The 66,115-nt window shown below is 39.7% G+C and overlaps 2 protein-coding genes, 1 long non-coding RNA gene and 1 other non-coding gene across 6 annotated transcripts in view; 2 read left to right on the forward strand and 2 right to left on the reverse strand.

The window, feature by feature from the left end:
- LOC103449339 (uncharacterized) overlaps positions 1–1,802 on the reverse strand; it is a 1,976-nt gene extending 174 nt beyond the window's left edge. Inside the window, exons 1-7 of one of the 2 annotated variants that reach the window (XM_070814135.1) lie at positions 1,353–1,802; positions 1,234–1,275; positions 1,014–1,129; positions 755–860; positions 511–574; positions 364–417; positions 1–261 (exon numbers count right to left, since the gene is read on the reverse strand). The exon at positions 1–261 is cut by the window's left edge and continues 90 nt beyond it. In XM_070814135.1, coding sequence (XP_070670236.1) covers positions 389–417; positions 511–574; positions 755–860; positions 1,014–1,129; positions 1,234–1,275; positions 1,353–1,679 — 684 coding nt within the window. In that variant the 5' untranslated portion in view covers positions 1,680–1,802 and the 3' untranslated portion in view covers positions 1–261; positions 364–388. The remainder of the gene's footprint in view (positions 262–363; positions 418–510; positions 575–754; positions 861–1,013; positions 1,130–1,233; positions 1,276–1,352) is intronic. The other variant, XM_008388645.4, reaches the window with a different exon arrangement.
- Positions 1,803–9,654: 7,852 nt separating this feature from the next.
- TRNAS-GCU (transfer RNA serine (anticodon GCU)) lies at positions 9,655–9,736 on the forward strand. The gene has a single exon. It is a non-coding gene; the product is annotated as a tRNA-Ser (tRNA).
- Positions 9,737–44,848: 35,112 nt separating this feature from the next.
- On the forward strand, positions 44,849–46,407 carry LOC103449341 (mitochondrial uncoupling protein 5-like). Its single transcript, XM_008388647.4, has one exon. It carries the CDS (start codon positions 45,178–45,180, stop codon positions 46,147–46,149), a length of 972 nt encoding a protein of 323 aa, XP_008386869.1. The 5' UTR covers positions 44,849–45,177; the 3' UTR covers positions 46,150–46,407.
- A 4,049-nt stretch (positions 46,408–50,456) lies between these two features.
- Positions 50,457–52,189, reverse strand: LOC103449340 (uncharacterized). 2 transcript variants are annotated; one of them, XR_011576509.1, is made up of 4 exons: positions 52,048–52,189; positions 51,357–51,545; positions 51,170–51,259; positions 50,470–51,018 (listed from the first exon to the last, which is right to left on the reverse strand). It is a non-coding gene; the product is annotated as an uncharacterized lncRNA (long non-coding RNA). The 2 variants fall into 2 exon arrangements; XR_001791707.3 differs by lacking the exon at positions 52,048–52,189 and having other exon boundaries at positions 50,457–51,018; positions 51,357–51,653.
- Between the last annotated feature and the right edge of the window lie 13,926 nt (positions 52,190–66,115).

Genomic DNA, 66,115 nt, shown 5'->3' on the forward strand with positions numbered 1-66,115 from the left:
CTGTACACTCTTCTTAACTGTTGCTAATGATTGCTTCCAAAATGTATGTCCCAGTCTCAAAATGCTTCACTGTGAAATGTCTATACCAGCTAAGCCACTGTTTCAGTGCTTATAGAACACTAATTCTCGGCTACAATTGTTTTTGATAGCTTCCTCCAATTTCTCAATACGGTCAAAATCAACTTGGTAAGTAACCATGGTGATACCATCTTTACCGGTCTCATAATCTTGCTTGATGTCTTCAACGTGAAAAGATTGTAGCTGTAAACATCGCATCATAATATAAGATATGGAGACGCTTCAAAAATTTGACCATCTAAATGCAAAAGGGAGAGTTATCATAGTGCATCCAAACCAGCTCACCTGATGGTATAGAATGCCCAAAAGATCAAAGGGAACCTCGACCCCCATTCTTACCTGGATGAGAGAAGGGATAAGATCATATAATTAAACGTTCTAATGATACAGAAAATGAAATTATTTATGGGGCAAAAATAATACGGACTTAACTCAAATTAATTGAAACTGATTCAGACATTTGTGAGCTTTGGTCCCAAGGTTTTGAAGTGAAAGTCTACCGAGTCCCAAATATGAGGCAAAGGAATAAAACCCACATTCATTTTATGATACTGATAGAGTAGATTGCGACCAAGAATGGACGAGTATAGGGAAGTTCTTTCCTTTCCCGGTCCCGTTGCTTTCTGAAGCAGTAATTAAACAGGACATCTTGCATAAAAGAAAAAGGAGCTAATACCTTTGATTTCACAAGACAAGTTGGGGCATTTTTCAAGCATTCAGAGGCAACTCCTCCGTAAGCCCTGACGAGTCCTCCAGTTCCCAATTTAATACCACCAAAATATCTATAAAAATAAAATCAAATACAACACTCAATGCATAGAGCAGTAGCAATAAGCGTAAAGCAGACAACAGAGAACAAAGTGCACACTTTTAAGAATAAATTTGTAAAACAAACGGAAGCGAATGCATTTCATTGAAGAAAGAAATGCAGTTACCTGATGACAACCACCATAACTCTGTCAATTCCTGAAGATTCAATAGCAGAATGGATTGGTTTTCCGGCCGTTCCGGAAGGTTCACCGTCATCATTAGACCGGAATTGATCTCCAACCTGATCGGTACCTCATTTGATTAATTAAAAAAACAATACAAACAGATTACCAAATAACAAGCAAAAGAAAAAGAAATGGACGATTTCAAAACCCAAACCCTAACCTTGTACGCCCAACAATTGTGAGTAGCGCGCTGCTCTCGTACCTAAACCACCAAAACTTCATTTGCCACGGTTTTTCCTTTTGTGATGAAATCAAAGAACAAAAGTAGAATTAGCGTACCTGGGATAGGAACGATTGAGCGGATTGTTCGTCGGAGATGGGACCAGCGACGGCGATGAATTTGCTCTTCTTGATCTCTTTTTCGAATCTCACTATCTCCTTGATGCCCGTATACGCGCCGCCTCCACCACTCCTGTTGCTATTGCTGCTGGTTGCGGCGGCGGTGGTGACCATGGCTTTATTGGCTCCGGTGGCGACGCAGCAGCCTACTCCTGCAATTGAAACCAAGATTCGAATGCCTTGGTGGAGCTTGGTCGGCGCTACCTTCTGGTAGTATTTCTGGAAACTGAGATTGAAATTACGTGGCGTTATCGCTGCTACTGGCATTTGTCTCACACAAAACCCAAACACCGCTTTCTTCTTGTGCCAATGTGTATTGGACCTTCTGGGTTGTGATGGAAACCTTTAACGCACGGTGTCGTTTCGCTTGGCGCCTAATCTTTTCCTTACTTTATCTTCATGACCATGTTCTATTGGTACGTTTATTTTATCGAATTATCTCAGACTGAATTAGTTTTAAGAACTAAGCTGGATTAGATTAGAATAGACTAAATTTGACTTAATGAAGCATTTGGTGTAGTCTCCGACTAAAAGTAGATAACAATATTTTTTTTCTGAAGAAAAAACTCTCTCCGTCTCTCCCTTTTCTTTGGTCAAACTATCTCTCCTCCTTTTTCTCCATCTCTTTCATTTTCCTTTCCATCCAACTCCTCCTCCCCCACCCTCTCAACCTTTTCATTTCCTCTCACAGCTTCATAATCGACTATATATCTTCATAATCGACACCATTTTCCTATGTAATTGGCTCGAAGGTGAAAGATAAAAAAAAGTTTGCGATCAGGGATTTTTATGTTTTCTGGGGTTTATGCTCCACATCAATCTCATCGTTGATTCAAGCTCATCCCACAATTTTTTTTTTTTTTTTGGGTTCAAATTTTTCTGGATTTTCTGGTTGTTGGAAGTGAAGAAGAAGGAGATGGGAAGGGCAAAGTGGAGCAGAGATAGCGAAAGACTTGTCTTTGCCATTGTTTGGGTCGACCCAAGTGCCAAAAAGGCGCTAGGTTTGCGGGATGATGGAGATTCGCGACAACCGTTTCTTGTTTGGTCATTGGAGAAGAAGGGTTAATGCTACTCATCCGGGTCACTGTTCTGATACAATTATGTGATTGCTTTGATCACAAGGAAGGAGGCAAAAATGCAAATGGGAAAAAGTAGTTTTAGTATGGGAATGTAATAAGTTGGGATTTAGTAGTATTTTAGTAAGTTGAGAGGATAGTTTTAATATGTTTTGTCTATATTGTTGAGTTAGCACTCACTTGCTTGGTGAGTTTGTTATAACCTTTCGATTTTGGAGGCAACGATTATGAATGAAAAATATTGAAATTCCTTCTTCTCTCTCTCTTTCTCTGTGTAACTTCCATTGCCATAGGTTAACGTCGAACCCAGATTCTGAGTGCTAACATTGGTATCACCCAATTTCTCTTGGTTCGCTTCCTGTGTGTATGCCCCGCCGACCCGTTATTGCTCACGCGACACCCATGGATGCTCATGTTTCAGCTCTGGAGGCCCTCATTACCTCTATCCACTCCGTCGTTGCTGAGGCGGTGAACTCGTATGTTTAGACTTCCGTCTCCGAGGTCCTGGAGTCCAAACTACCTGTCCATTTGGATAATTATCTTTCGATGTATTTCGGGCAGTTTCACCGTGAACTCTCATTTTGCCTAGAAGGTGAGAGCTCTTCCGCTCTGATTTTCCCTGATCTATTCCCACCGCATGAGCTAGATCTGATTCAACTACCACGAAGTTTGAATTAGACTACGGGAGGTTATACTCTTCTCCAATCTTGGACTCCCTGTGTGGATTTCCCTCATTTCCTTGACGGTGATGATCTGTTAGCCTGGATCTACAAGGTCGCCCAGTTATTCTTGTTCTACAACACGCAGGACAATCACCGTGTCCTAACGACCTCATTCCACCTTGAGGAGGAAACGATGCCATGGTTCAAATGGATGGACTATGCGCACACCATACCACGATGTGAGGATTTCACCAGAGCATTTTATCAAGAATTTGGTCCATTTAAATTTGGTGAAAATGCTAAATTGTTGTTCAAGCTCCGCCAAACAGGTACACTAAAAGATTATATAGCTAATTTCATGAGGTTAGCTAATCGAACTTGTGATTTAGGTCCGATTCACCTGAAGAGCTGTTTCTTGGGAAGCCTTAAACGTAAATTGAAATTCGATGTGAAACTTCTTAAGCCTGAAATTATGCACGGTGCTATAGTTATAGTAGTGCAATTGGATACCAAGATTTTTTAGAAGAGGTCTAATATAGCTACCATGAACCCTAAGCCTCAACCTATAGGGACTAATCCTCACACTGTACCTAGAACAGGAGCCTTGCCTATTAAGAAATTAAGTCTCGTTGAGATTCAACTAAAGCGAGAGAGGGGAATGTTGATTTTGCTCAGATAAATGGACTAAGGGTCACAAATGTGGTATTAAACAGTTACTTGTGATTGATGAACTTGATCCTGGACTGTTTGAGGAATGTGTTGGTGAACCTAACCCTGAGTTACAATCCATGGAATTGAGTGAGTATGCCTTTTATGGTACTAGTGCTAGGCAATCTGTTTACATAATGAAGGTTAATGGCTTGGTGAATGGACAATCTGTTAGGATTTTGTTGGACTCTGGTAATTCCCACAATTTCATAGATTCAAAGCTTTTAAGGCAGTAGGGCAACTAGCTCATTCTACTCAATGTTTTGAAGCTATGACTGTAGATAGGGGAAAGGTGAAAAGTTCTGGCTGTTGTAGGTCTTCTTCTCTGTCTTTGGGAGGGTATGAGTGTGAAGTGGACCTTTATTCCCTTCCTCTATGAGGATGTGATGTTATATTAGGGGTTCAATGGTCTTCTACAATCAGCATTGCCCTTTGGGATTTCCAATTGTTGACAATGGAGTTCACAAAGAATCGGCAGCGTTATAAGTTGTATCATAATCCTCATGTGGAACCACTTATTCATGAAGTGTCCCTCCACCACTTGGATATTCAACTCACAATTGGGTCTCTTTCTGTATTCTATGGAAGATCCAAATGGAGAAATAAGTGATTTAGTACCATCTCAACTACAAGATTTGCAACTTCTCATTGTAGACTTTGAAGACTTGTTTGGGTTACCCTCTCAGCTACCCCCTTCAAAGATGCATGATCATCATATTCCATTGGTGCCTGGTGCTAAACCTCCCAACATGCCTTATCATTATGGTCTATTGCAAAAGACTGAAATCGAGAAGGTTATCCAAGAATTGCTTGCTGCAGGGCTCATTCAACCAAGTCACATCCCCTTTTCATTTCATGTCCTTTTAGTGAAGAAAAATGAAGGAACCTGGTCCGTGTGTATTGATTATAGAGAACTCAATACATTGACAATCAAGGATAAATATCATATTCCTTTGATCGATGACCTACTTGATGAGCTTTATGGTGCTACCTATTTCTCTAAGCTTGATCTTAGATCTGGATACCACCGTATTCTAATGCACCCTGATAATGTGCCTAAAACAACTTTCAGGACTCATGAAGGTCACTATGAGTTCTTAGTGATGCTTTTCGGCCTTACTAATGCTCCTGCAACCTTTCAGAGCCTGATGAATGACATGTGTTGGTCTTACTTAAGAAAATTTGTGTTGGTCTTCTTTGATGATTTGCTTATAAAAGTTGGGAGGAACATATGCAACATCTCAATACTGTTTTCCATATTTTGCAACTCAACTAACTATATCTCAAGAAATCTAAATGTTATATGGGCCAAAGAAGAGTTAAATATTTGGGGCATATAGTCTCTAGTAATGAGGTTGAAGCTGATCTAGCTAAATTACAAGCAATCAAGGAATGGCCTAAACCATAGACAGTCAAGCAATTAAGGGGGTTCCTTGGATTGATAGGTTACTACAGTAAGTTCATACCTGGCTATAGTACTATCTGTCAACCCTTGTATAACCTCACAAAGAATGATGGATTTCAATAGAATTGTGAAGCCACTGCAGCTTTTGAAAAGTTCAAGCTTACCATGGCCTTTTCATAAGTGTTAGCCCTACAAACTTCACTAAAACTTTTGAGATTGAGTGTGATGCCTCAAGAGAGGGAATAGGTGTTGTGCTACAACAGGATAAGAGGCCAATTGCATTTGCTAGCCAGACTTTAGGACCAAGAAACCAAGCCTTGTTTGCCTATGAAAGGGAGTTAATTGCAATTGTTTATACAGTTAAAAAATGGCAGAATTATCTCCAAGGCAGGCACTTTGTGATCAAGATTGACCACCATAGTCTCAAATACTTCTTAAGTTAAAGAGCCAACACCCCTTCCAACAAAAGTGGGTCTCTAAGCTCTTAGGGTTCAATTATGAGATATACTAGAAGGCTAGACATGAGAATGTGGTAGCAAATGCCTTGTCCAGAATGCATGAAGTTTCTACAAGTGAGGACTTGAGTGCCATTTCCTTATTGAAGTATTTTTCTATCTCTTATCCCTATGAAGGTTGGTTAGATGACATTCAAATGTACAATGAGCATGATGAGTGGGTTATTCAGAGAACTTGAGAAGTGTTTGGATAGTAGGAATTCTACCACTGGTAGCTCTCTACTTGCCAAATTCTCTTTTGTGACTGGTTTTTTTGTGATACAAGCGAAGAATAGTATTGAGTTCAGATTCTAAATGGAAAAGTAAGCTCTTGGCTGAGTTCCACTCCACTTTTGCTGGTGGTCATCAAAGGGTTTTGAAAAGCTATCATAAGTTGGAGAAACAATTTTATTGGCAGGGCATGAAGAGAGATGTTAAGCAATTTATCTCTAATTGCCACATTTGCCAACAAAATAAGTATGAAACCACTTATCCAGCAGGTTTATTGCAGCCTCTACCCATTCCCACTTAAGTCTGAAATGATATAAGCATGGACTTTATAGTTGGATTACCTCTTTGCAAAGGTAAATCAGTGATCATGGTGCTTTATGATCGTTTATCCAAGTATGCACACTTTGTGGCACTCTCTCATCCTTACACTGTTGTTGGTATTGCCCAGTTGTTTGTGGACCATATCTTTAAGTTGCATGGTATGCCTTAGACTATAGTGAGTGACAGATACCCCATCTTCTTAAGTGTCTTTTGGAGAGAATTTTTCACATTGCAGAATTCTAAACTGTGTATGAGTTCAGGGTATCACCCCCAAAGTGATGGCTAAACTGAGGTGCTCAATATGTGCCTAAAGACTTATCTCATATGCTTTTTGGGGAGGGGCAACCTCGAAACTGGGTTAAGTGGCTTGCTTGGGTAGAATGGTGTTTCAACACCTCCTACCACATAGCTTCTAAAACTACTTCTTTTGAACTGGTCTACGGCTATCTACCTCCCCATTTGGCAACCTATGAGTTGGGAACTACTCGAGTTGATTCAGTTGAACAAAGTTTAATTGACAGGGATAAAAAGCTAACTGTGCATAAATCCAACCTGAAATTAGCTTAGAATCGCATAAAGGTACAGGTTGACAAAAAATGATTTAAAAGGCAATTTGGAGTTAGTGAATTGGTCTACTTCAAGCTGGTCCCTTATCAGTTACAATCATTGGCACCACATCGTTATCATAAGCTGCAGCCTAGATACTATGGTCCTTACGAAGTGCTTGAGAAAATTGGAGAAGTGGCTTATAAACTTAAACAACTGGTGGGCATCAAAATTCACCTAGTGTTCCATGTGAGTTTCCTTAAGAAGCAAGTGGGAACTGAAGTTGCAGTGTAGCCAATGTTACCTCACCCTTTGGAAGATGGGTTAGCACAACATATACCTGAAGGAATTATATCTCGGAGGGTTTATGAGAAGGGCAAGTCAGCTGGAGTCCGATTGTTAATGCAATGGCCTGGCAAGGAAGCAACTGAGGCTACTTGGGAAGACTTTGATGAGTTCCATTCAAGATTCCCAGATTTTGGTTCTTGAAGGGGAGGGCATTGTTATGATCCAATTATGTGATTGCCTTGATCACAAGGAAGAAGACGAAAATGCAAATGGGACAAAGTAGTTTTAGTATGGGAATGTAATAAGTTGGGATTTAGTAGTATTTTAGTAAGTTTAGGGGATAGTTTTAACATGTTTTGTCTGTATTGTTGAGTCAGCACTCACATGCTTGGTGTGTTTGTTATAACCTCTCGATTTTGGAGGCAACAGTCATGAATGAAAAATATTGAAATTCCCTATTCTTTCTCTCCCTCCCTATCTCTCTCTCTCTCTCTCTCTCTCTCTCTCTCTCTCTCTCTCTCTCTCTTTCCCTTTCTCTTTCTTTGTGTAACTTCCATTGCCATAGGTTAAGGTCGAACTCAGATTCTGGGTGATAGCAATCACGGGACGCTGCTTGCAAACGAAGGAGACGGGACTAGCAATCTTTTTGTTTTGGGGGGGCCACACTAAGACCTCATTGTGAGGGATTTAGTCGAGGCAAGTCCTCCTTTGTCCCATTAAACTTAGTCCCGCCAGTGAACAAACACGAATTGCACTAATTTTTAATCCAAACCAGTCTAGTGAAAGCTAAAAAAGGTAGACAAACACCCCCTTAGTCTCTTTATCATTGTCAAAAGATCATTTTAGAAAATTTTATTTGATTTTGAGATTATTTAATCATTTTTTATAAATCAACCAAGCTGACCGTTTCTCATGAGCATATTACTATTTAATATAATTGTCAATTTGTTCCACACATATAAAAGTTTTCATATAAATAAAAATTGAGAATTATTATTAGTACTCTAAAAATATCATTTTGCACTATTCATAAGTGTATATATTTTTTAAATATAAAAAGTTTGGAGTATAAAATAAGAATTTTGGATTGCTAATAATAATTCCCTAAATAAATTATAAATAATCTTTAAATAAAGATAAAGTAGAAAATTTATAAATTTATAAATAAGAATTTTGGATTTACTAATAATAAATAATAATTCCCTAAAAAATTCATAAATTTATAAATGAGAATTTTGAATTTTGGATTACTTCCATCACTTCTGTCAAAATTGGATTACTTCCATCACTTCTGCAGAATTTTCAATTTTGGATTACTTCCACCACCTCCCTTCTCCGTCTTTGCTTGCCCTTCTCCACGCTCTAGATCTCTTTTCCACATTAGTCGCCACCTCACAAGACTCACCAACAAAAATGATTACCCATATTTGTTCGACAATAATTGTGAAACAAAAAATGGTAAGTATTTTGTTTTGATATCATGAGGACAAGTTAATTAAGGAAATAAGGCCTCGTTTGGCAGCTTGGACTGTACTGACTATTTCAGTCGGATAGAATAAATAGTCATCATATAGTACTGACTAAATTAGTCGGGCACTTGGTGAATGTCGGATTAATAACCGTATTATTTATACTGTGTTTGGTACTTGTTAAGAATATTTTTAAATTGATAATCAAAACATAATAATTACAAATGTGTTTTTAAAAATAAAAGTTCACAATCCAAAATAAAAAAAACAAAAAAAAAAACAAAAAGCAAATAAAAAAACCATCAATTCTTTCGTCACCATCATCGTCTTCCCTTTCTTTCATCCACCAACCAATCAAATTTGCAGAAGCAAATCTCCAAATTATTGATCGGAGCTTGCTCACCCAACAAGTAGAAAGTCCATGTCCATGCTTTACAAGGGAGTCAGTGCAGCCAAAAACACAGGTGAAATAAAAAAAACCCAGTTTTGAGTTTTTAATCCATTGAAACCAAAACCCAGATGAAATATTTTCCAGTTTTGAGTTTAATCATTGAACATCATCAAAATCAAATAACAATTAAGCCAAAAATCCAGATAATGTCTCTCCACAACATGAACGGTGTGACTTGGATTCGATTTGCCACCTCTTGTTTTCCATTCAAAATCTGCTTGATGGTAATCGGAGGTGGGGATGGAGAAAGAGGGAGAGAAGGAATACCTAAGTTGAGAAGGAGTTCCTGATGCGTAGAAGCATATGTCAAGATGGTTGGAGCAGTTGTTTTTGCTTTAGCGTGAAGTTCGTGAACCCGACTAAATAATACCAAGGTATTGGATGGGATAAGCTAGCGGGCATAAGGGGTATAAAAAATGGTGGGGCCGGATTAATAATCCGGTGCTTATTTAGTCCAAAATTCACCAAACACCTGTTTCGTATTATATAGTACAATTCGGTGTCTTATACGATGTGCCAAACGAGGCCTAATTTATTTTAAAGTAGAAAATTGGTGATTAATGACCACTTGCTCCTTAATCACTATGAAATGTCGCTTTGGCCGAGTGGTTAAGGCGTGTGCTTGCTAAGCACATGGGGTTTCCCCGCGAGAGTTCGAACCTCTCAGGCGACATTATTATTTTTTTGTTAAATTCTATATATTATATCTTTTTTTGTTGTGAAATATAGTATGAATGCCACACATATAATTGTATAGTTTTGTGAAAATCTACAAACCAAGCAAGAAAAATTATGACTTTTAAAAGGAAAATGAACCAATATCGAACAGCCTTGCACTTAAGGCAGTGCATTGTGCTACAGCCAGGGAACCAACTGCGCCTCCGGAGCGCAAAATGTTGTAGCCTAAAACTCCACAACGGCAGTCCCTTTGGAAGCTATAGCTACAAGCCTCAAGATTTCCTACATTCTTCCATATGTGATGAATGAAGAAGAATGAGAGCAAGACGAGGAGCAGTAGCTAGTAGAAGGCCCTGAAACCCTAAAATTTCGGGGACCAACATTGACCGAAGCTGAGCTAATCTTATCTGGCACCGAGGACGTGTCCAGGGCAAAGAAACCCTAGGATGGTGTTTTTGCTATACATAGATCTAACGGTGGTGGAGGTGGCGGTACCGGAACCGGTTAGGTGGTATAGAGAGGAAATTGGAAAAGCCAAAAAGGGAATTTGAGTGATGTTAGTGGTGGGACTGGGAGAGGAAGCATCTGGTGGATGTGGGTGGTGGAGGAAGGAGGAAGAGGAGGAGGAGGAGAGAGAGAGAGAGGGATGGATTGGGGGAATGGATGGGAATAGTACGTCGGAACCAAGAGTGGAGTGTTGGTGGCAACTATTGGTTTATTATTTTTAAAAGAGTAATGCTAACGAGACTAAATTTGGAGACTAAATTTGTAAACTAAATGATATGTTATCAATAGAAATAAGCATGTTTATCAACGCTTAAGTAATAAACCAATCATCAACCACCATATCTTTTAGTTTCCAAAATTTTGTCTATAAATTTAGTCTCTTTAGCATTAGCCTTTCTAAAATTGTCAGTCATTCTCCCCTTCTTGTCTTGTCTTGGTTAATGCGGATTTTACCGCATGGATTCATTATGGAGGCATAATTTCCATTATGTCTTTTTATTTTTCGACCACATAAATTTCATTAGACAAGGGATTGCTCAATACCAAGGTCTAAAATATCGATATTATCCCGATATTTCCATCGAAATTTTTGTGTTTTTGAACTACCGATATTTCTGATATCATCGATATTTTAGACCTTGATATGAACTCTATGTGGTACTAAGTCACTCATGTATCTTACCATGCAATGTATAAAGTGTAAAATATTGTACTAATTCATTATATATAAATGATTATGGTGTGTTTAAACTTCTTTCATTAATTACTACATATTTTCTACACTCACAATGTTTGCCAGCTCGTTATATAATCAACTTAAATCAGTTAAATCCATCATGCAATGCATTTCCTTCCAATTGTTTGTGATAAACTAATAGATAATTGACTAAATAAACATTCTGCAAAGTTTTAATAAAAAATTTCAAGTTTTTCTTACAATTTCCGTGGTTTTTATTCAATTTTTATCGATATCGATAATATCCCAATATTTCCATCGAAATTTTCGTGTTTTTGAACTATTGATATTTCCGATATCATCGATATTTTAGACCTTGCTCAATACACATTACATCACACAACTCTATAAAAATTTGGACGACCCATAAGTCCATTCAACAAAAAGACAAAAAATGAAAAAGAGAACCCTAATCCTTATCCCATAAAAGGAAAATGCAGCTATTGCTGTCGCCACTACCACCACCTCGCTAGCAGCCATAAGGTACGTAGCTACCCTAAGAAAATCAACTCCATGAATTCAACGAAGGGATTGATACATAAAAATTACAACCTGCAACAAAAAAATAGCTCTAACCAAATTTCGTCACCAAAACTGCTGCACTGGAAGAGAACCACCATATTCAAGCCACATTAACATACCCTTGCAAAATGAACCAAAATCACAAACAGCTAACAAGGAGATGGTAAGGGGACATCTAAAATACCCTCGCTTTGGGCTAAGCCGCAACATGCTTGGTCCTGATATTGAAATCTGGCGAGGGGTAGTACGGGGAAGATTGAGATTTGGTGGTCAAAGCAAGTTTGTGGCTCGTAGCTTTGAGCAAAGATTGTGGGATGAGTAGCATGTGAAAAGGGGAGCTTATGAAGAAAATGGAAGATGATGGGTGTTGGGGGTTGAAGAAGGGCAATTGCAGGGTGAGATTCTAAAGAGGGAAGGGGAAATAATAAGAAATTTACATTTGGATATGTTAAAAGATTTTTATTTTTTTATCTCTTCAAAATTGTATCAACTCAAGTAGGTTCGTCATTTTCCAACAAGCCTCGGCAACAAGGCTTGATATATCTCGCCAGCTCACGGCATTTCTCAGCAAGCCTTTACCAATCATGCACAACCTGTACTTCTAAAATGACCTCGTCAAAACAATGTCATTTTGGGGTCTTGATAATATGTATTTTTCTCCTATAATCTCAGCTCGAGTCTCCAATTCCCCCCACCCCCTCCTCCCCAAAATAGTGTGGGATGTTCACACATTATTTAAGTTTTTCTGACGCCTCTTTTTATTTTGGTTACAGAATTTAATAAATCAAACGATAACAACTAATATAAATAAGTAATGGTGTGTGGGAAATCAAAAGAAGTATGTGTTTTATCATTTCCCACAAAAAAATTCCTCCAATCTTCTCCAAAGCTCTTAATTCTATAGGTTGATGTAATCACTTGTTTCTTTAAGAAATATAAACAAGAAGGTGAAGAACACATAACTATAGAGCATGCATTAATTCGATGCAAGTGTTCCACCATCCACCTGGGCCTTTTTGAATGAACGTTGTATAGCTCCGCCTTTAGTTTCCAAAGTTGAAGCCCTCTAATTTTGACACCTCCTAAAACTAAGATGGATGAAGAAAGTGGTGAGAAAGAGTGACAACTGAGTATACTGTTGCTCTAGAGAGAGGGTGACCAACTATTAGGGTAGTGATGGTGGAGTTGTGTTTCCCCTCTAGGTTTATGCTCGTGTTTGCATGTCTTTGCAACGAAAAATTCCAACTCTCTGGTTTCTCTCTACAATGAGACTCACCTTGTTTTGCATGTGAGGATAAGTAATAATAATCTAGTTGTATTCCTCTATACTTGTAAGTGAAATATCTTAGGTTCGATTCTCGCTAGAGGCAAATTTGAACAATATTATTATGACTCGCCCTTTGTGAAGTTTAGTCCACTTCCTCACCTCTTTAGTGAGCGATAATATCGTTTGTTAAAAAAAATAATAATGAAAAGCCTTGAACTTACTTGATGACTTGTCTAGTTTCTCTTTTTTGGGCACTCATGACTCTTCCAACACACACCATCACTTAATAATTAAATTCGGTAATTTATAACAAAATTCAATCCCCCCGTCCCTCATTCGAACCTAATTTCTCAAGGTAATACTGGGACACGTGTTCGGCAGTTAGAGCCCCCATGACCATAAAGGCCAATTTGTCTTTTGAGTGGGAATCCTAGTCCAGTAAATATGATCCCATTGATTTTTTAAAAGCCATATGAATGTTTGAATTAATTTCCCAAATGCGACCTCTAAACTTGGAAAACATCCTCGCAGGATCCTTCTAGGGATCCTAAAGATTCCGTAATTCGGACTGTGATCATTTTTTGTAAGATGCTATTCATATTTAATTTTAAATTTTAAATTTTAAAATAATTTTTAACTGCACGATATAAGATGAATAGTTCGGATTACAAGTTCCTTAGAATCCCCAAAAAAAAATGATCTCCACTCTTTATAAAATAAATAAAATAAAATTCAACACTAACCGCCGCAAAAGGAGATGATTGATGAGTGATGAGCCCAGGTAAACTACCAAATCAAGTAGTTGCAGATTTCAAGATTGCAATTTGCATACCCTTCAGGACTCTACGGTCTAATGTTATTTTATTTTTTTGGTAGAGACGTGTTTATGGTGTCGTTAACATCATTGAATATCACTGCCTTGACTTGTCTACTGACACACCCCGTCCCGAAGGAGGGCATGCTGGCCGTCACGTGAAAGTGACGTAACCATTTACACAGTTCGGAAGCTTTAAAGATACAATTACTAAGATGTAACACCCAAGGGTGAGTCCTACTTTTGTGAATTCTGTCAGAACACCGTTGGATTCCTCGTGGCCACCAAAGCTCTGATATCTTGAACCTGGAGGGGCGCAAAACAAAGTTGAGTGGGTCAGTAAAACAAAGTTTTTCGAAAATCATCTCATTATTAAAACGCTAACCCCTCGCTGTAAAACCCGTATACTTTCCCAGAAATATGTAATACGTATACTTGTCTCAAAACCATACTCATAAGTAGTGATATGTGAATTATATGCCATGCCAAAAATATATATCTCATCAAATCATATAAGTAACTCTTGCAAAATAATATGTCAACCGGATCCACCTATAGTGGCATATACGGCTAAATCTATAGCTCATAATCAATCTCATCAATCTTATCTAGCCGGAGTCATCGCAAGTGACCTGTACGGTACTACACTGCACATGAGTCGGAACCCCTGAAAAGGTCTATGCGACAGAACTGGTTGTAATATAGTTATGCTCACGCTATCCTCTCCTGATAGCTATGCGATAAATCGCTAGTCACCTACAAGTCGTAACCACCTCTAATGGTCTGTACGACATGTTGGAACCACCTCTAATGGTCTGTACGACATGCACCTAAATTGGATCCAATTGTGAGCATATGGTGCGGGGGTGACTATATATATACAGGCCTGAATCATCTTTACTAAATCACAATCACCCTAGTCCAGGTTTATGAGCTTTCAATCATATCAACTCAACAATTACATAATTTAATTTATGAACTTACCTGGCACTTACCTGTGCGTCCGCAGCACCAATCATGCATGTATGCAATTACTAATGCATAAATAATTAGGCATATATTTTGCATGGCATTTCATATCACATTTCACTTAAATTGATCTCCTGGGAAAAATCTCATTTATATAGGTATATACGGAAAACAAAACTGCCCACTCACCTGGAGTTCGCCCTACAACTCCCTAGCACAACACATCAAGGCGTCATGACGATCGACGCCTAGAACAATCATCAAATCAAACCTCAGAAATCATATCGATAGAATATATAACTTATATAAAACACGTCACTACGTAGTTCGATTCGGAAGATCTGCAACTCGGATTTCTAAACTGAAACTTTCAGAGATCTACAATATACCTCTAGGACAACATCCTAAAATTTCCTTACCATCCAACGGTCGGATCTCCGTCAATTATCAAAACCAAGTGACGGTTAACATTCTATTTTATGAACTTACAACTCCAATTCCGGAAGATCCGTAAATCAGATTCCCAATCCGTAAGTTCCTATAATCCTCAAATATTACATATTACAACGTATCAAAGTTTGGTGACGATCCAACGGTTGGATCGTCAATTCACATTTTCACCTAACCACGAATCGTAACGAACTTAGGTTCAATTACTAAATTTACGTCAATCAATTATCAAAACTGAACCTAGAACATTAAACACATGCTAAGAATGACATTGGCGGGCCACTGGCCACGCGCCGCCGCACGGGCCGCCCCGGCTCCCCAGAAAATTCAACTATCTCCAAAAATTACCAAAATTTACAGAAATGAAGATCTCAATGAGTAGAGTAAACTTTATACCTGTGGCCAAGGCCAATTTGGTCTGGAAAGGCTCCAATTTTGCCAAAACCGTGAAGAACCCTAGAAATGGGTGAGTTCCAATTTGTCCTCAAATCAACTCCGCCGTCCCAACCAATGCTTGGGCTTTGTTCTAGGCCTCAAGAGGATGCTATGGGTGGTGACAATTGGAAGGAATTGCTTCGAGATTGGGTGATTCGAAGCCAAAGCCGCCGCACCACTTTCTTGCGGTTTTCTCCATTTTCAAAGCCAAATCTCTCCAATTTTGAGATGGAATGGATAGAGGAAGGCTCCTAGAGTGTTTCCCATGAGGTTTCTTGAAGCAATTCACCTGAAAAAACGGGTGAAAATCATCGAAAATAGGTATGGGTGCCTACCGGGTCAAGAACGGGCCAAGGGGATCCAGTCGATCCCTCGCGCCACTCTCTCCCTCCTTTCCTCCTTTCCTCTGTTCCGATTGGCCGGGCTTCTCTCTCTCTTCTCTCCATTCGCCCAACTTTCTCTCATTTCTCTCCCGGAGCTCCTGCTCTCTTCCTCTGGTTGGGCAGCTTTGCCTAATCTCTTTTTCTTCTTTCTTCACCAGTCACGCACACACACACACACACACACACACACACACACAAAACCTTCCTTCATCTTTTTATTCTTATTTTCTTTCCCTTACATCTGAGCCATCCATTTCAGATTTCCTTTAATCTGGGCCATCCAAATGGCACACCAAATTTTTATAATAAAATTCATAAAATGCCCAAACTTCAAACTTTAAAATCTTTTTCGTTATAACTCCAAATCACGAACTATCTGCGTCCACGCTTCTGTAGCGACGAGTACTACGAGGATATGTCAAGAAAACAAATCTTAGATGGCACGACACAACGATTAACCTCGAATAATGCACGTGCCTCAAAGGGCATTTTTGTAAAATCCTTTATTAAAACTTTAAAAACTCTTAAAATCAGGGACGGGCTGTGACATCTACGCTTTCAAATATAATAATTCATTGACTTACTACTTAGTACTACATTTTAGTTGTATTCTTTTTTATTTGTAAGTGTGAGCTCTTAGGTTCAATTTTAGTCAATGACAAATTTGAACTATATTATTGCTAGCTCATTATGCGATTTAGCCAACTTCCCTACCCCCTTAGTATAAATAATATCGTTTGTTAAAATAATAATAATAATAATCCATTCACTTATGGCTATTTCCAACTCAAGGGTGAGATATCTTAAAATGGTTTTTTATCACAAAAAGTTATGAAATTGAGATGGTTCCTGAAATTGAAAATTGATCAATGTAGTCCTTGAAAAATGTGACCGCAAATCAATATAATCATTCCGTCATAATTTTATTAAAAATGATGTTATGTGTTGGTGTGACACATAAGTGGGTGCCACAACTCTAACTAAATATTTCCATGTGAATGAAAAATGTTTAAATTATGTTTAATTAGCTTACAATAGGTATTTAATTAGCTTAAAAATTGACAATTCCTTTTCCATATAATTATTTTTTTATTCTTATTTTCTGTGATTCAATAATTTTATTTTTAATCATTTTAACAATTAAGCAAAAGAGAAAATGGCAAAACGTCCCCTCGACTCTCACATTCGTCGTTTGCCAGGCTTCCCAATGCGTTGTTCGAGTTCTATTGCAGTTAGTACGACACCCAGAAGGTCAAGACTTTGGCGGTTCACATCCGGTCTTCTTGCCCTTCGCATCGCCTACAGGCACCGTTGGGCTCTGCCTATGCATCTACCATAAGTAACTGTGGGTTGAGTAGTTTGAGAGGAATGAGGATTCTCTTCAAATTCTTTTTGTGAGGATTTTGGAGATCTTCAAATCGTATCCGTTCATCGTATATTATGTAGTCAGAAATTATTTTAAATACTTTTATTTAAAATTAAACATGACAGTATTTGACGAAAACTGACCGCATGATATACGATGAACGAACATGATTCTAAGATCTCTGAGATCCTCACAAAGAGGATTCAGAGAGGATCCTCACAAAGAGGATTCAGAGAGGATCCTCACCGGTTTGAGAGGAAGGGTCTGAAATTTTTTATAGATGAAGTGGGAAAAAAAAAACTAAATGAAAAGAATTGAGTTATGTGACAATTTTTCATTATTTAAATATTTTTAATCCACGTGACAATATTCAAGTAGACTTATGGGATCTTATTATGTGTCACATCAGTACATAACAAATTTTTTGACATAATTGTGATGAAAGAACTTCATTAATTTGCAACACACATTTTCAGGAACTAAATTGATCGACTTTCAATTTTAGATGCCATATTGATGGGATAAGTCAATTTTACAGATCATTTGTGATATAAACCCTCTTAAAATTTAGCTCTATATTTTTAACTTTTCATCTATACATATAAGGTTAGTGAGTTTTTTCCTCCAAACGTAAGAGCCCTATAATTCCCACCTCAACTTTATAAATTATTAAAATTTTGTATTTCTTTGATTTTTTTTTATTTTGCTAACAATTTTAAAAATTAATTTATGTATAATCTATCTTGCTTTGTTTTAAGACTTTTTGGTGCTTTGGTGTTGGTTTAATTACGATTAATTAATAATATTATTTTGAACATTAAATTTAAATTTGAGCTATTGGATTTTTTTTTTATCATTAAAACTAATTTAATTAGATTTGAACAGTTGAAATTAAAAAGTTACCGTTGAAAAAATTTCAAAACTAACCGTTGGATTGCAACAGTCAATAAATATGGGCCGTACAATACAGTACTGTTGGAAATGGATGTAGCTAGGTGCCTTGCTGGATCATATTCCAAGAGGCGCGACTGCTAATAGATGACAACGGCTCGTGATCTCAGCCATAGAAGTTTGATAAATATATTAAAGGGAAGTTTAACGAAAAACACCAGGTATTGTTCATTTTAACGAAAAATCATATTTTTACACTAAAAAGTCAATCATGATACTATTCATTTTACCCTTATTTTGTCCTTATCATTAAAACTCAAAGTTTTCAAGCATTTTCATTAGTTTTTCTTATATTTAATGTTATGAGGACAAGTGAATTTAGTTATATTAGCAATGAGCCAAAAAAAAAAAAAAAAGAATTATATTTATGTGCTAGCAGGCGTCAAATGCTTTAACATACCAAAGTGAAAGTAGATCATCCAAGACGCATTCGTGAAAGTTAAACCCTTTGTGGCACAAGAATTTTATTTTTGTTGAAACGCAAGAATTTTATAGACACTGAAAATTTGACTCAAAGAATAGCATATACATTTGCTTGAACAATTTAGATCAACAAAACAAACATCAACATAAATGGTAGATTACGAGGGCTAAAGGTTTCTGGTTCGAAACCCGCTGCTGGTGTGGAAGCTAGACTTGTGGCCAAGGGGGGGCTGTAATGTCTCTATGAGTCTTCTTGGCCCCCAAAAATGGTGGATAACTGTGGCTTGCCACCAGTTGTCCCTCTTTAAAAAAAAAAAAAAAAAAAAAAAAAACACACACACACATACATGAAAGAAGGAATATTCCTTGGTTATTATTGGGGTTGAGTTGTTAGGCCCCGTTTGGTGGGCAGGATGGGATAGGTTATTTTCAATTAAAATGGGCTAGCTCAGCCAATTTTTGGTAAGAAAAATTGTAACACAGATTGAATTGGCTACAAATCTGAAATAAGGGGAAAAATATGATGGGTTATGTAACTGTTTGGATCCAAAATTTTATTTTGGGCCAAGCTCAGAAATATGCTCGGCCCAAAGGTGTGTTTAGAATCTTATCATGAATCGGTCTTGTCAAGGTTGGCTGAATCCTGATACGAAGATGATTATTTCGGATAAAGGTGAAGTAGTCGAGACGTAGTGTGATAAGGAGTTCTAGGGATGCTGGGACTCGGGAGATGAATTTGGCTCGTTTAAAAGGTGGGTTCAAAGTCCTAGTTGAATTAGGATTGGTCGAGTCCTAGTTAGATTAGGTTAAGGAGCCCTAATCCGAGTGTGGTTCTAGCTCGGCCATGAGAAAGTTTATTATTATAAATAGAGAAGGCGTGCATCACTCAAGCCCTCTCCAATTCAACACACAAACTGCCCTACGCAAACTCTCACTCTATGCGAAACCTCTCAACAACCATGAGATTTTTATTTTCTTTTCCTCGCCGACACATCTTCAGTTTGGATAAACAGCACTGTGAAGGTAACCGGTAGCATCTTCAGTTTGGATAAACACAACACTGTTGCCGTAGAATTAGTCGACCGCGGAGTACCTTCAGTTTGGATAAACAGCACTACATCGAGGCCTACTAGTTATCTATCCAAGTCTATGTCAAGAAGGATTTTCGAGTCCTTATTGGCAAGGGTCATCTCATTAGCCTTCTTGGCGAAGTGAGGTATTACAGATTACTAGGCTCAGCGCATTGAACGCCGAGTTGTTTTATGATTGGATATTCACAAGTAAGTTTTAGTGTTCGACATTCTGATGATCGAACCATATTCACCATCAAGACATACATCTATTTTGAGTACTTGTGTCCGTATAGTTTGGTGCCAGTTCTGCATGCTTATACTCTTACGAATATAATCACCGTGATCGAACTCGGCACCGACGATTCATGAACTTCGCAAGACTAGCAACCTTGTCTTCAGGCTCTAGAACCTAAAGGCCGAGACGTGTTCCTCCCTCGGCCGCAAACGCAAGATTGAAAAGTCAGCAGCGCACTCAACGCAACATCAACACATTTTAATCCGCGGCCGAGCTCGGCTGACGAGTTAGCACGCCCCACACACAACTGAAGGACGTAGTTAGCTTATTAATTACTCGGCTTGCTCACCACATAGGTTTAGTAGTTTTTAGGATCAACATTTTGGCATGCCCAGTGGGACCCAGTGCTAAAACTACGAAGTTTCATGACCATTGAGACACGGTCAGTAAAAAAGAAAATAGGAATGGATAAATCGGTGACTAACCTTCCACCCACAGTCCAAAACCCAGATTATTATGGTTTGTCACAGACACAGAATCCTCCTACGGCCACCACACCCGAAGTCACAAGTGCGACACGTCGAGAAAAAAAAAGTCAATTTAGGCGGACAGGCTCGTGATGCAGAGATCACCGCCAGAGCGACAAAAGGAATTTTTGTCGAATGAATTGTAGAATATTGTGATGAGGACGGTGGTGAAGCATCTAATCCACCAACTACGTCATTTTTTCGAAGACAATTTGAAGAGCAATCTCAGTAGTTTGAGCAAACATTTAGCCGAGAAATAAAAGGGATACTCAAAGAAGTACGTGGTTATAACGCCGTGCACACTAGGTTACTCGAGGTCTTGGTTAGTAATACCTAGAATATTGGACACACTGATCGATCTAGACAACCTATTCTAAAGAACAATCAAATACCGGCATTACCAGCTAAGACAAGATCTACTCGACTCAAAATGATTGATCTGGAAAAAAAAAAGAGTGAATCAAGCAGCAAGGCGGACGAATTCGACCGAGGAGCAGAAACAACATTCGTCGATATGGTTGAGGTCTAAAGAATGATGGATTTGGCCCTGAAAAATGGGCCAAAGTTCCCAAAATTCATCCATCCATACCAAGCTTATGTAGAAAAGTTTGAATATCTTAAAGGCTTTAAATCCCAGTCTTCAGCCTTTTTGCAGCAGAATTGTCCTTGTCCTCGTTAGAACATGTAGCTCGGTTCACTGCCAAGGCGGAGATGTTAATAGCTACTTCCATAAACTATAACTATTTAACTTCTCGTTGATGAGCTCAACATTCGTGTGGTACATCAACCTCCCACCTAACTCCATCCAGAGTTGGGAAGAACTAGTCGAACAATTCCATGAGTAATTCTATTGGCCAGGAATGGAAATGTCAGTTTCTTCATTGGCCAGGATGGCTCAAGCATTCGACAAGTCACCAATGGATTATCTTACAAGGTTTAAATCAGCCAGAAACTGGTGCCGAGTACCTCTCCTTGAAGTCGAATTTGTCACGCTTGCTTTGAATGGGCTAGACGTGGAATACAAAAAGAAATTCCTAGGGGAAACTTTTCTAGATATGTATGAGCTGGCTCAACACGTTGAACAATATGATTATTTGTTTCGAAAAGAAAAGATCTCGAAATCCTTATCTCAAGGGAAGATCTATAAGAACCTTGCAATCAGTTATGCATTGGTTGAGGTCAAAGAACCCTAATGTGTCAACATAAACGCAGCCGAGATAATGATTGATAAACCTTATGTATGCAAGGCATTGGCACACGCCAACTCCAAAGATGTCAAAACCAGCTCAGCCAGTGTAGAAGTGGCCATTAAAACATCAAAGGTCTACACCTTCGACATAACTTAGGCTAAAGCCATTTTCGACCGATTATTGATCGTGAAAATTGTCAACCTTTGGCCGGGACATAATATTCCCAAGGCCGACAACTTAAAAGGGAAAATTTATTGCAAATACCACAACTCAGACAAGCATACAATGAACAACTGCGTCGTGTTTCGAGACGCCATCCAAAGCTGGATCGACAATGAGGAACTCAAGTTTCCAGAAAAGAAAATGGGAGTCGACACCAACCTATTTCTTATGACGACAATAAACATGGTAGATGCTCGTGTGCCTGGGGATAAAGGAAAATGAAAGGCTGAGTTCGTTCCAATGCAATACGTCCCAAAACAGAACTCTCAACCACGACTCAAGATTGATTTATTTTCAAACAAGCCGCCTAAAGATTTTTGGGGACCAGCTATCGTCGAGCCCATGTCAGACTTTAGCGTAGAGGAAGCGGATGGGCCGGTGGTTTTATGTAGTCGGTGTAAGGCAGACGTCATCTTCATTGAGCCAAAGAAGAAGCCACCTCAGGCTACAAAACAACGACTGCCTCCTATGGCCGTAACGACACCTCAAATGGTGCTTGGCGCAGGTCAACACTAGGGAGTTTTCGATAGGCTCGGCCCTCAAACACAGATTGACAGGCCACTGTCAGCTAGACAGTGCCTTGATTTCAACACACCGTTTTATAAAGAAGATTATTATACGCGTAACTCTAGCAGCTCGAGCTCATCCGTGAGCCAGAAAAACTTCAAGCCACCTTAGCCATGTGATCAACGGTGGTATAGTTATAATTCTCTTACCAGCGTGTATACCGCATTCTCTAAATTGCAGAAGCGCCGACACCAACGAATAATTGCATGGCCCGTCGACAAGCGGCTCGGGCTACCTCAGTTACCAAATGGCATCCAAAAGAAATATCAGGTAATGAAGATGACCGATAACCCCTGACAATCATGGTCGAATTACTTCAGGGAAATAAGGTGATCGATCACGACTTTGAGACCACAATAGAAGAATCTGAGAAGCGCATTAAACTCATTCTTCGGCCTAAGGAGATGAAAGTACGTTTCGAACACATCAAGAAGGAAGCGGAAAGCAAACTTCCTCTGTTCCCTTCACAAGAGCCATTAATAAGAGTTCGACGAAATCTAGACCCCCCATTTCTCGGCGAAGCATTAGAGTACATGCGGGGGTTTCATAAGAAATATTCCGCTAATAACCTGTACGGCCTACCAAAGGCGTGTTAAGAGGCTCTTGACTTGGCACTAACTTGCCCTGATGCCGAGCAGATATTCAAAAGACCATTGACCTAGGGATGAAGGTGAGGTTCCAGCATATACGTGAAGTTTGAGTTCTCGGCTTTGATGTCGCTCCGTGCATTGATATAGATACCACCGAGGTTCCTTTCTCATTCGAAGACCTTCAATATTTACAATACCATTTTGAAGTCTTCTTAGCCGTGTCTCTTTTCGGCTTAACGGCAGATGAGAAAGAGTGCGTGGCACGTTTAGATGCTTACCTAGACACCAGGAACACCGAAATCGCTTATCAGGAGCGTACCTATAAGGCATCGTAGGGACAAGACCGGTCTCCAATGTTGAACGAGCTTGGGGATATCAATAAAAATGAAATAGGTCCAGTGGATGTACCATAGGAACAATTACTTGGAGAAAAGAATGATCAGGTCAAGGACACTAAAAAATAGGATATTTTGATTGATAGTTCGGAAGACGACGACCATGACCTAATGGGTCATTCGGTGCTCGACAATCAACCTTTCGAAGCTAACATAATCTAGGCACGTTACTACGATGACCATGTCGGCTACATCACCTTGCAAGGTTTCAACAATGAAGGACGGTCGACTAGGATTTCATTTCAGAAAGCCATTGAGGTTGGCGCCGAGACTATTCACCAAGATTCGGTGAGACTCAGGTTGGCTGACCTCATTACCAATCCCGATATCTGACACCAAACAGACCGAACGCCGACCTGCAATTTCATTTACCTTGGAACGACTGCTGGCCTACTGGTATACTATCTCCAAACAACCGAAGTCGGGCGTAAACCTTATGGAGTTTCTCACCGAATGAGATAATGGTCCCGTTCTTTCCCTTGACAAAGTCCAAGCTGTCCCGGCAGAGCTCAAAGATAGTCAGCCCCAAGTCAAAGATCCATTAGAGGAAACAAATATTGGAATGGTCGATGACCTTCGACTGTTATTTATTAATGCTTTGTTACCCCAACCCATGAAATCTGAACTTTGAAAATTACTCAACGAATTTAAAGATTGTTTTTCTTAGAGTTACCATGAGATGCCTGGTCTAGATCGAACCCTCATCGAGCATGAATTACGCATTAAAGCTGGTTGTAAGCCTTTTTGCCAACCCCCTCGGCGATTCTTGACCGAAGTACAACTTGGCATAAAAGATGAACTAGTTCGACTTTTAAAAGCCAGTTTATTCAGACCGCTTAACACGTCGAATGGTTGGTGAACATCGTACCAGTTTTTAAGAAAAGTGGCGCTTTATGCATTTGTATCAATTTTCATAATTTAAATTTGGCAACCACCAAAGATGAATACCTGATGCCAATTTCAGATTTGTTAATTGATGTCACAACCAATCATGAAATGTTATCCTTCATGGACGGCCATGCTGGCTACAACCAAATCTTTATCGCCAGAGTTGAAATTCATATAACTACCTTTCGTTGTAGAGGGGCACTCGGGACTTACGAATGGGTAGTCATGCCATTCGGCCTTAAAAACGCTGGTGCCACATACCAACGTGCTATGAATACCATTTTTCATAACTTGATTGGTACGATCGTAGAAGTATATATTGATGACGTGGTCGTCAAATCGAAGCGCCGCCGAACGCATTTAGATGATCTTCGGTAAGCTTTCATTCGTATGAGCCAACATAACCTTAAAATGAACCCAACCAAATGCGCCTTTGACATATCAATATGCAATTTCTTAGGTTTCCTTGTGCATCATCACGACATCAAAGTGGACGACAACAAGGCACGAGCAATCGTCGACGCTCCACCCATGACGACCAAGAAGTAACTACAGTCCTTACTCGGTAAGATTAATTTCCTCCGCTGCTTCATTGCTAACTCGACGGGAAAGATGAAGGTGTTCTCCATACTTTTGAAACTCAGGGATGCTGACAAATTCGAATGGTGCAAAGAGCACCAAGACACTTTTACGGAAATCAAGGTTTCCCTCACAACCCTACTCGTACTTGTGCCTTCTCTGCACATCAAGCCTCTCAAGTTGTATATTTCGACGGCCGATAAATCCAGTGGTTGTTTTCTTGTGCAAGACAATGATGTCGGGCGTGAGCAGGCTATCTTCTATCTAAGCTAGAATCTCAATTCACTTGAGATTAATTATTCACCCATCGAGAATCTCTGCCTGGCTTTGTTTTTCGTCGCGTCAAAACTTAGGGCATTACATGCTCCCATTAGTCATTAAGGTCATCGCCCAGACCGATGTTATCCGTTACATTTTCACTCGGCAGATAGTAAAAGGTTGAATTGGGAAGTTGACTATTGCATTGTCCAAATTTAGTTTGCAATATGTGCCTCAGAGAGCTGTCAAGGGCCAAGCATTGGCCGATTTCTTGGCCCAACATCCTTTTTCATACGGCTTTAGTTGCTATGACGTCGAAATTGTTATGGTGGCCATGCATAATAACTATTGGACAATGTATTTTGATGGTTCTAATACTTCAGCCTCAGCTGGTGTCGGAATCGTCATTCAATCTCCAGATTAACATCGCTAGTATTTTTCCTTCAAGCCCAATTTTGATTGTACAAATAATCAAGCCGAATACAAAGCCCTGATCATCGGCTTTCACGTCTTTCACGTCTTTCACGACTTACGAGCAACCCACGTCCTCGTCCTCGGTGATTTAGAAAATAATTAACCAACTCAATGGAACTTTTTGTTGCATGAGTTGTACTCTAGTGCCTTATCATATGATTGCCAGCTATTTGACCGCATCGTTTGACGGTATCACATTTAAACACATCTCCTGAGTCTGAAACATCGACATAGATGAACTGGCTCAAATAGCCTCCGGAGAATAACTCTTAAGAGGTGAGATAGGCCGGGTAATACCCACAGTACGACGATCGCACCCGGCCCTGGTTAATCAACAAGTTCTCTAACACGATCGCATGGTCTGCACATGAATGATTTCTTTACCTTTGCTGTTGGAACGAGAAGATGTTATAGACATCTGTGCAATCGAGGCAATACCAGATGATTGGAAAAGGTCAATTATGTGATTCTTAACGACCTTAGTGGCAAACACGACAGCATGGCAAGGGTTCATGCCATGAATTATGTAATATACCAAAATGAGTAATATCGAAAGGGTGAGGATGGTCTAATTATTATGCCTCAGCCCGCAAGAAGCCACCCAAGCAATTACATAGATGCACAAAGGAATTTGCGGAGGTCATCAGTCCGGACGTAAGATGCGTTGGTTGCTTAGCTGATGCAGCTTTTTCTGGCCGAGTATATTGAAAGATTGTATTGAGCACGCACGACGATGTGCACAGTGTCAAATCCATGGGCCTATACAGAGAGTCTCGACTAAATTACTTCATTCGGTCACCAAACCATGGTCGTTCAGAGGATGGGTCATGGACGTAATTGGCAAAATTACGCCATATTTCGGGTCAGCAGAACATGCATGGATACTTGTTGCGATGGACTACTTCACCAAATAGGTCAAAGCAAAGTCATACGCCGAGTTAACATCTAAAGAAGTTTGTATTTTTATGAAAGAATACATCACAACCAGATTCAGCATACCAGAAACGATCATAACTGATAACGATACAATCATTATAGCCTATAGGTTCAAAGAATATACGACGAACCTAAAAATCCGACTCGAGCAGTCCACGCTGTATTACCCACATGCAAATGGACAGGTCGAAACAAGTAATAAAGTTTGATCGGCATCCTTGAACAAAGGATAAAAGAAAAGCCTGGTATATGGCATTTGAAGTTAAACGAGGCTTTATGGGCATATCAGACTTCACTCCGATCAGCAACAAGGACGATCCCATATGCGTCGACTTACAGGCATGAAGTGATGCTACTAGTGGAGCTGAGTATAAACTCGTTGCGAGTAATCGAACAAAGCAGTTTGATCAGTGCTGATGTGAAAATTAACTTGACACATAAATTAAAACCCCATGATTGTATTATATGTAAGTAGGGATCGTTTTAGGTCGGGGATTAGAAGGGATGCTAATCTACTCAATTTAAACTTTAAAACACTAAACTAGACTCAAAAACATAAAACTAGACTCTTATGACTCAAAACTGACCAAAATGACTCAAAACAGCAAAACTAAGTTAAAAGGACTCAAAATAGACTCTAGGGAGTGATTTACACGAATTTAAGACTATGAAGACTCAAAACACTAAATTGGCCAAATTTAAACACTTTTCTAACTAATCTAACACACTTAATAAAAGGGGGGATTGATTTGAATGAAATTAATTAAATTGAACACATTGCAAAACTAAATCAAACTAGGTACGAAATCAGGTGAATTGAATGGTGAAATAGGCTAGTTAGAGGGTCTTTCTCCACACATGAACATATGCAACATAAATCAACTCCAGTATTGTTTCTTTAAACCATGAATGACAATGCCCCAAATTAATCGTGAATGCATAAATTAACTCTCAGATTTCCCTAAATTCATTGAATTGAATGGACAATGCATCGCAACCAAATTATTCTTCTCAAGTTCCCTATATGCACAAATGAACGCATCATAACTATGAACTGCATGATACTCCAGCCAAGAATCTACTTTACACGATTGTGACTAGCAATCTCCACTACTTTTAATTATAAGTTCCTAACGATTAGGTGAAAGTCCCTTATAATTTAGCATCAGATTCATGTATGCAAACTAAGTGTGCACCCTTAATCAACAAACAAGAATAAGTTCTCAATCAAATAGATAAGTAAATCACATTTATGTTTTACGAAACAATAACTGAAGGTAATCAATTCATATTAAGCATATGTCCATGGCTTCGAATTCACCTCTAACTAATAAGAAAATTAGTTACACATGTTCATAACAATTGAAAAGCAATCTGAAATAAACATGGAAACAAAACAAGGGAAGAAAGAACTCTAGAAACTCCAAAGGATACAGGTAAGCTTGCGGCACACTCCTCCTTCTCTAATGGAAGCCACGGCAAGGTCTTGTCTTCTCTCCTCTGCGGCAAAATATGGATTTCTGAATGGGTGGTGGTGTAGAACGAATTATGGTGTGGTGGGTGGTGTTTTTGCGGCTGAAAGGGGTGTAGAATTATATGGGGGTGGTAGTGTAAATTATGGCTGAAAACACATATTTATAGCCTAGGGTTTTGACAAATTTTGATGGGAAAAGGCTTAGGATTTTCGGCAAAGGCTTGGGCCTCAATCCAAGGGGGAAAAGAACTAGGTTTGGGCAGATTTTAGGGTTTCTAGAAGGGTTTGGGGCACTACTTTTGTAGGGTTTCTAGAAAGAGTGTGTTATGGCTAATTTCTGACCTTCTAGAAGGGTTTTAGGCACCACCTTTCTAGGGCTTCTAGAAAGGGTGGTGCAGCATGTGTTTAAGTGAAGGGATAGGCCTTCTAGAAGGGATTTAGGTGCCTTGCAGCTGATTATTCATCTTCCAAGTCTTTAATTGATTTCCTCCATCTCTTTAGCATGTTTCTAGCTTCACTTGATCTTTAAAAACATCCATTCCTTGTGCTCCACATGCATGCAATCCAATTCAGCCCAAAACTGCTCTAAAATGCTTTAAAATGTATTTTCTTGCCAACTTTGCCAACTAGACCTACAAACACACGAACATAACTTAAATCACTATAATAAGCATAAACTAACTAAGTAAATGCAAGAAAACATGCTAACTAAGTCACATAAATATGCTCATATCAAGTGCCAAGTACAAACAGGCCATAAGGCAAGAGTTAAAGGACTTGGATGAAGCTCGGCTTAATGCCTATAATTTGTTAGTAGCACAGAAAAAAATTGTTGAGCGAGCTTATAATCGATAGGTTACACAAAAGACGTTCAGCGAAGGTGACCTAGTTTGGCAAACCATATTGCCAGTAGGAATTAAAGACCCCGGATTCGAAAAATGGTCACCAAATTGGGAAGGACCATTCATCGTCGACAAAGTGCTCGGCAATAGGGCATACCACCTTAAAGATCAAACTGGTTTAATTCATAAACTACCAATCAATGGGAAATGTCTAAAGAAATACTATCCAGTCACATGGAAGATGCGAGAATAAAAGTTCATTTCATTAATTTTGCAAAAAAAGGTGTACAAACAGAGCTGGTCAACTAGTTTATCAGCTAAAACAGTCATAAGGAGATGAAGGAAGGAAAGCTTTAAGGGCGGCCTTCAATTCTAACCACCTTACTTCGCCCATTGTAACCTCAACTTGCCGAGTCCTTTTATCCATCTTCAACTGCTCGATCCACTTTGCGCCAGCCGCATATTCGGTCAAGCTAGGTTTGCTCGACTCAAAATCCTTTACAAGCTCAGAAGCAACTACCGACCTTCGATTTTGGAGTTTGGTAATTTGACGGTCGAGGTCTGCCAGTTGGTCTTTCTTCGTCTTTATCACCTCGACCTTTGGACGAAGAGCTTTTTGAGCGACCATTGCAGCCTTAAAGTCATCTTCTACCCGAAGAGCTTTCTCGAAGATATCAAAATATTCTCGGGTTCGTTCCAAGATAGAAGATAGATGAATGACAGTTTCATTGCTCAGCAGGCTGTTGGTTGCAAGGTCGTTCAAACATTCTCCTACTGAGTCGAGGCCTTTATGCCCGAGGATTTGAGAAGTTGAGAGAGACAAGAGCACATGCAGCTTGACAAGGGCATTTGGTTCGGCCGTTGATGCTAAAGGTCTGGTTATAGTGGCAAAAGGAATGACCGTCCCCTAATAATTGGAAATAAGGGTGTCGAGCTCGACTTCCCATGAAGGCTGCACATGAAAAGATTTTAGAAAAAAAAAGGAAAATCGTCAGGAAGATAACAAAGAGAATTTGTTTTAGACCTGCCGAGAGGAGACTTCGGCCATGTCCACTAGTTCATTGCTTGAACCTAGAAAGCTTAATGGCCGAGCCCAGTGTTTAAGACTGCTTCTTAATTCACGTGGTTGATGAAGGTTATCTATGTTTGATGGCCATTGAGGTGGCCAGGAAATATAGATAACACCCTTCGACGGATAGAATTTTCAGTGAAACGAGTAATTAGGCACCTGACATTTAATATTTTTTGGCTTAGAATTCTAAAGCAAAAAGTTAATAAAAGGATCATGAAGGTTCTTACGAAGGCCTAAGTAACCTTTTGTGGAGGAATGCCTAGATTCTGATCTTGGGGATGAATTGGCGTCTCTGTCATAGCTTCCGTTTCAACAGGAGGTACCGCTTCATGCCTCGTGTTTGCTTCGGCAGCAAGAAGGTTGACTTGGCCAACCATTTCAATTACCAGCTGAGGAATGGTGGGTGGCAGCTCGGTCGGTTAGGGGCACTTCACCAACAAAGGTTCTTCGTTCTCATCCTCCTAGACAGAAAATGGTTATTCAAAGGATGATAGTCACCTCTCAAGATTGATTTTGCACTTCCTTGGCGTAATTGTGCATATCTTTGGCTTGATTTTCCTAACCCTTTGCCAACATAGTTAGTAACTGAATAACTTGAGCATTATTAAAAGACGAACCTGAGTTATTTTGGGCAAGTTGTGTTTGGGGTTGTGCAGGTGCATACGGCCTTTGATAGAATCCCGGAGGTTGCTGTCTGAATGCACTTTGTTGTTGGGGCTTCCTCAATTTGAAATTTGGATGATCTCTCCAACCTGGATTGTATGTATTCGAGAACGGATCATTCCTTAGTTGGTTTTGACTCCCAAAACCCACGGCGTTGGCAGATTCCCACCCTCCGTTCTCGATCAATTGAGGGCACTTATCCGTGAGATGTCCATTCATTGAGCACACGCTACAAGCAGCTACACTTTGTTCTTTTGGTTTTTCAACCACCTGTGAAAGAAGAGTAGTAAGATTAGCCATTTGATTTTGAAGTTCAGAAATAGCACTTACCTCATTAACTTGTTGCTGCCGTGGGTTGTCTCTTTAACCAACACATTCATATTGTTGAGCATTCAATGCTTGGTTAGTAATTAAGGTCTTGGCAGCCATGGGTGTTTTGTCCACCAAAGCTCATCCCGCTGAGGCGTCTAACATTTGGCGTTCAATTAGTAGAAGCCCTTCGTAGAAATATTGAAGAAGAAGCTCCTCATTCATCTGGTGTCGTGGACATGAAGCAACAAGGGTTTTAAAACGCTCATAGTAAGTGGGAAAAGATTCACCTTGGTTTTGCTGAATGCCACTAATCCTTTTGCGTAGTAGAATGACTCGAGAAGTTGGGAAAAACTTTTCCAAAAATGCCCGTTTCATACTCTCCCATGATGTGACAGTTCCGGGGGCTAGCTCATACAACCAATCTTTAGCTTTTTCCAAGAGAGAAAAGGGAAAAACCTTCATTTTCAAAATGCTCCCATCAACATTCACAGGGGTCATGCTCGAACAAACAACCTCGAACTCCTTGAAATGTTTATTAGGATCTTCCATGGACAACCCATGGAACTTAGGAATATGATGCAATAAACTGGACTTTAATTCGAACTCGTCGATCTTGTTTTGGGCCGCCCTTGGATATTGAATGCATAAAAGCAGAGCATTGTCCAATCCCGAAGCAGAAAGCTCCTTGATTGTTCAATTGTCTACTACTATATCTTGGACTTCTTCAAAAGTCCTTGCCGTGGCCTCACCTTCTTCAAGATCTGGTGCAGGTTGAGATGATTGGGGTTCTTGTTGATTCCTCGCTCGTCTCAAATTTTGTTCAAAATCGTCGTCAAAGTCAAAGATGTGCTTATGAACAGGTTGAGAACTTCGAGTCATAAACCACCTAAAACAAGAAAACAAGTAAAATCAGCAACTAGGAACAAAAACACTTGAAAATAAACAAAAAGAAATAACAAGGGATTAGCAAAGTTGCTAATCCCCGGCAACGGCGCCAAAAACTTGATGCAAAAATTATCTTAACACACAAATTTAACCCTCTTTTGACAATTGTAGTACAAGTATAAGTAGGGATCGTTCTGGACCGGGGATTAGGAGGGTTTGCTAATAACCTCTAAACTGACTCAAAAACATAAAACTAAACTTAAAAATACTTAACAAGACTCACAAGACTCACAAGACTCAAAGCAAACTTAAAATACTCAAAACAGCTTAAAACAACTAAATAAACTTAAACTAGACACTAGGAATGACTTTGGACGAAAATTGACTTTTACTTGAATCAAAACACTTAAAAACACAAACTAAAACATATTTGAAACACTTTGAAACAAGAAACTAAAACGGGGGTTTTGATTTGGATGAAGTTGAAACAAACAAACAAGTATGAAAAACTAGACAGATTGTAAAACAAATTTGAGAAATAAGATGATGGATGGGATAGCTAGAGGCTTTTTCTCCACACATGACATGTATGCAAATAACTTGATTTCCAGTTACTACTTCATTGAATTATGAACGACAATGCTCCAAATTAACCGTGACATCACTAGTTAACTCTCAGATTTTCCTTGTTTTATTGGATTGGATGACATCATTCGACAACCCAAAACATTCTTCAAAAGTTCCCTACATGACATCATAATAGAGATACAATCAAAGATCATTATGTTTAATGAAAATCATAAGCATTGACAAAGCACTTGCAACTATGACATCATGTCACTCATGCTAGGAATTGAACTTAACGCGATCGTTTATAAGCGACCTTCACTACATGCGAATATATGTTTGTAACGATTATGTGAAACTTCCTTATATTCTAGCAACGGATTTATGCATGCCAATTAAGTGTCGACCCTTAATTAACAAATACAAATAAGTTATCAATCAAATAGTTAAGACAATGGCATTCACGATTAAAGAGTTCATAACTGGAATTTATCAAATCATATTACACACATAATCATGGCTTTGAAATCACCCATAGCTAAGAGGGGTTTAGCCACTCATATTCACAACAAAACGAAAGAAAATGAATTTAAACATTGGAAACAAAAGATAGAAAACACCTAAATGCTCCAACGATCCAAGTTGGACAGCAAGCATGTCCAAGCACTTTCCTTCCCTTCCTTTGCTATGGCACAAGGTGTTGGTGAGTGTTTGAAGGTTTGTTTGTATGGAGGAATGGATGTAAAGATGAATGGATGTGTTTGGATGAAGGTTGTATTGAAATGAGGATGAATGATCAAGCAAAAACTAAACTCTATGGCTGCCACACACACTTCCTTTTATAGAGGAAGTGCACGGCAAGGAAGGTGAATTGGTGGTATGTGCAATGATTCAAGGGTGAAAATAAAGTAACGATGCAAAGCATAGGGGATACAATGGAGTGGTGTTGCAGCAATGAGTGCAAGGAGTGGTGTTGAAATGATTCAAAGGTGAAAGTGAAGTGATGATGCAAAGCATGGGGGTAATATGGAGTGGTGTTGTAGCTAGGGAACATGAATGATTGTGCACATGGTATAGAAAGGAAAGAGAGGTGGAATGGTGCAGAAATGGGTCAGAGGTGCAGCAAATGTCATGATGCACGACGTGGGATTCCAAAGGTGGTGGATGGTGCATCAATGAGTGCATGTAGTGGAGGTAAAAGTTATATGAAATCTGATGGGTGAAGGGAACAAGAAGTGTGCAGCAATTGAGTGTAATGATTTAATGTATTGATGCATGAAATTAGAAATAATGAAGGAGACAAGGGTGGTGCACGTCAATGAAGTGTAATGAGTGTAATGGTGCAGGAAATGAGTGCAAGAAATCTGGTGCATGAAGGGGACAAGGGTGATTATGCATGGCATGGTTGGAAAGGTGAGTAAGTGGTGAATCAATGAGTGCAAGAAGGTGAAATGATATTGTGCACATGGTAGACAAAGGAAAGGAAGTGGAATGATGCAACAAATGAGTCAATTGAGGGAACATGGATGATGATGCACGGCATAGGAATCCAAAGGGAGTGCAATGGTGGTGCACGACAATGATGGAAAGGTGAATGGTGGAGTGACACCCCTTTGTGGCTGAGCTCTTTGTCCTTTTTACACTAATTCTTCTTTCTCTTTAACACATTCCTATCCTCTTTAGTCTTCAATTTCATCCATCCACCTTGGTCCATGCATGTGCTATCCATTCCAAGCCCAAAATTGCTCCAAAATGCACCAAAATGCATCTTATTACTTTATAAGGCCTATGAACCTATAAACACACGAAAATAGCTTAAAAAACATAATTAACTAAGAAATAACAACGTAAATGCATGAGAACAAACTAACTCAGTCGCATAAATATGCTCCTATCAGCTCCAACCACTTCACCTCGCCCATCGTGACCTCACCTTGTCGATTCCTCTTGTCCATCTTCAGCTGCTCAACTCGCTTCATGCTCACCACGTATTCGGTTAAGCAAGATTTGCTGCCCGACTTAAAATCTTTCGCAAGCTCAGAAGCAATTGCCGACCTTCAATTTTGAAGTTCGGTAATTTAACGGTCAAGGTCGACCAGGGTTTCTTTTTTCGCCTTAAAACTTTGACTTTCAGGCGAAGAGCATCTCGATAGGTTGTTGCAGCTTTCAAGTCATCGTCAGCCCGAAGATCTTTCTCGAAAATACTAAAATATTCTCGAGTCCGTTCCAAGGTGGACGACACTTGAATGATGGCTTCAGCACTCAATTGACCATCAGCTCCGAGATCGTTCAGACAAGCATCCACTGAATCAAGGCCCTTGCGCTCAAGGACTTGCAAAGCTAAGAGAGACAAAAGCTCCTATAACCGAACAAGAACAGTTCATTCGACAGGCTCAATTGTAGCTGCCAAAGGACCAACCACTCCCGAAGTGCTGGATAGGAGAGCATCAAACTCGACTTCCCATGAAGGCTACACAAGAAAACAATATAGGCGGAAGGAAAATCGTAAAAGAAGGTAAGCACAGAGGATTTGCTTTAGACCTGCTGAGATGAGACTTCGGCCATGTCTCCAGGTTCATTGCTCAAACCTAGAGAGCTTAATGGCCGAGCCCAGTGTTTTAGACTGCTTCTTAATTCACGCGGTCGATAAAGGTTATCTATGTTCGATGACCACTGAGGTGACCAAGAAATATAGATAACACCCTTCGGCGCATAGAATTTTCAATGAAATGAATAACTGGGCACCTGACATTTAAGGTTTTTCTCGGTTCAGATTCATTATAACAAAATTGACAAGAGAAATTAGTTGAGCCTTACAAAAGTCGAGGTCACTTCTTGAGAGGGGATGCAAGGTCCTGGTCCTGCAGGTGAACTGGAGTTTCTGACGTCGCCTCAAGTTCAATAATGGGCTTTTTCCCAAGATCGACTGCAAGAGGATCAACTAGGGCAGCCGCCTCAACCACAGGAGGAGGATCAACAAAAAGAGTTTCGGTTGGTCGAGAGCGACTTGCTAGCAGAATCTCGTCACTCTCGTCATCCTGAAACAAAAGAGTTGTTAATACTTTTGAATTTAATGAGTAAAGGGAGTGGCTGGCATAGTCATAACTCTTCTAAAATGATCGCCGATTGTTTTGGATTCTTGGGGAGATTCTTCCCGATCAAAAAGGTTGTCTCCCCCAGTACAGGTTCTACGGTAGACCTTAGAGCTGCAAGCATGTTGACCAGCGGTACGGCAACTAGCTTAACCACGACCTCAGGAACTTCAGGAACTGGTTGAGCTTGGGTTGTTGGGCTGGTTGAAGATGGTCGATTCTTCACTGAGGCCTGAACAACAGGAGTAGGAGGAGAGGCACTCGGAGCAGTTGTCCCGGTGGTATGGCTAGAGATAACATGAATCTCTCGTGCTACCTTTTTCGCTAATTGCTTGATACGTTTTGGGGGATGGAGAGCTTCACCAGCCGTCTCGGCATCCGGTGAGGCTATTTGCTTGGTGTATTTTATGCGGGGGCTTTGGATTTCTTGGGAGGAAGGGCCAATTTTTTCTTGACCACTGTCGGGACGACCACGTCCGTCTATTTTAGTACCCGACCGCCTTAGAAAGTGAAATCTCATTAGTAAAACCTTTCAAGTGTTTGAAGAATAAAGGTGGAAACAGGGGTATACCTTAGGGCACCTCTTTAGATTGAGGGGCGGAGGTTTTCTTGGGTCGGTTGCCAAAAATTTTGTTAACTACGACCTCGACCGAAGTGCCAAAAAAGTTATGAGTACATTCATCATACCAGTCGTCGAAGGTGTCAGTGCCGAGAGATTCAGGAATAGTTGGTCGAAGGTGGAATTTCTTACACTGTTCCTGAAATTCTTTCTCGGTGTCTCTGCACTCCCTTTCTGAGGAACTAGAGACACATCCTCAGCTTAGAATGGAACGGGAAGAAAGTAGAGGCACCGAGCAACCTTGGAGGTAGCCAAGTTGTCGGGCGGTAAAATGGGGGTGGTAGACTTCCCAACTTGCTCGGCGAGCATCACAACCTAGTGGAAAGTATCGAGTTAACACAAATGACCCCTATTTTTTACGAAAACCAGCATCTTTGCTTTCACTCCAAGTCGAAGTGGGAAGTCTGATGGAGTGGGGGTATTCTTGATGACGACATATCAAAAAAATTTCATCAGAAGGGACGCCCAGGACGAAGATGTGTTTAAAGACTTCTTCAGCTCGGTGGTGAGGTACTGGTCAAGGGGCCAACTGAATGCCGAGTGTTACAGTAGACTGGAGGCCGGAGATTTCTGGCTGAAATGTGGATAAATAAACCTGCAGCCAGACTTGGAACACCCAGAAAGGTCCATTCTGGTATGGGTTGATCTTGTCGATGGTTGTTTCCGCCAGGCAACGTAGAAGGTTAACAAGGATGGTGGGACTGAGCACCAGAGAGTGACCACTAGCCAGGGCTTCCTCTACCGGCATATTCTCAACCAAGCATTTATTTGACTTGGTACAACAGATGAAATTGTTGTACCAGTAAAATAGGAAGGCCTCGTGTTCTCCCTTCCGTAGACTCGCTTCCCTTCGACCAGCAAAATGGAGGATAAGGGTGTTGTAGTTCAGAAAATTCTTATGCAATTTCTGAACGTCCTTTTTGAAGGCTTTTGACCTTCTTGGCTCAACGCCTCGACGACCCGTGCGTCAAACAACGTCTAGAGGTCAAGGTTTGATGGGCATCCAATCAGAGTGGTGTCAACTGGAATGCCGGAAGGATGAGTCCCGATGATAGCCTAGATGTCGAGGATGGTGGGAGTTATAGGGCCGAACGGAAGGACCATAGTGTTGGTGGCCGAACACCAAAGGTTTAGAGTTGCCATGAGGAGTTCTTAATCCATTGTAATTTCCATGGTCGAGAGCTTAATAGCGTCGTGGATACCAAGAGCTTCCCACTCTTTACCGAAGAATTTTTCCATTCGTACGACCCAGGTCACCCAATTCGCATTGGTCGAAGGCCAGAATCCTTGGGGTTTTATCTGGCACCACTTTGACCAATCGAATCCTTGCAGCAAACCTGCCAAATAGTGTTTTTTGAACAGGTTAATAATGGATGATGGCACCGTGTCTTTGAAGAGTAGGCCCAGAATTTGGTGAGTAGAGTTTAGTTCACCCTTGAAATGCAGAGTCTTGATGGTGTTCCAATCTATGAAGTCTTTACACTTGTTGCATTTGGGGGAGAGCTCTGAGATGAAAGAGGCCATTGATGAAGGCTAAAATTTTTTGAGATAGAAGCTTCAGATTCTCTGGTTTTTGAAGGTTTTGAAAACAGAGCGGCGAGAAAATTTCAAAGGTTTTAGAAAGCGTAAGGTACGAATGGAAGGGATCCGGGTATTTATAGGCATTTGGGGCTGAAGGCTAAACATTTGATTTTCAAAATCAATGATAGAATCGAGCGAGAGATTTACTAATCATTATACATGCTCAGAAGATCAAGGCGAAAAGACCGAGGTTCGCGATTTGAGGATGCATGATGGCGTGTTAAGGCGAGTTTAGTGTAAGAGAGACGTTTCGGCGGTTGCATGTTTTTTAGGGTTATGATTGAAGGCTGCTAGGGTAACCAGGGGGCTGACATGTGGCAGAACAGTTGGGAAATCAAGATCGTTGGGTTACGTTTTAAAAATGCGCATGGTGGTAGTTCTCAAGAGTCGGTTTCACTTCTTCAAGGTCGAGGCTCGAACCAAGGAGTATAGGTTGACGACCTCAGAAGCGAGGGGGTAATGTTTGGGTCCAAAAATATTGGTTTGGGCTGAGTTTAGAATAGTTCTCGGCCCGGTGCTAGTTGGGCCCAGTGTAGAATTATTCTTGACCCAAAGACCGTGTTTAGAGAGGTATCTAGCTCATGGGCCGCGCAGTCGAAGCTGGCCATATCTTGTCGGGAACCTGTGGGATATGGGTGATGCCTATTACAAGAAAGAGTTTTGGCAGGATAAGGATGTTAGAGTTTGAAATTGAATGCGGCCTGATAATGAGTTAAGTTCAAAGTCTTAGTAGGAGTAGAACTGGTCGAGATAAGGTTGAATCGGGGAAAAGAGTTCTAATCCGAGAATGATTGGGATTTGATACAGGTTGGCTACTATAAATAGGGAGGGATGACATCGAACAAGCTCTCCAACTCAACACACAAACTGCCCTGCGCAAACCCTCGCTTTATGCGAAACCTCTCAAACATCTTGATATTTTTTTTTCTTTTTCGCCAACACACCTTCAGTTTGGATAAACAGCATTGTGAAGGCAACCGGCAAACATCTTTAGTTTGGATAAACAACATTGTTGCCATAGAATCAGCCGACCGCGAAGCACCTTCAGTTTGGATAAACAACATTGCGTCGAGGCAGACTGGTTATCTATCCAAGTCTCGATCGAGACGAATCCTTATTAGCAGAGGTCATCTCATTAGCCTTTTCAGCGAAGTGATGTGTTACAAGTTATTACATTCGGCACATTGAAAGTCGAATTTGATATTGAACTTCGCAAAGCTAGCAACCTTGTCTTCAGGCTCTAGAACCTGAAGGCCGAGAGTGTTTCTTCCTCGGCCGCAGTCGCAAGATTCAAAAGTCAGTAGCACACCCAACGCAACATCAACAAATTTTACTCCCCGGCCGAGCTCGGCCGACGAGTTGGCACGCCCCACAAACAACCGAAGGACATAAGTAGCTTATTAGTTACTCGGCCTGCGCGCCACGTAGGCTTAGTAGTTTTTAGGGTCAACAGGAGGAGTAAGCTTAAGTCAGGATGATAGTTTTGAACGAAAAATAGAAATAAATAAAACACGTATACCTTGGGCCACTTCTTTAGATTTTGGGGCAGGAGATTTCCTTGGATGATCGTCTAAAATCTTTTTGACAACATCCTTGACCAGTGTGCCAAAGAATTCTTGGATGTATGCATCCACCAATCAGCAAAGGTGTTGATGTTGTGAGTTTCAGGGACGTTCGGCCGAAGACGAAATTTTGAGCACCTCTCTTGAAATTCTCGCTCAGTTGCTTTACATTCTCTCTCAGATGAACCAAAGAGATGTTCTCGACTTAGAAGAGATTGGGAGGTGAGTAGAGGCACAAGGCATCTTTAGAGGAAGCCAAGTCGACGAGTGGTAAAGTGGGGGTGGTAAACTTCCCAACTCGTACACCGAGCATCAAAACCTAGAAGAAGATTGCGAGTTAGCACGAACACCCCCTAGCTTTGTTGAAGGTTAGCATATTCGATCTCATCCCATGCCGATGATGGAAGCTTGATGAAAGATGGGTACTCCTGACGACGACAGATCAGGAATTCGTCGTCAGAAAGATCTTCTAGGCCGAATAAGTATTTGAAGACTTCTTCTGTCGAGTGAGGAGGAGCTGGTCTAGAGGCTAATTGGAGACCTAGCACTTCAGATGATTTGAAGCTAGGGATTTCTTGCCTTAAGGTGGCGAAGTAAACCTGCAGCCAAAACTGGAATACCCAGAGTGGGCCATTCTGTTGCGGGTCAATTTTGGCAATGGTCGCTTCGGCCAGGCAACACATAAGGTTGGCAAGGATGGCCGAACTAAGAGCTAAGCTGTGACCACTGGCCAGGGTTTTGGCCACTGGCATATTTTTTATCAAACATTTATTTAACTTGGTACAAACAATAAAATTGTTGTACCAGTAGAATAGAAAGGCTACATGTTCCCCTTTCTGTAGGTTTTCCTCCCTTCAGCCAGCAAAGTGGTGGATAAGAGTGTTGTAGTTGAAGAAGTTCTTATGCAACTTCTGGACTTCTTCTTTTAAGGGTTCTTTGGAGGAAAAATTTTGTCCTAGCTAAGAACAAGTATGAACATTTGAATACATATGCATACTATTAACTCATTAATATAGGCATGCATCCAAAAACAATTCAATAAAACCCATGACTTTCAAAGCCTAGTATATGGTGAACCAAAATAAACTCTTTAACAACATTAAAGAGAAAGAAGAATTTAGTGATTCTTTACCCTTGAAGCTCATCCTTGTTTACACAAGGGATTCACCCAAGTGGAGGGCCTTCAAGTCACCTCCAAGCTCCTTGAATCCTTCTTGTGTTTTCCTCCCTTTAGTGCTCCTTTGATGATTTGAGGAAAAAGGATTTGTTCTCCAAAACACCAAAAGCTTGATGTCTCTAAGTCTCTTCACCAAGGTTGTATCTTGTGAAGATGATATGGATGATTAAAAGAAGAAGAGATTGCTAGATGTTTCTTCCTTTAATGGCCGGCCTCTTGGAAGAAAATGGAGAACATGTTTTCACCCAATTTCAACTAGAAAACCCTTGAAGCTATAAAGTTGAATTTATACTTCATTTCTTTGGTGAGTGGCAAACTTGCAATTAAGCAAACTTTGCCCATCCAACCCTAATGGCTGGCCTCCTTGGTGTTATTGGGCTATTTGCCCATTTTGTTTTAGTTGTCATACAACTTAAACATAATGGGCCTTTTGGACCAAAACGCTTTTGGGCCCCGAAACCCAAAACCAACATATAAGCCCAATACGAACCTTTCGTATAATTAATTAACTAATTAATTAATCTTGACCATTCTTCAATTAAACCATTTAATTGCTAATCCATTTCATTTGATTTCTTCACATACATCCTTACTCGGTGTACGATCCATTAGGTTCTAATTAGCGAGGCAGTGGGCGATGTTACTCTTAACTATCGATTGTGAATTGAAACCACATTTCAATTCTCCCTTTTATTGATTAGTATTTGCTAACCATTAGGGCTTCCACAAACCATGGTTGACGCCTAGCAGCATGTCATGGTTACCCAAGCTAAGTAGAATTGGTTGGAGAACCTATCCAGTTACAACTACAATGCAATACGGTCTTTCTCTAATACAATACTCTTAATCACATTGTTTAAGTGATAGTTTGTTTCATGTCTACTATCCAATGTGATACTTTCTTATATGATTCCCTTGAATATGATTTGGAACATCCTTCCTTTAGTCATATTCATTTGCTTTGGCCAAAGACTTTAGAATCATATCTTAGAGTATTCTCCCTCCACCATGGAAGGTTAGAGATCCCTTGTTGTACATTCATATGCCTACATGACTAGATAGCTTGACCCCAACAATGCCGTGGACACTCCGAGGGAATGCCATTGACAGGATCAAAGATCAAGGACCTAACCATTAGACATCTATGATGCCTTAAGTCAAAGGACTACTTTGCATATTGCAACCTTAGAGTTCTTACATGACATGTATGTTCGAACTCTGATTTGATCGTAGTTCAGTGTACTCGATTACTCTTTCGAGCACCTATGTGTCTGTCTTAGTGTCCAACACCAAATCACTTGAGACTAGTCATACTCACGCTTGAGTCAACATAACACATACTAACCTTAGCGGATTGTCAATGCCCAATTGGCAATCCTATGGCTAGGAACGTTTTAGGAATGAACATAAGAGAAAGGTCTCGATAATCTAACTCACTTGGATCACTTATCTCTTAGAACAAATACATTCCTTGGATTCACTTATTGCTTAAACACATGATACAATAAACAGTGATTAACAATAAGATTTGCCCTCCATTAAACATATAAAAGTTTAACATAATAAGTATTCCAAAAAGCTATTACATCAAATGAGTGGCTTTGTGGGCATACTTCCAACATTCTTGGCCTTTCTTCTTTAGGGCCTTAACAATACACTCGTCGAATAAAGATTTAAGGTCTAAGTCGAATTGATAACCAGGAAGGACAGTATCAATGGGGCCGAGGGGGAGTACCATTGTGTTGGTGGCCGAGCACCAAAAACTCAGGGCTGCCGTGAGAAGGTCCCAGTCCATAACAATCTCAATAGTCGAGAGCTTGATAGCATCTTAAATGCCAAGAGTTTTCCACTTTGTGCTTAAGAACTTTTCCTTCATTCGACCCAAGCTGCCGAGGATGCAGAGGTCGAGGGCTAGGCTCTTTGAGGCTTGGCCAAATCCCACTTTGACAAATCATTCCTTTGGAGCAAGGTTTTAAGCAATGGACCTTAAGCATTTCGGTGATGGCCTTTGGGACGACATCTTTGAAAAGTGGTCCCAAGATCTGGTGGGCAGCATTTGAATCACCTTCAAACCATAGGGTTTTGATAGCATTTCAGTCGATGAAATCCTTGCACTTTGTGCACTCCTTAGAAAGCTTAGTAATAAAGGTGTTGGAAGCTATTGCTGAAGACTTGAGAGATTTTCTGGGTTTGAGATTCTCTAGGTTGTGAGAACAAATGGCAAGAGATTCATGAGTTCTGAAAATGTAAAATATGAATGAAGAAGAGTCGAGTATTTATAGGCATTCTAGGAAGAAGATCAACTGTTTGAGGATGTAAGTGATGGGTAGTCAGAAAATCCAATAATCACGATGGGTAGTCAGAAAATCTAATAATTGATCGGGGAATTGATCGGGGAATCTAATAATCTAATAATCATGATGGGTAGTCAGAAAATCCAAGTGAAAAGACCGAAGATTTCATGGTTTGAGGATGGATGTTTGCGTGTAACGGTGGATTTAATGGCGAAGAGACGTTTTGATGGTCACACATTTCAAGGGTCATTATTAAAGGCATATGAGTAAGCTGAAGAATTGCCACGTGGCAGAGCATCTGACAAAATTAAGATCGTGCAATCATGCTTCATAAATGCACCTGAGTCAATGGAATATCAAGACTGTTCATTGTTTTTCAATTATATACTAAGGGTTTGATTTCACTTCTTCAAGGTCGAGGTTTGGCCATGTGTTTTTAGGCTGAAGACCTCAAAAGCGAAGGGGCAATGTTTGGACCCAAAATGTTATTTTAGGCCGAGCTTAGAAATATGCTCAGCCCAAAGGTGTGTTTAGAATCTTGTCATGGACCGGCCCTGTCAAGGTTGGCCAAATCTTGATACAAAGAGGATTATTTCGGATAAAGGTGAATTAGCCGAGACCTACTGTGATAAGGAGTCCTAAAAATGCTGGGACACATGAGATGAATTTGGATCGTTTAAAAGGTGGGTTTAAAGTCCCAGTTGAATTAGGATTGGCCGAGTCCTAGTTAGATTAGGTTACGGAGTCATAATCTGAGTGTGGTTCTAGCTCGGCCATAAGAGAGTTTATTGTTATAAATAGAGAAGGCGTGCATCATTCAAGCCCTCTCCAATTCAACACACAAACTGCCCTACGCAAACTGTCGCTTTACACGAAACATCTCAACAACCTTGAGATTTTTATTTTCTTTTCCTCGCCGACACTTCTTTAGTTTGGATAAACAGCACTGTGAAGGCAATCGGTAACATCTTCAGTTTGGATAAACATCAATGTTGCCCTAGAATCAGCCGATCGCGGAGCACCTTCAGTTTGGATAAATAGCACTGCATCGAGGCCGACTGGTTATCTATCCAAGTCTCGCTCGCCGAGTTGTTTTATTATTAGATATTCACAAGTAAGTTTTAGAGTTCGGCATTCTGATGGTCAAACCATATTCACCATCAAGACATACGTTTCTTTTGAGTACTTGTGTCCGTATAGTTTGGTGCCCATTTGGCGTGTTTATACTCTTACGAATATAATCACCGTGACCGAACCCGACGCCAACGATCCGTGAACTTCGCAAGACTAGCAACCTTGTCTTCAGGCTCTAGAACCCAAAGGCCGAGGCGTGTTCCTTCCTTGACCGCAGTCGCAAGATTGAGAAATCAGCAGCGCGCTCAACGCAACATCAACACATTTTACTCCCCAGCCGAGGTTGACGAGTTGGCACGCCCCGAACACAACCGAATGACGTAGTTAGCTTATTAATTACTTGGCCTGCGCGCCACATAGGTTTGGTAGTTTTTAGGATCAACAGTAACCCAACCACACACTTGGGTTATGTAACTCATCCCTACCAATCTCATCCATCCCACCAAACGGACCCTTAGGGGTACAACTTATATGTTATATGCTACGAAGCACAAGTTCGGGAGTGGGACCGGTGATTCGGGAATGGGAGATTTGGCAATTGTGAAAATGCAAAGAATCATAAATCAGGAGCGCCTAATTAGAATTGGTAACTAATATAAATATATTTATTAAGGTGCTTGTAATTTAGTTGGTTAAGAATATTCACTCTTACACTCGATGTCTTGAGTTTGATTCAACTCCTAAAAATTAAAGAATCAGGTCAATTAGGGGAGACTAGTCGATCCCATCCTCATTTTTTTTTCTTCTTCGATTCATTACTTCCCCATTTCAAATAAGTAAATATGCCATGATTCATTTGTTTGATAAAAGAAAATTCAATTCATTTAGGGTCTTAATCAAATAGAATCGTATACAACTCTATATCTATCTCATCTCGATCACGTAACAAGAAATAGAGAAATTAAGGCTTTATACAAATCGTCGGTGGCAAAGCAAATTTGATTTAGGTTAAACCACAATTCAGAAACAGAATTTAAGAGTGGGAATGCATGCATGAGTTAGCAGGCAGGGCCCACAACCGCGTAAACAAAAAAAAGGTAATTACAATTGAGGACCTTCCCCTTTCTTCTTAAATTCTTTCCTAACCGGCACTTGCCTTGTCCTATAAATATTCTGAATTCCCTGGATTGTCTGCAAACCAGTCCACCTGTTTAATCCTTTCCGTTTATTTCGTGTGAGTCTGCGGATAGCATATGTCTCAGAGGCCCTCCGTCCCCCACTCTTCCTCCATCGCATTTCGCCTCCATTCCCATCTCCTCGTCTCCAGTGACATGAACCCTAATTCCAACTGGCCCTCTTAATCTATATTTTTCTTTTTAATTATTTCTTTTTATTGGATTTTAGGAACTAGAAACAAAAACCACCCATTTATTTCTTTTCTGTTTGTTTCCTGAGAAAATTCGACATGGGTGTCAAAGGTTTTGTCGAAGGAGGCATCGCTTCTGTCATTGCCGGCTGCTCCACCCACCCTCTTGACCTCGTCAAGGTCCGAATGCAGCTCCAGGGCGAAACCCACGCCCCGAACCCCGCTCCCCAGGCAGTCCGCCCGGATTTTGCTGCCGTCCATACCGCCGCCCGACGCGGCTCCATCCCTCTCCCTCCATCACCGCCTCCTGCGGTCCGTGCGGGTCCTATCACCGTCGGGATTCGTATAATTCAGCAAGAAGGCGTCGCCGCAATGTTCTCCGGCATCTCCGCAACCATGCTCCGGCAAAGTCTCTACTCCACAACCCGCATGGGCCTCTACGACATTCTGAAGCAAAAATGGACAGACCCGACAATCCGAAACATGCCGCTCCCACGAAAAATCACAGCCGGGTTGATCGCTGGAGCCGTCGGCGCCGCCGTTGGAAACCCTGCTGACGTGGCCATGGTCCGAATGCAAGCCGACGGGAGGCTCCCGGCGGCGCAGCGCCGCAACTACAAAAGCGTGGTGGACGCCATCGTCCGCATGGTCAAGCAGGAAGGGGTGACGAGCCTTTGGCGCGGGTCGTCGCTGACGATCAACCGTGCGATGCTTGTCACGGCGTCGCAGCTGGCGTCGTACGATCAGATCAAGGAGACGATCGTGGACAATGGGATTATGCACGACGGGCTTGGGACCCACGTGACTGCGAGCTTCGCGGCGGGGTTCGTGGCGGCGGTTGCGTCGAACCCGGTGGACGTGATCAAGACTCGGGTGATGAACATGACAGTGGAGGCCGGGGCTGAGCCGCCGTACTCGGGGGCGTTGGATTGCGCTCTCAAAACGGTGCGTTCGGAGGGCCCCATGGCGCTTTATAAGGGCTTTGTGCCTACGATTTCACGGCAGGGGCCTTTTACCGTTGTGCTGTTTGTGACGCTGGAGCAGGTTCGCAAGCTGCTCAAGGATTTCTGAACGTCAGATTCAGAAAGTGGAAGGTGGTGATTCGATTCGACGTGATGACGAAAATAAGTACTTTTCTGAATATATATGCATGTGCCTTTATTTTAATTTTTTTAATTATTTTTTACGTTCGTTGAGATTGGGAAGGAATTAATTCGATCCAATATTCTTAGCAATATGCCATATAATATACCTATGTAATTGCTAGATTTGCTATATAGATGGGTGGTGTGATTCCATGGCCTGGACAAACCCTAATTTTGTTTGGAATGTGTTTTTATATCTCAAATGTGTGAGAGTTAAAATACGACTGATTTATCAAAATGAACTTTATATCTGTAGACATTGAAATTTCGGTGGCATAAATGTTAGCCATTGCATTAAGGTTACATTTGTAAACATTGAAATTTTGGTGAAATAAATGTTGACCATTGTATTAAAATTACAACCTTCATTCACTTCACCTACATCATACACTAAGTTCACCTACAACATCCACCCAAGTTCACCTACATCATACACTAAGTTCACCTACAACATCCACCCAAGTTCACCTACAACATCCACCAAAATTCACCTACAACTTCCACCAAAACAAATGGATGGTGGTGATTCATTCCCAAAGCCTATAAATAGGCTCCTCCATCAAAGAATTAAGGGGAGGATTGTACATACACTTTCTCTACTCTCAAATTGGAAGAGAATTCACACCACACCAAAGCCTTGAAGCCTCGAAACTCTAAAGCTTTCAAGCAAATTCCGAAGAATCAAGAAAGCCCTCTTCGTTCTTCGCCAAAATCCTCCTTCAAGATCAAGCCCCAACGGCCCTTGAAGAAACTTCCACTAATTCAAGATCAACTCCCGACGGCCCTCGAAGAAAGTGTTCATCATTCATCATCCGTTCATCCTAAAGATCAAGCCCCGACGGCCCTTTGGATCAACAACAACAAATCTACCCATTACAAAGATAGAATCAGAGGCTAAATTTGTAGAAGAGATTGTAACCCCTAAATCATTAATACAAATATTATTTTGTACACGTTGTTCTTGTTTCAGGAATTTCCGTGTTCACAATATCGTGTCTTATATTTGATGAACTTATAAATGTTGAGACTGAATGTTTGAAACTAGACAACAGTTCAACATATTACAAAACTGTTCTAGTCACCAAAACCAAATTTTTTTTTCTTCATTCCTTTACGAAAACCTATGTTCTTGTAGATTTTTTTTATTAAACAAATGATATTATCTACAAGAGAGGGGGTGGACTTGGCCACATAATAAGCTAGCAGTAATGTGGTTCAAATTCGCATTTGGTGAAAATCGAATATAAAACCTATCACTTACAAATAAAGAAAAATAATGAGTTGGACTAGCTAGGTCAAAAGGCTAAAAAAACTACTTTTGTTTTGTTTTTCTTTTTTTTTTAATTTTTTTTTGCCTAACTACAAAAACTAATTTAATAGCATCAAAGCAGCAAAAGTCTTTAATTGTGCATGCACCTGATTCGATAGAAGGGATACCATCTGGATGGTGGAATGCTTGCTACAAGTCTATTAACTGCACTTTTTATGGAACAATATTAGACATAAACATTAATTACTAGTCTAAACAAGCTTTAAACCTCTAGACTCGGACTGACCATGTGAAATGAATGCTTAGTTGCAGTTTCATGAATGAATCTAAAAAAATAAAAAATAAAAAATAAAATAAAAAATAAAAAATAAAATAAAATAACTGGAAATTCGGCTGAAATCGGAACCTAATGGAACTGAAAACACTTACCTGTTGATGGAGCCTTTGCGGGGTCAAATTAATGATGCTCAAAATTGATCATTTCAATAAGATGAGATGATTAATCTAGCCATTGATCTAATGATATTTTACTTAATTTTCAATACTAATGATGTTTTGAGTTTGAATCACTCAACCCCATTGATAAAATGGTTTAGCACGAGAGATACAAAACAAAAACACTCACAACGATCTTGTTCTTATTTCTAAGACTCTGTCATTTCCAACCTTCGTATCTATGCTTCAAACACCTGGTGTTTCTTATGTTTCTTGTCACAAAAATGTGTTGTTGAATCTAATCAATGAATTTGGCTATATAATATTAATTTGAATCCTTAAAAAGGTTCGAGACTTCTTTCTTAACGACTCTTAACGAATTGATTGCAAATCAATAAAATTATCTATTCATTTTCGATATAGCGACATTACGTGCCATGTAGTGTATGCATATATTAATTTTTAGACTGAGGAATTACTAAACTGTAGTTTTCTAAATAATATATGTATTGAATAGTCTAATCATATGCCTAAATTGGACTAACTTCTAAACTCCAAATAAGTTTGGATTTAAAGTTTAAAGTCTCTCAAGTACCTAGGACACAATACAAATCAAGTTCTCTTGAAAATTAGGTAACATTATTATGAAAAATAAAAATAAAAAAGAGAAACATTAGACCATCTCTAAAGAAAATGTCAAATTATAAGAGTTAAATTATAATTGATGGTTGATATGACAATCTGAAGTCTTATGTCAAATTTTGTACTTCTTCAACTAAATTGTTAAATATTATTTTCTTATTAAAATAGATCTTTGAATGGTTGTAATTATTAAAAAAATGTCGAAACAAAATTTTTATTACTTGAAATGTTAGTGATATAAGGGACCTACCATTAAAACTAATTAAAAATAAATTTGACACTTATGTCAAATTTGACTCCTAAGCACAAAGCCTTGAAATTTAGTCAGCAAATAACACTTCGGTTAGAAAGACTTTTTATGTCAAAAATGCAAAGTGACATTCCACCTAGGATTTTGACATCTCGTTGGGAGATGCTCTTGGGTATCATCTTGACATGGTTTATTGGTCTTAGCCTGTACTAGCCTAGCTAACTTGATTATCTATTTTTTTTAATCTCAAATTACCGTTTATAAGATAATAAATAAGTCTATTACGTAGTTCTGACTCATACGACTTGATATGAAAACGGCTTAGTTTTTAGTTTTGTTTTTAGGTCGACTCTAATCTGTTTATATTTGGTATAAACCAACTAATTTGGTGTGAATTTAAATCATAGTATCTTAACATGACATTGTCAAAACTTGTTAACCAAAAGCTTTGCCATATCTTTAAGGAAATTACAACGATGATCTCTGAAATATCACTTAATTGGAGGTAGGGTCCCTATACTAAGATTCTAGTGATTAAAATTCAGAAATCAAATCTAATAAATTTTTAATTTAATGACCATTGCTCAAATTAAGTCATAACTTAAAAAGAGAATTTTTATAAATTCCTCTCATACCTTTGACCAACAAGCCGTTGCTTGACCACTAAAGAAAATAAAGAAAATGAGGAAACGAAAATAGAATGAAGGGATACATCATCATACATGAGAATTTGGATGTATCGAAAAAGTCCGAGATACCCAATCATATCAAATAATAACATTTGGCATTCCGTGTGGGGCCATTCAGCTTGGTTCTCAAGTCCCACTTCACAGTTCACACTTCTCACTTCTCACTCCCACACTATTTTACGGGTGGGTTTGAAAAATAAAAAAATTGAAAAAAAACTTGAACCGAAATTGAAGAAATCGAAACTGAATGAAATTTATTGGTTCGATTTTAATTGTATTAGTTTAGATATCGAATCAAACCAAATCAAATTGAAATTATAAAAACGACGCTTTCAAACCAGACCTAACCTTATTTACTTTTATAATTAAAATCAACGACGAATTAAGAACAGCAACGAGCACATGAGCTAGGAGGACACAACAAGTGTAAAAGAATTATTGAAAATTTGCATCGTACAAAGGGGCTAGTAGGCTTAGAAATTTCCGGGAAAGCGCTAGGGATCCAACAACTTCACAATTTGGCAGGTATTAAATGGACCATTCATTGTTTATGCACTATTCCTAATTATTCACAATTTGAAAGAATGAATAATGTTAATGCTAGGGATACCATACCACATTTTATAAATAGTTTTTAAACTCTCTTTCACATATAGCGAGTGTGCTAGCGACTGACCCAACGGTGGTTGCTAGCATTGCTCTCTTATATTTGTTCAGGTGTTGACATGGGGTAAATAAGTCATTTTCTTGTTTTCAATTGGTAAATTACATTGCAGATGTTGTAACAGTAACACAAATGTTATGTATGCCAGGCATACACAAAACTTCCTCTACCCAATGATTAGAAATCAAAATAAAAATCTTGTGTGGTAGGTAGGATACGAGGATGTCAACGGTTACGTTGTGGTGTGGTCCATAAAGTATGTGACAACGAAATTCTCTTACCATACGAAATAAATATTTCCAATTTTTTCTTACTCTGAAGAAGAACACCAAGTACACAATAAAAATGAAAAGACTCGTTAGTGTACACCGCGACGACCTATAGCAAGACATTTTTATCATCCCTTTCAAAAATTAATCTCCTATATTGATTTAGGCTCTTCAGACAGAATTGTGTGTTGTACATTTAGAACTTACACATTTACAACCTTGTAAGCACATTGCAAACCGAATGAAATCAACATACAACTCAGACTCAAAGTTTGACAAAATTATTTTGCATGTCAAATTTCGTTATCGGAACTCTGTGCTTGCGTTGTCTCCTTAATTGTGCCACTGGCCAACCCTTCTTCTTCAATGGAAATGAAATCAGATGAGGTCATCTTCTACGTTCGGTACACACTCACACAAAAAACCGTATCTGATGATAGTATTTATCCGTTTTACATACGTCCAACACCTTTCAGAATGTACTTCCTCCATCTATCCTGGCGGCGACAAGTCTTTTTTTTCAATGAGTTCCCACGAGGTCTTTTGCATTTCTGATGCAAATATGTCATCCAGGTTCTGCCATTTTAACAACAACGGTTAGCAATTTAGCACAAGTCTATACAGTTATTACTACAAATGCTAATTCGCATATTAAACAATTTATCTGGTTAACACCAAATCACATGCAAGAACATGTAGAAAGTTCAATGGAAGAAGTGCAACTTACAAGTTCAACGGATGAAGAGCAGCTTACAGAAAATGCGACGCGCAAGTCTTTCTACTCCTCTTTTTAATCTTCCAAGATATGCATTACATCCTACAGGAATCCAATTGGAAAGAGAACTAAATTTTACATGCTAATTCAAGAGAGAGATGTTGTATCTTGTATGGTAAAAGTTAAGAGCTTAATTTACCTGCTCCATCCGGTCTCAGAACTCTCGGCAGAGCTCTACAAACACGGTAGGATCAATAACAGTGTGGAGATGATCAATCATCTCTCACAAAATAACCTCCAAAGGCTGCATTCTACTTCGAACAACTGATTCCTCTGCCTTTGATTGTCGAATAATGTTCTTCAGCCTTGTTTTGTTATGAACCCTAGTCTGTATTTACAAGGAAATAGAAGAAAAGTCATAAACTCGTAAAATTTTGTAGTTAAAAGATAGTTCGACAACATTCAACATTGATACACAGTTCAAACTGAAAAATTCAGTACTCGCATTCTCATAAAGCTTCTCTACAATCGTTAGTCGGTAGGTTTTTTTTTTTTTTTTTTTTTGGTAAAGTAAGGAATCTTACCTAGAATAGTTTGAATGTGAAATAAAGTATTACTAATGGTGATGTAAAGGTGATTCCTTCTTATCTTGTGTAAGTAATAGACAAAGTAAGAAGATGTTGTGAAGGAAGTGTCAAATATGAAACTAATAAACTAATATATACATCAAAATATGACAGGACAAGCAATCTAAAATAACAGACCGTGAGGAAATTCCACTAATATCAAAATGGAGATTACAAATAGAGATCAACTTTTAAATCCAAAATCCCACATACACCCAATAACTCTCACTCAAACAAAGAACAAATAGAGAATAAGGTACAAACCAACTTTACTCTTCCAAAAGCTACAAAAGTAGCACCAATAATAGGTGATGTTCAAAAGCCTCAAGAGTAGCAACGCTCTAATGAAGCTATCGGCAAGCTTCTGTTTTCTCTCCAATCTGCTGCTGCACGAACCAAAAGGCATGAATTGCCTTATGGAAGGCTGGTGCCTTTTAATCAAACCCTAGCTACCATGTGGCTTTCAATTGGGTAACAAAAGGCCAAACCAATTTGGGCTGCTGGCCTTACAATTGACAAAGGCCCAAATTAATTGAGCCACAAAATCAACAATCTCCACCTTAACGAAATTCACATAGCATCACAAAGAGTTGAATCAACAATCACTATAAGCATCCAAAGTATGAACTAGAGACGGAAGCTAAATCAAATTCCCCATCCTCTCGGTGCTCAGAACAATCTCCACCTCAACTCAAATTGATCAAAGCCAACAAAATAGAGCATTTCTCCACCATCTCCTCCAAATTTGCAAACCATAAGTGCCTTGATCAAAACAAAAGTGATTCAAATGAAGAAACTGAATTTCCTTAGTATCACCAACAAAAATCAAGCAAATCATATCAAAGTTGGACACACAATGAACTCCACCTGCTCACAAATACCATGGTCTGAAACTACACCAATAGACTCATTCACATAGCATGGCACATTCTCCAAGTAAAAAATGATTACAAATTTGGCAACAAGGTCTAACATACCACATACAAAACCTTTCACCCAAATTCATATCTTAGGAATACCAATATTATGCCCTCCACTCAAGTTTACCATCATCACATGAGCACCAACATGACAACCAAATATTTCAAATTCAAATAATCAACGGGAGATCCAAAACCATACCTCAACTGGAGTCTTCAAGAAAGCTTATTGCAGATGATGGAGACCAACAAACCAAATAGCAGTGGCAAACAAATCCAATCAAATGCCCATAGACCAAAGTTAGAAAGCATATAACTTGCCTTCTACAAGACGGTTTCACATAAATGTTCTGCAATGCACGGGGTATATCCAAAATAGTGTGGTGTCTCACCCCCAAACTTTGCAGAACTTAACAAATGGGCCCTCACTGAATACAACTCTACCAAAAAGCAAAACCATACCAATAAAGATCCTAGTTAGAGTTCAGTTCATACTTGAGATTTTTGCCTGTGGCATATCCATCGCGGATGCAAGAACTACGAGACATCAACTGGCTTTCGATCTGAGGCCACATGACATCAGGCATCATCTTCATGGAATTTAAAAGAATTCCTAACCGAAAGATGATACATAGTAGTGACGAGAATTAAAAAGAAAGATCAAAGTTCCATTTTGGGACCGAATAGGTGCTAACGCTTTGTCTGGATAATTTTTGGACATATTTGAAGCCTGGTATTTGGCGGGGGTGGGTCGTTGAATAACCACACCCACATCTGGAAGCATCATTAAGAAATCTGAAAGTTGATAGTTCTTGAAGTCTAGTTGCAAATTTTATCTTGGACTTGGTAGTTATGATTTATTATCAAGCAGCGAGAATTTACGATAATGTCACAACTGTCACTTTCTCCAATAATGACAAATATTACAAGGATGCTAAACATAACATAAAGAAGAGAAAAAAAAATATCATGTCATTATAAAGGAGATTCAGACAATGAGTGTCTGCAATGACAAAACTTATGCTTGCAACCCATTAAGAATTAGATTATGACCGTAGACATAAATAAAATATGTTGAAGGAATCGTGGTTATAATCATGATAGTGCTAATGATTGAGTGTGTTGCACGATGTTTAGTTCCTCTAAATTGACACTTTGAGCTCAATAACTGGTGTTAGTTCTAATATTTCTTGTTTTTCAATATTTGTATACATGACAATGGATGTATGATAACAACAGTAGTCTCTAACAAATACTTTATTGGACCTTTGTATTTAGGGGTGTGATATTGTTTGGACCCGATTTTATACTATCGGCCCGAGCAATCGAGACCGTTGAATAACAAAATGATTGAAATGATTTTCAATTATTATTGAGAAATAATATTGTGATTTTAATCATGATACTATCTCTTAGTAATATATTAAATTATTTATACCTAACATTAGTCGATCCAATTGATTTGGGATAAAGGAGGATAAGGACTGAATTCGTATTCCATAGCCAAAAACCATGAATGCAGGTTGTTTGGATAATAGAGGGATTTGTTGATCATCATCGGGATAGGATAAAGCTACCTACAAGTGGGATTTGATAAAAAAGATTGGTGATGATTATGACCAAGTAGTAATCCTGATGCTGCATACATTCCAAGTGGTGCACGTGAGTTGGAGATAAAAGGATTGGATTCAAGCATGTACGTAGGGAATTAGGAGACTATTTTCCATGCAATTCATGCATGTAGAATCTTACATCATCTGGTGAATGGGTGATAAGATATGGCGCGTGGTGCCTAGGAATTTGAAGTTGGCTACTGTTGGTACCATATATATTGAGCCTCAGACTTTGACACATTGGGCCTCAACATTTGGGCCTCACCACCTAGCCCATAATTATGTAAAAGGAGGAGCCCCTTATTCTATAAAAGGGGACTTTTCCCCCCTCACAAATCGAACTCGGTGAACCCAACAGAGGGCAATACCCTCACAAACACAACAACACTCTTTTTCTCTGGGGGGACTCCCCATCACCTTTGTAATCCATACATACAGTTAGAGAGAAATACAATCAACATCAATGTGGACGTAGCCCAAACATTGGGGTGAACCACGATACATCTTTGTGTTCTTGGGCGTTTGCATGCTTAACGGTCGGATTTACGTTGTTCCAAGACCTTCCGGTTTTGTGCATCAACATTTGGCGCCATCTGTGAGAACGACACTTATTCCCACTCTCTTCAGCTTTGCCAAGCTGGTTTCCACCATTCATACACTCTCTTTTGACCAGGCATCCCTCTCTAACATGGGGAGCGAAGGAAGCCACAACACACAGAATGACACCCCTCTTGCACCTAGTGCGAAGCAACGAAAGAATGAAGGAAAGAGGGTTGCTCTTCAAGCTAAAGTCGATAAGCTAGAAGCTCATAACAACAAGATAGCAATGAAGAATGAGGTCCTCCAGAAGCAGTATGAGAAGCTCTTTGAGGCGCTTCACGAAACTAGGCGTACTCAAACACGCGAGCTCGTTGCCCCTGTAGACATCAACCATCATCTGGGTGCCCCCCAACACAGAGGGTCACCTCCCTTTGACATGGGTATCCCTGATGAGGAGCGAGCTAATTATCAAAACATTGATCAACATGAGACTTCTCTCAACCCAGATGCTTCGACCCGAAGTAAAAGAAGTGGAGGAAGACACCTCCTTGCAGAAGGGTTGGAAGGATCGAAAGTTGTTTATCGTGACTGTTGAGACTTCTTAAAGCAACGTCGAGAGAATCCCCTCCACATATGCTTGAAGATCAATGACCCAAGGGTTTCTGAAAGACTCGGTCCCCTCCCACGACCTAGGCCAGCTGCCAATCTAGGGAAGGAACGACAGGTCCTAGAGGAACATGAAGGTACGGGGGACTCTGAGGTATTCCGATAGACTCGCCCTAGAAGTCAGTACAACGAGTACAAGAAAAAACCACACGCCTTTGCTCAAACTTTCCTCCTTCCAAGAGGCGATGAAGACTTACGAAAGAAAATTCCAGTGGTACATGACTCCACTCAGGACCTCCTTGTCCTATAGCTCTTTGAGGAAGTAAACAAGTTGAAGGCCGAACGTCAGGCTGAAATACCTGACTGGAACCAACCCAGGTCTGGCCCTCTCACAGGAATGATCATCGACACCCCCTTCAAGCGAAGATAAAATAAAAGCTTGGTTTACAACTCTATATTGGAAGGGAGGACCCAATTGAACACCTTAACCTCTTTGAGTCTACCATGGCATATCGGATGCACACCGATGAAGAGCGATATCTTCTCTTCCCCTCCACCTTCTCTGGCGGAGCTCTAAACTGATGACTTGTACATTATTTGCCAAAAACTGGACGAGTCACTACGAGAGTATGCCGGTCGCTTCAGCCATGAGTATTCTCGCTGTGCTAAGGCAGATGACAAGACCACCCTCAAGGCCTTCACGGCAGGCCTACGTGATTGTTTTTTCAAGTACATGATCAATGCCAACACTTGGAAGACTTACTATGAGGTGATGGCACAGGCTTACAACCACATCTTCGCCGAAGCAAGGACATACCAAGGGAACCCCCATATGGTTAACCCCTATCAACAAATGGGAAGTGGAAGTCAAGTTCTACCAAATGATGAGATATTGGCCATTCAAACACCCATTGCATCATCTCCTGCCTCATTTAGCTGCTTGCTAAGTCACCAAACGTATCTGTCTCTTAGTAAGAGGAATGATTTTTACTCTCAGCAAGCCCATTACAACAAGAGGGATAAAAGTTCATATCAAGACAACCAGGGGTGAATGTACCGTCGACTATTATGACTATGGGGCCAAGCCTCACTCTTTCAAAGTGGAGGACTAGGTACTGAAGGAAATGCTATTATAAGAAAGCATACACATTACAAATGTTTTGACTCTCAACCGCTTGAGATCTTTTGTCACACAAGCCATTCGGCAAATATTTAAAGAAGAGGGAATTCAGACAACTTCTTCTGAGTCTTTTGCGTTCCTCGCACTGGAACACTTGGTCTACGCTAACCTACCCTATACTCCAACTCAGAGCTTCAACATGCGTACTTTGACACAAAGTATGTGATACTAAGTGTTACAACCAACACGGTTCACACATCAAAAGCATGGATCCCTTCATGCATAGCAAAACATTCATAAGCATCACTCATATCAATCAACATAAACATTATACATTCTAACACATTCATACGTAAACATCATACATTCCAACACATTCATACATAAACATCATACATTCCAACACATCCATACATAAGCCAACTATGCTTCGAAAGGGTTCAACACACTTTGTGTCTTCGACACTTGCTATAATGTGCCTCGACACCTTGCCCTTATTCTCACCAACCAGGTGATGAAATGTGAAGAAGGAACTCATCTTCATGCCACCAACCAGGTGATGAAATGTACAACCCGTACTCTAATATCATTTGGCAACTTGCCACTCATGCCACCAACTAGGTGAAGAAGGAACTCATTTTCATGCCACCAACCAGGTGATGAAATATACAACCCGTACTCTTCTTCATGCCACCAACCAGGTGATGAAATGTACAACCCTTACTCTAATATCATTTGGCAACTTGCCACTCATGCCACCAACCAGGTGAAGAAGGAACTCATCTTCGTGCCACTAACTATGTGATGAAATGTACAACCCGCACTCTCATTCATGCCACCAACCAGGTGATGAAATGTACAACTGAAGGAAAAATTTTGTCCTAGCTAAGAACATGTGAGAACATTTGAACACATAGGCAAACTATTAACATATTAAAGTAGGCATGCATTCAAAAACAATTCTAAAACCCATGACTTTCAAAGCCTAGTGAATGGTGAACCAAGAGACTCTTCAACAACATAAAAGAGAATGAAGGATTTAGAGATTCATTACCCTTGAAGCTCATCCTTGTTTACACAAGGGATTCACCCAAGTGGAGGGCCTTCAAGTCACCTCCTAGCTCCTTAGATCTTCCTTGTGATTTTCTTCCTTTTGATGATCCTTTGCTCCTTGAGGATATGAGGAAAGGATCTCCAAGAACGCCAAAGATTTGGTGTCTCTAAGTCTCCACACCAAGGATGAGGTGTGAAGATGAAATGGATGACTTAGAGAAGAAAAGATTGCTAGTTATCTCTTCCCTAAGTGACAGGCCTCTTTTAGAGAAAAAGAGAGAAAATGTTTCTCATCTTTGTCTCAAGAAAACCCTAATAAGGTAAAAGCTATAAAGATGCTTTTATATCTCCTTTCTTAGGTAAGTGGCAAACTTGCAATTAAGCAAAACTTCCCACTTCCCTCACTATGGCCGGCCATCTTAAGTGATTGGGCTATTTACCCATATTTGTTTTAGTTGTCATACAACTTAAACATAATGGACCTAGTGGACCAAACCCTTTTGGACCCCGAAGCCCAAAACTAACTTAAAAGCCCAATACGAACCTTTCGTATAATTAATCAACTAATTAATTAACCTTGACCATTTTCAATTAAACCATTTAATTGCTTATCCATTTCATTTATATTTCTTCACTTTCATCCTTACTCGGTGTACGATCCATTATGTTCCAATTAGCGAGGCAGTGGGCGATTGTTACTCTTAACAATCGATTGTGAATTGAAACTTCATTTCAATTCTCCCTTTGATTAAGATTAGTGTTTGCTAATCTTCAAGGCTTCCACAAACCATGAGTAACACCTAGCAACATGTCATGGTTACCCAAGCTAATTAGAATTGGTTGGAGAACCTATCCAGTTACAATTACAATGCAATACGGTCTTTCTCTAATACAATACTCTTAATCACATTGTTTGAGTGATAGTTTGTTTCATGTCTACTATCCAATGTAATACTTCTCTATATGATTCAATTGAATATGATTTGGAACATACTTCCTAAGTCATATTCGTATGCTTTGGCCAAAGACTCCCGAATCATATCTTAGAGTATTCTCCTTCCACCATGGAAGGTTAAAGATCCCTTGTTGTGAATTCATATGCCTATATGACTAGATAGCTTGACCCCAACAATGCCGTGGACACTCTCGATGGAATGCCTTTGACATGATCAAAGATCAAGGACCTAACCATTAAACATCTATGATGCCTCAGGTCAAAGGATTACTTTGCATATTGCAACTAACGAGTTCTTACATGACATGTATGTTCGAACTCACTTTTGATCGTTGTTCAGTGTACTCGATTACTCTTTCGAGCACCTATGTGTTTCTCTTAGTGTCCAACACTAAATGACTTGAGACTAGTCATACTCACGCTTGAGTTGACATAACACATACTAACCTTAGCGGATTGTCAATGCCCAATTGGCAATCCTATGGCTAGGAACGTTTTAGGAATGAACATAAGAGAAAGGTCTCGTTAATCTAACTTACTTAGATTACTTCTCTCAGATTAAATACTTTCCTTGGATTCCCTTATTGCTTAAACACATGATACAATAAATAGTGATTAACAATAAGCTTTGCCCTTCATTAAACATATAATAGTTTAATACAATAAGTATTCCAAAAGCTATTACATCAAATGAGTGGCTTTGTGGGCATACTTCCAACAATCTCCCACTTGCACTCAAAGCCACCTTCCCATGTATCTAATACCCATCTTTTCCATATGGCGGTCAAGTTGGATTTGAGACATTGGCTTTGTCAGTAGATCTGCTACGTTATCGGCTGAGGCAACCTTAAGGATGTTGACTTTCCCCTCGACAGCATATCTTCTAATGACATTAAAGCGCCTGTCAAAATGCTTGTTCTTTGGATGAGCCCTGGGTTCCTTGGCTTGAGCTATCGCCCCACTATTATCACAGTACAAAGTTACTAGTGATGTAATGGTTGGAACCACTCCAAGTTCAATTATGAACTTCTTCATCCAGAACGCTTCTTTACCGGCTTCAGCTGCAGCGACATATTCTGCCTCTGTCATGGAATCAGCAATTACATCTTGTTTCTTGCTTTTCCAACTAACAGCCCCACCATTTAGAGTGAATACATATCCGGAGTTGGAACTTCTATCATCGACGTCAGATTGGAAATCTGCTTCTGTATAGGGTTCCACTCGCAACTCTGTCGCTCTTCCATAAATGAGGAACATGTCCTTAGTTATTCTTAAGTACTTAAGGACCGTCTTGACAGCTGCCCAGTGTTCTGATCGTGGGTTAGATTGATATCGACTAGTAATGTTCACGGCATATGCGATATCAGGCCTTGTGCATATCATGGCATACATGAGACTTCCTATGGCGGAAGCATAAGGAATAGCACTCATCTGCCGTATCTCTTCAGGAGTCTTAGGTCCCATGGACTTAGAAAGATGAATTCCATGTCTTATAGGAAGAAAACCTTTCTTAGACTGTTCCATCTGGAACCTATTTAGCACATTATCTATGTATATAGATTGGGATAATCCAATTAATTTTCTGGATCTATCTTGAAGGAAATTTTGTGAAAAACATGTTTATTTGAGCAACATCTATATAGCATGCATTTAACATTTAAAGGCGGAATCATGCTTGCATGCACTCAAAAACAAAACATCAACCATGAAATTCAAAGCCTAGTAGATTGGTGAACCAAGACTCAACTCAAAACAAAGTGAGTTGAGAAATTTATACCTTTGTTGATTCATTTTTGCATAAGCAAAGGATAATCACCCAAGAGATAGGGCATTCATTCCTTGCTTCTTAGCTCCATGGATTTGGATGGAAGAATTGGTTTCTCCATGTTCTCAAAGTTGAGAACCTCTAAGTCTCTACACCAAGGATGGATTGATGAAGAAATGAGTGACCTAGAGGAAGTAAGATTGCTAGCTATGTTCCTCTAGGGTGGCCGGCCTCTTAGAGAGAAAAGAGAGCTTTGTGTTCTCATCTTTTCTCCAAAAGAAACCCTAAATGAATTTTGGCTATAAAGTCATATTTATACCTTCCTTCATTGGAGTGGCAAACTTGTAATTAAAGCAAGTTCACTACCCTCCTCTAAATGGCCGGCCTTAAGGGTTTATTGGGCTTTCAAGCCCTTTGTTTATTCAAGTTGTCATACAACTTGAGTTAATGGGCTTGACATTCAAATCCCATTGGGCCTTGCGGCCTAAAACTAACCCTAGGTCTATAACGAACTTATTCGTTTAATTAATTAACATATTAATTAATTCTAGCCATAAATAAATAATTAAACCATTTAATTATCCTTACTCATCTCCGTTGTTTCTTCAATCTCTACCTTATACTGTGTACAATCCATTAGGTTCCTTTTAGCGAGGCAGTGGGCGATTGTTACTCTTAACGATCGATTGTGAATTGAAACTTACTTTCAATTCTCCCTTTAGTGATTATACACGTTTATGGCTTCCACAAACCATGAGTGACACCTAACAGCATGTCATGGTTACCCAAGCTAATCAGAAGAGGTGGAGAACCTATTCAGTTTAGGATTACAATGCAATACGGTCTTTCTCTAATACAATACTCTTGACCACATTGTTTGGATTGATAGTTTATTCATGTCTACTATCCAATGTGATTCATTTACTTATATGATTACCTTGAATGTGATTTGGAATGACTTCCTAAATCTCATTCATACTCTGGCCAGAGATTCTTAATCATATCATAGAGTATTCTCCCTCAAACGGTTTGAAGGTTAGAGATCCCTTGTTGCGCATTCACTTGCCTCCATGGCTAAGTGGCTTAACCCCAACTATGTCATGGACACCCGCGAATGGAGTGACTTTGAAATAATCAAAGATCAAGGACTTAACCACAAGACAACTATGATGCCTCAGGTCAAAGGACTACTTTGCATTATCCCAACCATGAGTTCTCATGTGACATGAGTATGAGAACTCCTCGTTGATTGTGTTCAGTGGACTCATTCGCTATTGAGCACCTACATGCTTGTCTTGGTGTCAATCACACCAATGACTCGAGACCAGTCACTCTCCATGAGAGAAGACATAGCACGTACTGATCTTAACGGACTATCAATGCCCAATTGGCAATCCTATGATGAGGAACGTTTAGGATATGTATAAGAAAGAGAATGGTCTCATAAATCTAACTTCTTTAAATTACATTCTCCTAATTACATATTCCTTGGACTCATCATTTAAGCATATAACATTTATATGAGACGGCTTAAAACAATAATCTATGCCCTTGATATTAAACTAGATTAGTTTAACATGTGAAATGTCCGTAAAGTATCATCATATGATTGGTTTTAGGGCACATTTCCAACACTATCACGATAGAGCTTTATCCCAAGTACATAAGATGCATCTCCCAAATCTTTCATGTGGAAGGTTTTGGACAACCACACTTTTACAAAAGAAAATACTGCAGTGTCATTCCCGAATAGTAATATGTCATCTACATATAACACTAGGAATACAACTGCATCCCTAACGACCTTTTGATAAACAAAATTGTCGTCTTCGTTTTAAGTAAAACCAAACGATTTGATTTCAGTATCAAAACAAATGTTCCAGCTCTTAGAGGCTTGCTTAAGTCCATAAATGGACCTCTGAATCTTGCATACCTTAATCCTTTCAGACTTGGACACGAAACCTTCGGGTTGAGTCATATAGAGCTCTTCCTCTAGGTAGCCGTTCAGAAAGGCCGTCTTCACGTCCATTTGCCATATCTCATAATCATGGTACATAGCTATAGCAAGCAAAATCTGAATGGACTTAATCATGGCTATAGGAGAGAAGGTTTCTTCATAGTCAATCCCTTCTCGTTGCCCATAACCCTTGGCTACTAGTCTAGCCTTATAAGTCTCCACGTTCCCATTAGCGCCTAGCTTCCTCTTGAAGACCCATTTGTTTCCAACAGGTACTATACCTTTTGGAGGGTCTACAAGAGTCCAAACCTGATTTTGATACATGGAATCCATCTCAGATTTCATGGCCTCTTGCCATCTCTTTGAGTCAATGTCAGACATTGCTTCAGTGTAGTCCCTAGGGTCTTCCTTTGTGTCATTGTCACCTAGAAGGTGCAATTCCCCAAAGTCATTATCTAAGCCATACCTCTTAGGTGGCTTGCTAACCCTTTCAGATCTACGTGGAGCTAGGGGTTCAGGAACAGGGTTGTCAACTCATCAAGTGCTTGTTTGTGGTTCATCATTAATCTCATTAATTTCCATCATTTTACTTATAGTTCCTTTGAGAACAAATTCGTCCTCTAGAAACTTAGCAGTTCTGGCAACAAAGACTTTTTGGTCGTCAGGATAGTAGAACTCATATCCCATAGTTTCTCTAGGATATCCCACAAAATAGCACCTAACTGATCTTGCTTCAAACTTCTTGACATATGCTTCACAACCCCAAATCTTAATGTGATTAAGACTTGGCTTTCTACCATGCCATATCTCATAGGGTGTCTGTGAAACTGACTTGGAAGGTACTCTATTAAGCAAGTAAGTTGTTGTATATGGAGAGTATCCCCAGAATGTTACTGGTAGATAGGCGGAACTCATCATAGAACGAACCATGTTCATCAAGGTGCGATTTCTCCTTTCAGAAACTCCATTAAGTTGTGGAGTTCCCGGTGGAGTCCACTGTGATATTATTCCACACTCATTGAGATAATCTAGGAACTCGCTACTTAGATACTCTCCCCCTCGATCTGATCTTAGGATCTTTATCTGTTTCCCAGTTTGCTTCTCAACTTCATTCTTGAATTCTTTGAACCTTTCAAAGGATTCTGACTTGTACTTCATAAGATACACATAGCCAAACCGAGAGTGATCGTCGGTGAATGTGATATAGTAGGAGAAGCCTCCTCTCGACGTAGTAGACATAGGTCCACATACGTCAGTGTGGATTAACCCTAGAATTTCAGTGGCACGCTTTCATTTCCCAGTGAATGGAGATTTGGTCATCTTCCCTTTTAAGCAACATTCACAAGTACCCATTTGGTCATTACCTAATGGACAGAAATATCCGTCTTTCGACATCTTACGAATCTTATCAAGGTTCACATGTCCAAGTTTAAGATGCCACACCTTTTCTCGGTTAACTTCTTCTCTAGCCCTTTTGGGTTTTGAGGTATTCCCGCTTTCAATACAGTGCATCCTACTACTTGTCTCTAGGTGAAAAAGTCCCTCTATCATATTACCATGAGAGATAATACGACCGTTCAAGTATAAAGTGCAACTCATTTTGTCAAACAATATTGAGTGCCCATCTCGTAAAAGCTTAGAGATAGAAATCAAATTCTTTATACATGAAGGAAAATATAAACAATTTTTAAGTTCCAGGACTTCCCCAGAGGGTAGTTTAAGCATGTAGGTGCCTATTGCTTTTGCAGAGATCTTAGTGCCGTTCCCAACTCGCACAATCATCTCCCCATTGCGCAGTGTCCTGCTCCCTGTTAGTCCCTGCAACGAATTGCAGATATGTTGACTAGCGCCTGAATCAAACATCCAGGAATTGGAGCTCACTGTAAAAACACTCTCTATGATAGAAATAGTCCCTTCTAAAGTTCGTGTCATAAGGCTCGCAATGTGCACCCTGTATTTCTTCTTCCAACGGTCATCCTTTCCACAATGAAAGCATGTTCCTTTGGATTTTATTGTCTTCTTCTTATGCAACCGTTTCCTTGTGATTGCATTCTCACTCCCACTGTCCCTTTTGAAACCTTGTTCAAACTTACAGCACATGTCAATCATCTCAGTAAAAGTATGATCGAATCTATTCACTTTATAGTTTATAATAAACTTAGTGAAATCATCCGAGAGAGATGCAAGGAAAAAGTCTTGGGCCATTTTCCCATCGATGGAAGTTCCTAAACTCTCAAGATCTTGAAAAATCCTTTCCATCTTTTGTCCATGTTTGTGAACCGATGTCCCCTTTGCCATTTTGGCATTCAATAGACTACAAACATTTGAGAATTGTACATTACTAGTCTCAATGTCATGCATCTTATGCAAACTTTCAACCATGGCACAAGAAGTGTCCATGTGCTTATGTAGCTTCATAAGCTCCTCACTAAGTGAAGTGAGGATTAAGCATTTGGCTTGTAAGTCATCCTCATAGTGTCTATCATAATTTTGACACTCCTCCTTTGAAGCTAATTTCGTAGGAGGTACATGAGGAGGGGATTGCTTAAGCACATACAATATGTCTTTCACCTTTGAGACATTCTCAATGTGGCGATACCAAGCAATCAAACGTTGGCCCCTAAGGCCCCTTTTGTCAAGTATAATGGTGGGTGTAATTTTAGGCATGTCGTTAACTACATAACATAATAGAAATCGTATTAGATTGTTGATTTTAAAGCTACTTGATTGGGTCTTAAATCAAATAGTACCACCCACTATTTTTGGCAAATTCCACATCCCTCAATGGAATTCGAGAGTTATGTTGAACTCTTAGCGGGGTATGGGAGGCTCACCATTACCAAGCCCACCTCACGATGATACGATGTTGGTTAGCAAAAATAATGATGAGAGAATAACACTTTAATCATTTACAACTCTTGTAATTACCCATCTAGTTTGGCCTCTAGAGAATGATGCCTCACAATGATATGATGTTGGTACCATTGCACTTAGTTAAATTATTCCCACCATGCTAGTTCGTGTAAGGGTTCAAGAATAGCCTCACAATGATATGATGTTGACCATCCTCGTTGCCTACCTCACCACATCATGTATGTACATATGGACTCCTCCTGAATGTAAGCACATACTTTGAACTTCCCCATGATAGGGTGAAGTTGGTGTAGGAGTCACAAACGATTGGAGCCCACCATGGTGGAAGGCTTACGAGGAGATGTTCAAAGCATCTCTCGCTTATCAACTTAATATTCGTTTTGTTGAGGGAGTAGTGTTGGGCTACATCAATTTTATTTTAATCTTATTAAAAGAACTTGGGCCTATCACAACCATTGGTCCAAGTTAATATGAATTAGTAATATATAATACTCCCACTATTTCGTAAAACAAGCGAGACTATATGGAACTACTAACGAATGCATTGCATCCTCATATGGACTATATAGTCATATTAGGTCTTAGGATGATTATGAACCGTTTGATTTGATCCAACACGAGCCTTGTGTTGGACCTTGGGTCTAAGGTAGGTAGTTGTTGATTTTAGTTACACGTTTAATCTAATTAAACTGTTATTTCCTATTGGGCGTTGGACCCAACTATTCCAATTTGCATACAAATAAACAAATAGGAATACTTGAAATAGAGAGAAGGGCTTATGCCCTTTTACAACACATTTGATGGACTTATGTCCATTTACAACAAATTTGAACTAATCAAATTACATTCAAATCTAAACTACTTAACCCAAGCATTCATAATGTAAAGCGGCCAATCACATAGCTCAATTATCGAGGCCTTTGGTTCAT

This window comes from Malus domestica, chromosome 15 (assembly GCF_042453785.1).
Source record: "Malus domestica chromosome 15, GDT2T_hap1".
Lineage (NCBI taxonomy): Eukaryota > Viridiplantae > Streptophyta > Magnoliopsida > Rosales > Rosaceae > Malus > Malus domestica.

What these genes read in the sequence shown, in the direction of transcription:
- LOC103449341 (XM_008388647.4), top strand. Translation starts at nt 45,178, where the DNA reads ATGGGTGTCAAAGGTTTTGTCGAAGGAGGCATCGCTTCTGTCATTGCC.